This window comes from Scyliorhinus torazame, chromosome 25 (assembly GCF_047496885.1).
Source record: "Scyliorhinus torazame isolate Kashiwa2021f chromosome 25, sScyTor2.1, whole genome shotgun sequence".
NCBI lineage: Eukaryota > Metazoa > Chordata > Chondrichthyes > Carcharhiniformes > Scyliorhinidae > Scyliorhinus > Scyliorhinus torazame.
The window spans coordinates 16,073,441-16,144,288 of NC_092731.1; the positions used below are offsets into that span (position 1 = coordinate 16,073,441).

The window sequence follows — 70,848 nt, forward strand, 5'->3', positions numbered from 1 at the left end:
AGGTAGGAGGGGCTTTAGGACAGGAGGTGCCACGCTGGCGGGTAGTGCTGGTGAACAGAACAGGGGTGGGGGAGATGGCCCCGCGGTAAATTGCTCGGCGGAGGGGTGAAGGGAGTGGAGGGGAAGTGGAGGGGAAGGGGAGGGGCGGGAAGGGGGGGCGGGACGTGCCAGTGTTGGAGACTGTGCGTGGTCGTGGGCGCAGAAGGAGACCAGCTTAGATGGGCCCGGTTCAGGGTGATATTAAAGGAGGTAGAATCGGAGGGGGATGATGACGGACGGTCGAGGCGAGTGGAGGCGTTGGCCTCCAGTAAGATTTATAACGTGGAATGTACGGGCCGGTGAAGAGATCTCGGGTCTTCGTGCAGCTGAGGAGCTTGAAGGCGAGGGTGGTCTTTCATGCAGGAGACGCATCTCCGGGTGAAGGGTCAGGTCAGGTTGAGGAAGAGGTGTGTCATAATATACACCAGTATATCATGGTGCAGACACACACTGATGGACACACAGTGGGACCAATCATCACACACAACACCGCAGCCAATCACCAGTTAGAGCACACGCACTATAAAGACAGGGGGCATCAGAGTTCCCGCTCATTCGAGCTGCAGCGAGCTAGGAGGACAGAGCTCACAGCCTGCAGCACAGACATTCACCATGTGCTGAGTGCATCGACTGGTTAGGACAAGGCAAAGGTCTTGCTGGGATGGGATGGGGAGTGTGAAGTGAGGGCGATGGTAGGGTAAATTCGACCTCCTCGTGCTTGATTCAATTCAAGGTGGCGCACAGGGTGTATATGACTCGGGTGAGGGTGAGTGGGAGTGGTCTGTCGTTGGAGGCGGGGAGGGGGTCAAAAGTGGGGGAGGGGAATTGTACAAACTGCGAAGTGGGTGGTGGGGGGGGGGGGGGGGGGGGGCGTGGAGACGGTATTGATTTGTGCTTTTGTGTTTCAGAATATATTTCGGAATAAAATAATTTTTAAAAATAACATCCGTATTCCAAGAGCGATTTAAAAAAAGCCATTGAGCATGAACTAATGGTAATTACTGCAAGTGGTAAACAATTAAGGAGTCACTTATACTAAACCGAGCTCTCCAACAAGCCCAGGCAACACCCTGTGGCTGCTATCGCTCTATTTTGCTTTGTATCATCGTCGGGAGGCCATTCCTACATTTTGTTACGGTGGGTTTGATGGGTGGGGACTTGTCCACGATGCCCCAAAGCCCTTCACAGCCAATGAAGTACTCATTGCCGTTGTGATGTGGGAAACGCGGCAGTCAGTCTGCGCACAGCAAGATCCCACAACCAGCAACCTGATCATGACCCAGACGATCGTGAGAGACACACGGTGTGAGACTTTCTCAACGGGATTGGACGAGCTCCAGCGAGCTGCAGAAGCTGGGTGGGGTCCTCAGCGACGAGCCTCACCTGTCCCTCTAGCCGTCTTGCTCAGTTGCCTGAGGGTTCAGAGAGGAAGTTCCCCTGAGAATGTCTTCGTAAACTGGCTGAACGTTTAGTCAGCCTTTCCCAGTAAACTGTGGAATGGGGGGGATTCCACAATCCTGATATCACCCTTGTAAATCTTGCTTTGCACCCGCTCCGAGTGCCCCCGTGTCCTTTCTATAACGTGGCAACTGGCACAGAACACGTGTCTCTCTTTGGGGTTCCTTGGGAGAATGAAAGAGAGTGGCCCCATGAATGTATTTTTGTTTTTTGGGAGCTATGGGTTACCGTGACGAACGAGGGGACACCATGCATCTTGCTCCTGGCTGATGGACGATACGTAAACAAGCCCAGCTCCTGTAGAAAGGTCAGTCCTCTGCCGTGAACATGTTGACTTGGGAAGCAACGAGCTTCAAGCCAAGGAAACCTTAACAACAGGACAGAATTGTTTAGATTTCATGTCAAGCTTTTCCATTGGAGCTAAAACTGTCGAAAGGAAGAGACAATTGCCAACATACAAAAATAGCTCGGCGAGCGTTCTCGGTATGGGCGCGCGGTTTTGCGATGTGACTCGCTTTACACAGAATGCCCCTCCTCCGAGGTTCCTCGACGTAAGCGCGTTGTCGCTCTCGCTAAGGAAACCGCAAATTTAAAGCCAAGTTTAGTCTAAGGGGTGGCGATCCGATCGAAAGATAAATCGCCAGCTACAGGTCAAAGTGAGGTCAAAGGAATTTTGCCTTCACTCTTTCATACACTCTTAAACTAACCCACACTTATCATTAAAAACAGATTCTAATCTTTGGCAGTGAAGATGTAAACAGCTTGGACGCAAAGTTATTTATTTCTTCCAGGGGATGTGGGACTCGCGGGGTCCAGCCGTGCTCAGCATTTGTTGATCATCCCTAATCACCCTCGCGCTGAGTGTCTCGCTCGGCCGTTTCAGAGTCAACCCCATCGCTATGGGGTCTGGAGTCACGTGTAGGCCAGACCGGGTAAGGACGGCAGATTTCCTTCCCTCAAGGGGACATTGGTGAACCAGATGGGTTTTTACGACAATCGACGATCGTTGTCACGGTCGCCGTTACTGAGACCAGCTTTCGATTCAACTTACAAAATCCTTACAGGGCTCGACAGGGTAGATGCAGGAAGGATGTTCCCCCTGGCTGGGCAGGTCTAGAAACAGGGGACGCAGTCTCAGGGGTAATCATTTGTGGGTACCCACATGGGTCCCAATTATGCCCGTCTATTTTACTCCCCCCCGCCCCCCCCCCCCCCCCCCCCACACCAACTGTGGTTGACAAGGGCCTAACCCATCTCCCGCACCTTTGCCCTCGCGTCTTCCCTTGTCCTCACTTTCCACCTCGCCAGCCTCAAGCTCACATTTCTGCCCTCGGCCTGCTGCAATGTTCCAGCGAAGCCCAACGCAAGCTGGAGGAATGGCACATCATCGTCCGATGAGAAACTTGAAGCCCTCTGGACTCAACATTGAGTTCAACAGACCATGGACTCTGTGCTCCATTTTGAACCTTATTCCCTCCAAATGCCAGTCCTTGTCTTGTTCTAAGACAGCACGGAACCCTCTTTGTGAGTTACATGTTCTGCTATTTTACTTTCATCCAGTACTGACCTTTATTCTGCTATTAACACCTACTCTGGACTAAAGCTTTATTATTTCACACTATCAATATCACTCCCCTTTATCTTGTGTTCCATGACGTCTTTGTCATTTCATCTCTCCCGCTCTCCATCCTAACCCTGACCTTTTTTTGTTCCATCTGCCATCCCCCTCCCCCTTTTCATCAATGCCTTTCACAACTTTAGCGGGTCTCAAAATACTTACCGCGGCTGAGGTACATTTGAAACGCAGCAGATGTCGTAACTCACCGAGCAGGGCAACAAAACCGGGGTTCTTCTCCTTGGGAGCTGAGAAGGCTGAGAGGGGACATGATCGGGGTGTACAAAATTATGAGGGACATAGATAGGGCAGTTAGTAAGCAGAGGGGCCAGAAATCAGGGGGCATAGATTTTGAGGGGAGTAGAGGGGAAACTTTTTCACCCAGAGGGGGGTGGGAGTCTGGAACTCGCTGCCTGAAAGGGCGGTGGAGGCGGGAAACCTTCACAACGTTTAAGAAGCATTTTCGATGAGCACTCGAAACGCCCCAGTGCACAAGGCTGCTGACCAAGTGTTGTAGAATGGGATTAGAATAGATTGGTTCTCGATGGCCGGCACTGACACGATGGGCCGAAGGGGCTCATTTTAAGCTGTAAAACCATAACTGCGCACAGCAAGCTCCCACAACAGCAATGTGATCTTGATTGATGGATAAATATTGGCCAGGACACCAGGGAGTGACTTACCCTGCTCTCCTTCAAAATAGTGTTGGCCCTGGAATCTTCTGTGTCCGCCTGAGAGAAAAGGCAGGGCCCCAGTTTGATGTCTCGGCTGGAATGTGGCATCACCCCAGGGCCGCACTCCCTCAATACTGCCCCCCCCCTCTGCTGGTGGAGCCTAGACATTGCGCTCCCTCAGCGCTGAAACGGGAGCGTCAGCCTGGATTCCGTGCTCAGGTCTCTGGACATAACCGTTTGAGTAAATCTGCTAACTCGTTCCCTTGGATTGTGCGTGGAGGGGGCAGCATGGGGGCAGTTGGGGGGGGGGGGGAGACCCTGTGACACCACATGAGGTAAAAATGAACGAAAAACCACACATGACTCGAAGGACCTCTTCGTCTCCGTCTGCGCCCTCATGACCCTATGACGGACACCTATCAGGAAACGGACCCACACAGCACCGGAAACCTCGCCATTCCAGGAATTTCTCAAACTGCGAGGATAATTGCTGACCGATGAACTCAGCCAGCCAGATTTTTGTATGAGTAGCCGACAGAGCAGCTGCCATGTCGCTTTGCAGGAAGTGACACATATACGCCAGGACGTGATGTCACCGGTCGGTCTGGGGAATCCATACCCAATGTGTTGCTGTAGAATCCAAAGCAAATGGGAGCTATCGAGAAACAAAGTTAATTAGTTGGGAAATGACGGGTATTTGGAATACGATAATGGAATCTGTTAATTCTCTTCCACAGATTAGTAACAGGAAGGGCAAACTAGCCTTTGTTTATTGAGTGAAGTTACTCACTTGGATCCACGTGTAGACACATTCTCTAAAACACACACACACTTACGCTAAATCACAGTGGAAATATTAAAAGACTCAATGAGCCCCAATGAGATAACCTTTATTTCACTGAACATGTTTTTCTCATATCCCTCAATCCCATCTACCCACATCCCTCAATCCCACCTTTTCCTGTCTCCCTCAGTCCCACCTCCTCCCCATATCCCTCAATCCCATCTACCCACATCCCTCAATCCCACCTCCTCCCCATATCCCTAAATCCCTCCTCCCCATATTCCTCAATCCCACCTCCTCCCCATATCCCTCAATCCCACCTCCTCCCCATACCCCTCAATCCCACCTCCTCCCCATATCCCTCAATCCCACCTCCTCCCCACATCCCTCAATCCCATCTACCCACATCCCTCAATCCCACCTCCTCCCCATATCCCTCAATCCCACCTCCTCCCCGTATCCCTCAATCCCACCTCCTCCCCATATCCCTCAGTCCCGCCTCCGCCCCATATCCCTCAATCCCACCTCCTCCCCATACCCCTCAATCCCACCTCTTCCCCATATCCCTCAGTCCCACCTCCTCCCCATAACCCTCAATCCAACCTTCTCCCCATATCCCTCAATCCCTTCTCCTCGTATCCCTCAATCCAATCTTCTCCTCATATCCCTCAATCCTTTCTCCCCATATCCCTCAATCCCTTCTCCTCATATCCCTCAATCCCACCTCCTCCCCATATCCCCGAACCCCTTTCCCCACATCCCTTAACCCCGCCTTAATCTCACTTTATTCCCATATCCCTCAATCCCTTCTCCCCATATCCCTCAATCCCTTATCCCCATATCCCTCAATCCTTATCCCCATATCCCTCAATCCCTTCTCCCCGTATCCCCCAATCCCACCTTTTCCCATATCCTTCAATCCAACCTTCTCTCCGTATCCCTCAAACCCATCCCCTCCCCATATCCCTCGTGCCTACCTTCTCCCCATTATCAATCCCACCACCTCCCCATTTCCCTCAATTCCTCCCCCCTCAATGCCACTGTAATAATCTCATCAAGATCAGTCTTCCGACACCAGATCCTTTTATTTCCGTAACGGAAAAGGCCGCAGTCGCGGTTCACACCGCACAATGCCAAACCCCGGGGACCGCTGGGGCAGCGGCCCGGATTGGAGCAACGAGTTTTAAACTCCCGCTGCTCATTTGCCATTGGAGGGGTTCATACTTGGGGCGGGGAGGGAAGAGTGTGAGGATGTGGAATCCCTCTCACCTTCACAGCTGGCTTTCAATCCCATTCGACTTTCTCAGAGATCCGCTTGGTGCGCAGCCAGGGCCTCCACCTGATTGGTTGGCGTGAGGTGGAATCCAGTGGCCAGGAGAGCAACGTCCCTGTGTGAAAACCTGCCCCGTGTGAGAGCCTGCCCCGTGTGAGAACCTGCCCTCCCATAACCCTTGGACACCCTTGTCCATCGAAAACCCAACTCAACCTCGAACATATTCTTTTTTTAAAAAAATATATTTATTAAAGTTTTTTAACAAAACAAAACAATTTTTTCCCCTTACAAACAATAAACCCCCCACCCCCCATAACAAAATAACACAAAATCGCCCTGAGCAAGATATATACATGGTAAGATGGTATATTTACATAGCTTTATACACTGGCTCTCGCCCATTCGTGCCAGTTTCCCCCACCCTCCATGTAATCCCCCGCTCATCCGTTCCCTCAAGCAATCTCTCGTTCCCCCCCCCCCCCCCCCCAAGGTTGCTGCTGCTGCTGACCGATCTTCCTCTAACGCTCCGCGAGATGGTCTAGGAACGGTTGCCACCGCCTGTAGGACCCCTGCGCAGACCCTCTCAAGGCGAACTTAATCCTCTCCAGCTTTATGAACCCAGCCATGTCGTTTGTCCAGGCCTCCAGGCTGGGGGGCTTCGCCTCCTTCCACATGAGCAAGTTCCTTCGCCGGGCTACCAGGGACGCAAAGGCCAGAATGCCGGCCTCTTTCGCCTCCTGCACTCCCGGCTCGTCCACTACTCCGAATATTGCTAGTCCCCAGCTTGGCTTGACCCGGACTTTCACCACCGGAGATATTGCTCCCGCCACTCCTCTCCAGAACCCCTCCAGTGCCGGGCATGACCAATACATGTGGACATGGTTCGCCGGGCTCCCTGAGCACCTTCCACATCTGTCCTCTACCCCAAAGAACCTACTCAACCTCACCCCGGTCAAGTGCGCTCTGTGGACCACCTTAAATTGTATCAGGCTGAGCCTGGCACATGAGGAGGAGGAATTAACCCTACTCAGGGCGTCAGCCCACAAACCTTCCTCGATCTCCTCCCCCAGCTCCTCCTCCCATTTACCCTTCAACTCTTCTGCTAGGGCTTCCCCTCTTCTTTCATCTCTTGGTGTATTTCCGACACCTTGCCCTCCCCGACCCATACACCCGAGGTCACCCTGTCTTGACCTCGAACATATTCAATGACCCAAAGCCCCCACTGATCTCTGGGGCAGAGAATTCCAAAGACCATTGGACCTCAGAGAGAAGACATTCCACATCACCTTACCCTTATTTGAAACTATGCCCCAGCCATTGTTCAGCCAACACGTCCGGCCTTCCTAAGCCATCGGAAAGCAAAAAGAGTCATTATCCAATTGGATGACGTTTTATTGTCAATCAAACGGCCTCCCCCCCCCCATTTTCAATGTTTGAAGAAAATAACAGCAGAAATCCCGATTTGCTTCATATCCCGATGATTTTTCTCCTGGGCCACACACATCGGTGTCCGAGAGATTGAGCTTCGATTCCTGGAGATTCCAGGCTGATCCCGGAGGGTCGACGATCCGACTAAATTCAATTTCTGGAGACTCCGGCCTTGGAGGACAGGCCAGCCGACAGGCGAGAGAGTTGGGGTTGAGGCTATGGTGTCTGCCTCAACAGCCAGCCTCGATAATCCACTCTGCCAAGCCCCCCCCCCCCATAATGTTTCAGTCGGATTGCCCCTCGTGCATCTTAACTCCATTGAGTACAGGCCCCAAACACCTCGACCTTTCCTCAAAGAACGACGCTCTTCATCCCAGGAATCTTCGCAGTGAACCTTCTCTGGGTTCCTGCAGCACATCTTGTAGACGGTACACGGCTGCCACTGTGCATTGGTGGTGGAGGGAGTGAATGTTGAAGATGGTGGGTGGGGTGCCAATCAAGCGCCAGGGACCCCGGTTCGATTCCGGCCTCAGGTGTCTGTGCGGAGTCTGTACATTCTCCGCCCGTCTGCGTGGGTTTCCTCCGGGTGCTCTGGTTCCCCCCCACAGTCCAAAGATGCGCAATTTAGGTGGGGTTAAAGGATTACGGGACAGGGCAGGTGCTCTTTCGGAGGGTCGGTGCTGACTCGATGGGCCGAACGGCGTCCTTCTGCAGTGTCGGGCTTCTATGATTCTATGAATGTCAAGGAGAATGGTTTGATTCTCCCTTATAGGAGATGGTCATTGCCTGGCACCTGTGTGGCGTGACTGGAACTTGCCACTTGTCAGCCCGAGCCTGGGTATTGTCCAGATCTTGCTGCATTTGGGCGCGGACGGCTTCAGTGTCTGAGGAGTCGGGAATGGTGCTGAGCATTGTGCAGTCATCCGCAAACATCCCACATCTGACCTTAAGTTGGAAGGAAGGCCATTGGTGAAGCAGCTGAAGATAGTTATGGTGGCACAGTGGTTAGCACTGATGCCTCACTGCGCCGGGGACCCGGGTTCAAATCCGGCCTTGGGTGACTGTCTGTGTGGGTTTCCTCCGGGTGCTCCGGTTTCCTCCCAGTCCAAAGTTGTGCAGGTTAGGTGGATTAGCCGTGCTAAATAGCCCCTTAATGTCCAAACGGTTAGGTGGGGGTCACAGGTTTGTGTGGGAGTGGGCCTAGGGAGGGTGCTCTTTCAGAAGGCCAGTGCAGACTCGATGGGCCGAATGGCCTCCTTCTGTACTGTGGTGATTCTATTCTACGGTTGGACCTAGGACACTACCCTGAGGAACTCCTTCGACCCTTACCCCCCCCCCCCCCCCCCTTCTGCCCCATCTCCCCACAATAAATGCCAGCATTTCTTTTCGGACACCTAACATGTTAACATGAGGGTCTCCCGGCCTCTCCTTTTCTTCTGCTCTGGTGTGGCCTAGTTGGGGGGGGGCTGGGTTGGGATTCGGAGGGCGTGCCCCCCCTCCCCCCCCCCACAAACTTGGGCCTTTGCATTAAGTTGCCCCAACTCGCCCATTTAAAGAGGTTAGAGAAGGACCCCATTGCGGCCGTCCTGCTGCCTGCTCAAAATAGCCGATTAACATAGGAACACGGCGGGATAAAGGCTGGGGAGGGGGGGGTGAGGGATGTTATGGTGGGGGGAGCGGATGGTCTCTCTATTTCACTGCTTCCCTCCCCTCCCCCCCTCCACTCCCTCCTCCCTTCCCCACACCTCCACGAGCATAGATATGATGGGACGAATGCCCTCTGTTGTATTATATTACCACTCCTGGTAGCATGTTATGTTACTTGAAGTAATATGTGTTATTCATTAGATAATGACGAGAAGTTCTTAACTTTGATGATGATGAATACTCAAAAGTCGTCCAGGGATAACAAATAATTTATTGAGTAACTAATCAATTAATTTGTGAGTTCAATTCTTTAATACTTTTACTGGCTATTAAATTAAACAAGACAGAACTCGATTAAACTATGAATATTATACCTGCACTCTGAGCTAACTCTACACCTCTGGTCTCTAGTCACAATACACCCTAAGAGAGCGGGAAAACAGATTGAGCCTGTTTTTATACCCCCTGTTAGTGTTGCCCTCTAGTGATCATTTAACTGTACTGACTATACATTAACCCCTTATGTAGATACAGATACAGAGATCACTACAGCCTCCTCCTGTGCCGTAGCTTGACTGTGGTTCCTTGGTCCTGTCAGGCCAGGACGTATTTCTGAACCTGGTGTCACATGACCTCTCCCCCCCCCCCCCCCCCCCACCCCCTCGCCCCCAACAGCCCTGACCATGCCCTCCTGCCATTAGCCCCCCGATATCCATCCTTGGTGGGGCGGGGGGGGGGGTGGGGGGTGACCCACTTTCCATAACCAATGGGAAATCAATCAAGCACACTCCTCACTATGTGATTGTCACTATATTGACTGTCAAACAGCCTGGGCGGGATTCCTGATACCGATTTCGCAATCGACGGTCGGCCGGAGAATTCCCTTTGACGCCGAAATCGGCGCCTGTTTGACGCAGGTTTCGCATGCTCCCCCCCCCCTCCGAAATGGCGCCACCGCACCGTGCGCCGCTCGCCGTTGGGACAGTATCAGCGCGTCGCCTGGAAGGCCCTCCCCCGATGCTCGACCCCCGATGGGCCGAGTTCCTGATCACGCGGTTGACCTGTGGTCCCAGCCGAGCGGGAACCTGGCGTGGCGGCAGCGGGCTATGTCCAGCGCCGCCACATTCGGGCAGGAGGCGTGCTGCTGGCCCAGGGTGGGAGGCGTCCCCGAGGACTGGGGGGGGGGGGGGGGGTGGTCTGGGTGAGGGGTGGCCATGGGGGCACTATCTGGGTCCACGCATGGCCGCCGCCCTGTTTTACGGCGCGGCCGCTGCAGGATCATCGGCGATCGCATGCACGGCCGCGGACACGGCCATTCTCCGGCCGTTTGTTTTGTGTTGGGCGGGTGTTTTACGCGGCGCGGCTGCTCGCCCCTCACCGGTCCCAGCATCGACGAGGGGCCGCCGCCGATCATTTGCCCCGTAAAACGCCACAGACCCTCCGCACTTAACCTCAGAAACGGAAAATCCAGCCCCCTTCCTTTCAATTTTATTTTGACGAAACTATTAGATCAAAAGTGTTTGAAGAGAATTGAATAAAAACACGCAATTCTTTTCATGTTACGATTATCGTTCTCCTGGGTTTTGCTCGGAATACTGAGCTGTTGAAACCAATTCCTGGTGACCCCAGACCTGGAGGTTTGGCCTGTCTAAAAATGGAGCAGTGAGTTGGGATTTAGCCCACAGTGTCTGCCGCAATGTCCTTCCTCGGGAATGTATGTCACAGTTATTTTGTGTGAAAATGTTCCGCCAACTTCCCTTCCTAAACCTCATCCGTTTTCAACTGGTGTCCACTGGGATTTGGGGCCATCATCGCAGGAAATAATTTGCCGGAGATTTTGTCAATCCCTTCAATAATCCTGAAAACAGCGCAGAAGTCACATCCCTCAACACCAAGCCCAACTTCCTTAGCTTTCCCTCCGAACATAAACCCCGGGAATGGTCCACTGTGTAACTCTCCACCAGTCTCCGCAACAAACCCCCCCACCCGATATCCGTCGCTCCGCCATTGGCGGCCATGCCTTCCGCTGCCCGGGGGCCCTAAGCTCCAGAATTCGCTCCCCAAATCTCGCTGACCCTCTTCCCTCCTGTAAAAAAAAAACGATTTCATTAAGATCGTCCCCTCTGACCAAATGTCTACCGCCTTCCATCGCTGGGCGCCCAAGGTTTTATTGATGATGCTCCTGTGAAGCACTCTGGGATTATCATAGAATTTACAGTGCAGAAGGAGGCCATTCAGCCCATCGAGTCTGCACCAGCTCCTGGAAAGAGCACCCTACCCAAGGTCAACACCTCCACCCCATCAGCATAACCCAGTAACCCCACCCAACACTAAGGGAAATTTTGGACACTAAGGGCAATTTATCATGGCCAATCCACCTAACCTGCACATCTTTGGACTGTGGGAGGAAACCGGAGCACCCGGAGGAAACCCACGCAGACACGGGGAGGATGTGCAGACTCCGCACAGACAGTGACCCAGACTGGGAATCGAACCTGGGACCCTGGAGCTGTGAAGCAATTGTGCTATCCACAATGCTACCGTGCTGCCCAGCTACTGTTTTGCTGGGTTGAGGCGCTACACAAATGCAAGTTGTTATTTGCTCCTCATCTCTCTCCCCCTTCGCCTGGAAGGAGGCCACTTCAGCAATGCCTTTGTTCCCCCTCGTAAAAGGATCGAGAACGAGAGGGGCACAGATTTGAAGTGATTTGCGAAAGAAGCAAACGTGGGCCGATGCTTTACAGCCGCGCTGTGCCCAAAAAGCAGCTCGCCACGGCGCAGTGTGGCCGATTGTGGTCAGGAGACCCCCGAGACCAGGATCTACCTGGCTCGCAAGGCACTCACGGGATCTGGTGGCGCTGCCAGGGTGCCAGGTTGGCAGTGCAAGGACGCCCCAGTGGCACCAGTAGTGCCAGGGAGCCACCCTGCCCTAAGGACTTGCACCTGGAGGCCTCCAGTCCCCTAGGGGACCCCCACGAGTGCCATTCCGTCTGGTCCCCGTTTGTGGAGACCAGCGCTGCATGGTGCTCGCCCGAGGTCTCTAAGGCGAAGGGGAAAGATCCCGACACCTCAGGCACCTCTAACGGCCTCGCTCTACCAGGCAGATCCACGTCGCGAGATCGCGTTAGATCTTGCGAGCCTGGTAGATTGCGGGAGTGGGGTCTCCCGGCTTCTATCGGCCACGCTGAGTCGCGGCGAGCTGCTTTTCGGGTGCCCCGTGACCGTTGGATCGCGCCCATCCTGTCAGCCCCCACTCCGTCGAACCCCCCCCCCTCTGAATCTGACAGGTTTCAATACGATCCACCACTCGCTCTGCTAAATCCCTCGTCCCTGTGCGAAAGAAGGAAGACGGGACATGGAAAAGATAAAATAGCTTTATTTCGCTTCAATTATACATATGCTTTTCGCAATCTGAATTTACACAATCTCCGTGATTTGATCAGTCATATTCCAAAGGGACTTCCCCCGTGGGGGGGGGGGGGAATATCCTTTACACGTACAGAGAGGCGCTGATGTCGCGGACCATCCCACGGGGGGGGCTCCAGTCGAAGGGGGCTGTCATTCCTGGATTCCCGTTATAAAATAATTACTAGGGTATCCCGCAGAGGTCGGAGCGTTGGATCCTGTGCAGGTTCCCACAGAGGCTGAAAATTAAACTCCTCACATTAGCGGACCTCGGGGAGGGGAGGGGGGGGGGGCGGGGTTGGAGATTTGGAATGTTATGTTCAATTATCCCGACTGGGGTAGAGGCGAAACCGTTGGAAGGTGAGGTTTCGACTGTCTGCGTTCAACTTGTGACGTTACGCTCTGCGCGGCTCAAGGGAATCCTTGAAGGCTCATTGGGATTTCCCCTCTGCTCTGCTGGGTTTTATTTAGGCTCGTATAGTCATTACGGCGTATTCAGCCCATCACATCAAATCCATTATGGCTCTTTTTAGAGAATGGGGGGGGGGGGGGGGGGGGTATGTTGGAATTTGCCTTCTTCCAATATTTGATTGCCAAGTCCATGCCAATTCTGGTATCTGCTGTCCCAGGGGAGGTACAGCGCTCCCTCAGGAGCCCTACGCCAACCCAACACATTGCCTCAAGCCTCAAACTCAGTCAACCGCCCCCGAACTGCGCCGGGGCGCCATACTTGCCCATTACCCACTGAGGCCGAGGTCGCCAACTAGCCCGACATCGGGGGCACCCCGATCACCTGGGATGAATTTTCAGATGGGGGGGGGGCCAGAGGTGAAGGGATAGTGTGTGCCTCTCCGGGACGGGAAGTGCCAGATCCTCAACGTCCAGACCCCACCCTCTAACGGGACGGGTTGAAGGGTCAGTTCCCCGAGGTGTTCTGAGAAATCGAGATGCACCTTACGATCCGCCGATCTCAAGCCCCCCCCCCAACTCGGCGGTGCGCAGGGTTTAATTATTTCCCAAAGCACGGATGGATGGGATGGACTACCACTAGGATCCCGCCTCCACCGGTCAGCTGGTGTGGGCGTTGCGACGGCGGAACATGGAGAAGCATCCCGCTGGGCAGCCGGAGAAGTGGCGCATGTCGAGGCTGATGCAACGCATTTCGGGCATGGTAGCAATCTCGGCGAAAAGCGCTCGGTCGCGGGATGGGGCGGGTCCACTATCGTTGCTGTCGAAGTCTTGTAGCGTTTCCAAGATGTTCTGCCGGTTGACTTGGTTAATGTCCCCCCTTACGTTCAACATGGCTGAGATGTGGTCCTTACTGTGGGGAGAATGGAGAATGAAAGGGAGAATTTTATTGCCAAGCTCATTTTTCCAGGTTTTCACAGTCAATGGCGGAGCAGTGGTGCCCATCGCCGATAAAGATTTTGCGATATCTGAGTTGAGAATTCCTCTTTCCCCAATAGCAGTATAAATCTGGGATCAAGTCATGGGATCCTCAGATGTGCAGCATCAGTGATGCCAATAAGCAAGGTAAGCAGCCAATCACATTCAAGCATTCCAACAGACAGCAAACCAGGAAGTCAAAGGAACTGAAAAACCTTTAGTTTCTTAATTTACTTTTTCAGACAGCGGAGTTGACGAGTATGATAAAGACAGAAAAACTCAGCAGGTCAGTCAGCATCTGTGGAGAGGGTCAGAGTTAACGTTTCACACCGAAATGATCCCTCTGCAAAAGGACCAACGAATATCACTGGGTTGAGCTTAAAGTAAAGATAGACAAACATTTTTAAAAAAGAAATTATGAATTTTAAAACGGTGGCGCGGTGGTTAGCACTGCTGCCTCACAGCGGCAGGGACCCGGGTTCGATTCCGGCCTCGGGTGACTGTCCGTGCGGAGTCTGCACGTTCTCCCCCATGTGCGCGTGGGTTTCCTCCGGGTGCTCCGGTTTCCTCCCACAGCCACAAAGATGTGCAGGTTAGGTGAGGTTACGGGGATGGGGAGGGGGAGTGGGTCTGGGTAGGGTGCCCTTCAGGGGGCCAGGGCAGCATGGGCTGAATGGCCTCCTTTTGCACTGTAAGGATTCTATGATTTTGACCCAGACAGTGAAGGAACGGACGATATATTTCCAAGTCGGGGTGGTGAGTGTCTGGGAGAGGAACCTCCAGGTGGTGGGGTGAAAATTAGTTTTAGAAAACATCAGTTCCCCCAAAGTGTCAATGACAACTTCAGTTTCACCTCCTTTGTTTTTGACAGGAAATTTAAGGATTTATTTTCCGATCGGATCTCCTCCATTTAGACTAAACACAGCCATTAATTAGTAGTTTCCTTAGTTACGGGATTATACTTAATGTTAAGGAATCTCACATGACTGGATATTCTGTATCACCCAGAGGCAACCGAGATTCTCACAGGCCCTCATTATCAGGCCTGGGGTGTTTTTTTTGCGTGATTGCAATTTCCTTTGCTCATGGGAGCTTGCTGTGCACAAATTGTCTGCCGCCAGTTCAGCGCAGCACAAGAGCGGGCGGTAAAGGGTCCTGGAAGGTTGTGGAAGGCGCTACGTAAATGTGTGTGCCTGCACAGGCACCAGTTCCTCTCGCCCGAAGACCAGTTCTGTCCTTGCTGCACATTCCCAGATGGCAAACGGCATCAGGCCACTCGACTATGAAGGGCCTCGCAACTGACTCCAACCCTGTCCTCTGCAACCTCTCCCCCCACCGGGTTAGTGAGGGGATGACACTGAATGGTTTGATTTTATTTTTTCTCAGGAGGTGGGCGTCACTGGGCCGGGCCAGCATTTGTTGCCCGTCCCTAATTGCCCCTCGAACTGAATGTCTCGCTCGGCCATTTCAGACGCGCAGTTAAGAGTCACATTTGCTGTGGGTCTGGAGTCACGTGTAGGCCAGACCGGGTAAGGACGGCAGATTTCCTTCCCGATTAACGACAATCGCTGATCGTTGTCACGGTCGCCGTTACTGAAACCAGCTTTCAATCCCAGATTTTATCCATTGAATTTGAATTCCACCAACTGCCGGGGTGGGATTCGAACCCGTGTCCCTGCCGTCATTATCCTGGGCCTTGGGATTACCCAACCAGTGATATTCCCGCCAGGCCACCATTTCCCCTGAGATTTGTAACTCCCCATCGCCATCATGGCAAGCTCATGTGTGTACGGGTGGACATGTCATGCGAACAGGACTGGGTTGTGATGCACTCAAGGGTCGAATATCCTGTTTTAAAGCGCCGCATGCACAGGAGGTTTTAACGAGCAAGCGGCAATCCCTTCGGGGTGGGGAGGGGAGGGGAAGGAAAGGGGAAATTGAGTTCCTAATTTGTTCTACAATAAATCCTGTGAAGACCTTCTTCCCGGGCAGAGAGCCACGGATGATATTATTGTCAGGAAATGAGACAGAAAATTACTCGACTTGTTTTTCCCTCACGCGGATTGACATTCGTGTCTTGTCGGTACCCAGGACGGCCGCTGGGGCAGGAGGTGCTGCAGATTCCACTTCCCGTTCTCCGGCCCTCGCCAGAGTCTTGCTTCCTCCCCTTTGTTACAAGTAGGGATTCCAAAACGAAACAGGAAAATCAAGCCCCTGCCACAAATCATCAGCGGTTGAGACCTGCAGCATCAGGATGCCAAACGGCCCAGAAAAAGAGAGGCGGAAAAATAACAAAATAAAAAGGGCAATTGATAACGGCAGGCCAGAACCCCACCCTTGGTGACGCATCCTACCGAACCCCCCCCCCCCTGCCAAAAGGAATGGAAGGGAATATTTTTACATTTGTATTGTCTTCCTCTCTGGGTCCCATTCTCGGGAGTTTACATAAGTTCAGGAAGATTGCGTAGGCGCGGAGCAGTCAATCCAATTGTTTTGCCCATTCAAAGGCTGGAGGAAGCATTTAGATGGTCTTAGAGTGGGACATCGGCGCTGCCTCACGGCGCCAGGGACCCGGGTTCGATTCCCGGCTTGCGTCACTGTCTGTGCGGAGTCTGCACATCCTCCCCGTGTGTGCGTGGGTTTCCTCCGGGTGCTCCGGTTTCCTCCCGCAAGTCCAAAGATTGGCCGTGATAAAATTGTCCTTTAGTGTCCAAAAAAGGTGGGGTTAGGGGGATAGGGTGTGGGTGGGGGGTGTGCTTCTTCAGGGGGTCGGTGCAGAATCGATGGGCTGAATGGCCTTTTTCTCCACTGTAGGGATTCAATGATGCATTGACCCCGCCCGCTTGACCTTGTCTAGGGTTGCCAACATTCCTGGAGGTCTCATTACATGACCCCCCCCCCCAACAAAGCTCCAGCCATTATTCGGCCAACACATCCGTCCTTGTGACGTCCGGCCTTCCTGCGCCAATCAGAAAGCAAAGAGACCCATTCCCCAATTGGATGATATTTGACTGCCACCAAACCACCTTTTCAATATTTTTATATTTGGTACGGAGGAATGTTCAACGAAAATGACAAAAAAAACAATCTCTTTTTAATGTCCCGATGATTTTTCTCCAGGGTCGCACCCAGCTGTGTCCTGGAGAATGATCGACAGAATTCCTACAGTTCAGAAGGAGGCCATTTGGTCCATTGCCATCTGGGCGACGCTCTGAAAGAGCACCCCACCCAAGTCCACCCCCCCCCCCATTCTATCTCCGTCAACCCACCTAACCTTTAGGACATTCATTTATCACGGCCAATCCACCTAACCTGCACATCTTTGGACTGTGGGAGGAAACCGGAGCGCCCGGAGGAAACCCACGCACACACGCGGAGGATGTGCAGACTCCGCACAGACAGTGACCCAGCCGGGAATCGAACCCGGGTCCCTGGCGCTGACGGTCAGCCGAGGCCGGAATTGAACCCGGGGCCCTGGCGCTGTGAGGCAGCAGTGCTAACCACTGTGCCACCGTGCCTTAAAAAAAAGGCCACCTTGCGGTGATGACCGACACGATCAGAGAGCTGGGCTTCCGTCGACGTCGTGGGAAGAAGCCCCGCCCTGTAGGGCTCAGGAGTGGGAGCATCCGGGACTATAAGCTCCAGGCAGGAGCGCAGGGAACCCGGACGAACCTGGATCGTTAGGGCGAGGAGGGATCAGGCACCCTAGCGGGGAGGGAGTTGGGGGAGGAAGGAGGGGAGAGGAGATGCCTCCATTTTGAAGGCCCTCTCTCCTACCTTCCTTCCCTAGCAACCCACTGCTTCTTTCAAGCCTGAGGTTTTCTGATTGGCTCCCCACCTTCGAGGGGCGGTCTAGCTGTTCTTCATTGGATGGCCAACCTATCTCCAGGTGACCAATTAAGAGGGGGGGGGGGGGGGGTTCCCCCACCCTCATGAAAATCATCGGTGACTGACCCCCCCCCCAACTTCCCCCAACCACAGGAGCAGATTTGGGAGCCGGGAATGTTCTGGACCTCTGACATTGAGGAGAAGACCCGTTGGACTTCGGGGGTAGGGTGGGGGGGGCTTTGCTGCTTTCCCTTTCAAATATTTGCCTCGCGAAAGCTCCAGTAGCCTAACGCCGGGTGACGTCAACCTCCAAATGTTTCCCGCGCAAACCATAGCCGGCGGGGAGTGCAGGGCAGCCGGGGAAGGGCCTCAACTCACCGGACATCAGGGTAACTGTCCACCAGGGCCCCCACTTCCATCTGAACCGAGGTGGCGTCGTTCAGTCTGACGATCTCCGCCAGGTGGTGGATGGCAGGGTCCAGCCAGGTCGCGGTGGAATTCTGGGGGAAGGAACGGCAGAAAGGACAAATTAGCCGGAATGCAGCCTCGAGGCTAGAGTTCTCCATCGTGGGGCAGGCGGGTTTTCCAGCCTCGAGCGGTGCTTCCCAGGGCCCAGTAGTGTTTCCCAGTTCGATGTCCTTGCTTAAGGGAGAATAAAGCTGCTCAAGAAACAGTTCAGAATTGACTGATTCCTGGCAGGAAGGGGTTGATCGTATTAGGATAGGGCCGGTTCTCACTGGAATGAAAGGAATCAGAGGCCGGTACAGACTCGATGGGCCGAAGGGCCATTTCTGTGCTCGATGACTCTGCCAGGGCCGGGGGGGGGGGGGGGGGGGGGGGGGGGGGGGGGGGGGGGGGATAGTGGGGTTGGCCCAGAGGTGGGCTGTGGGGTTGGGTCCGCAACACCATTACCGCAGCTGGCAAGGCAGCCACGCAGCTGCTCATACCGCTGACAGCCGGCTGTAAACCTGGTGCCCTGGGTCGTATAGGTGACCCCACACCCCGTGGCACCCCTCTGGCCCCAGCCGGCCCATCAGCTGTATGGGCCCTCTCCAACACAACCTGCCCTATCTTCTCGGCCTCGGTCAGTGTGTGTGTGTGGCGGGGGGGGGGGGGGGGGGGGGGGGGCTGGCTCGAGGGGCCGAGTGGCACACTCCTGCTACCCAATTTCTGTGGCTCCCTGTTTTGAGACCTCCGAGCGCGGGGAGTTGCTGGGGGGGGGGGGGGGCGACCAAACAGAACTGGCCACCTGGTGGGGCCTTTCGACAGACGGTCGACTCACCAGATTTTCAAACAGCTCTTTCAATTTGGCACCCTCGTCCGTCAGCCGCCCTGCCACCTGTCCTCGCATTGCCGTCGAGTTGCAGATTATCCGTACCTGGAGCACGGCCCCCAAGTACTCGATGACCACGTGCTTGTGCACGGCATTGACCAATTCCTGGGTTTGAAAAATACAAACGTTTGTTTCTGACTTTGCTTTGATGCACTGAGGGTTCAAATCGGCGCAGGGGTTCGCTACGGTTACAGAATTAAAACGAGACGTCTCTCAGTTGGGCGGGCGCTAAGCTGAAGGTCTGAAGGTTCAGCCCAGGATTTTGACATGAAGCCACCCGCTGGCGTTTGATGTACCGTCAATTACCACGAGACGAGAATGGTGAAACAATCGAGGCTTTATTGCACAAGATGCTGTGCCTCCTGCAGCTGGAACCAGAATGGGAGCAGCCCAGGAGAGCACACACTTTTGTACCCCGCCTGCTGGGAGGAGCCAGCAGGCTGGGATTTACTGTGGTACCTGTAATATAATGGCAGTACCGTAATACATGCAATGTGTTACTAGTGGTGTTTACCACAGCTTTCCTCGCCGTCTGCGAATTTGCCTTGTGTTTATCCTGGGAGAGGGAGCGCGCGATGTCCACAGGCGCCCTCCTGGCCTCCCGTTCCCGTTGGGCGCCGCAAGAGCTGGGGGTCCTTAATGACCCCAATAATCACGTTTTGGTTTGACGGTTTAAGTCTCATTGGCGATTCGCTTTTTGGTTCAGGCATTTTCCCTTTAAAGGCACTGTCCCTTTAATTTGTCCCACGGTTTATTTAATTTGCATTAATTGGTTATTTGTGTTCATCAAAATATTTGTGGTATGGGGAGGGGAAGGCTGTCAGGACTGTGCACAGTGACCGTATACATTGCAGTCGTATAAAGAACAAAGAACAAAGAAAAATTACAGCACAGGAACAGGCCCTTCGGCCCTCCAAGCCCGCGCCGATCCAGATCCTCTATCTAAAACTGTCGCCTATTTTCTAAGGATCTGTATCCCTCTGCTCCCTGCCCATTCATGTATCTGTCTAGATTCATCTTAAATGACGCTATCGTGCCCACCTCTACCACCTCCGCCGGCAATGCGTTCCAGGCACCCACCACCCTCTGGGTAAAGAACTTTCCACGCATATCTCCCTTAAACTTTTCCCCTCTCACCTTGAACTCGTGACCCCTAGTAATTGAGTCCCCCACTCTGGGAAAAAGCTTCTTGCTATCCACCCTGTATACCTCTCATGATTTTTGTAGACCTCAATGAGGTCCCCCCTCAACCTCCGTCTTTCTAATGAAAATAATCCTAATCTACTCAACCTCTCTTCATAGCTAGCACCCTCCATACCAGGCAATATTCTGGTGAACCTCCTCTGCACCCTCTCCAAAACATCCACATCCTTTTGGTAATGTGTACCAGAACTGTACGCAGTATTCCAAATGTGGCCGAACCAAAGTCTTATACAACTGTAACATGGCCTGCCGACTCTTGTACTCAATACCCCTTCCGATGAAGGAAAGCATGCCGTAAGCCTTCTTGACCACTCTATCGACCTGCGCAGCCACCTTCAGAGTACAATGGACCTGAACACCCAGATCTCTCTGTGCACCAATTTTCCCCAGGGCTTTTTCATTAGACACACAGTAGGATAGTAAACCTGTGAGACGGCACATATTGAGACAGGCGCCTTTCTAAATGCAACTTGTTGACAAACCACCAGGAACACTGACTGACTATCTCCTCCCTCATCGAACCATTGCAAGGTCAAGAGGATAATAGTAATAATCTTTATTACTGTCACATTAACACTGCAATGAAGTTACTTTGAAAATCCCCCAGTCGCCACACTCCGGCGCTTGTTCGGATGCAAAGAACAAAGAACTATACAGCGCAGGAACAGGCCCTTCGGCCCTCCAAGCCTGTACTGGTCATGATACCACCCTTGGCCAAAACCCTCAGCACTTCCTTGCACCGTATCCCTCTATACCCGTCCTATCCATGTGTTTGTCGAGATGCCTTTTGATCGCCGTTAATGTATCTGCTTCCACAACCTCCCCTGGCAACGCGTTCCAGGCACTCACCACCCTCTGCGTAAAAAACCTGCCTCGCACATCTCCTCTAAACTTTGCCCCAGGGACCTTAAACCTATGCCCCCTGGTGACTGACCCCTCCACCCTGGGAAAGAGTGCCTGCCCATCCACTGTATCCATGGCCCTCATAATCTTGTAGACCTCTATCAGGTCGCCCCTCAACCTCCGTCTTTCTAATGAAAACAGTCCGAGTCTATTCAGCCTCTCCACATAGCTAACACCCTCCATACCAGGCAACATCCTGGTAAACCCCCTCTGCACCCTCTCCAAAGCCCACACATCCTGCTGGTAGTGTGGCGACCAGAATTGTGCGCAATATTCCAAGTGCGGCCTTACCAAGGTTCTATACAACTGTTGCGTGACTGCCAGTTCTTCTACACGATGCCCCGTCCAATGAAGGCAAGCATTCCACACTGAGGAAGAATTCAGAATGTCCAATTCGCCTAACAAGCGCGTCTTTCCAGACATGTGGGAGGAAACCGGAGCGCCCGGAGGAAACCCACGCAGACACGGGGAGGATGTGCAGACTCCGCACAGACAGTGACCCCAAGCCGGGAATCGAACCCGGGTCCCTGGCGCTGTGAAGCAACAGTGCTAACCACTGTGCTACCGTGCTGCCCAAACATGTTGAGGTCCCGCCGAGGCGAGGTTGAGGAAGCAGATTAATGTCGCCGTACCTGGTACGGTTGGTTTTGAATTTTTCGGAGCTGGTTGAAGTGCTGCTTGAGGCTGGTGGTGATACATTCGAAACTCTCTGAGCTTTGCAACCATTTCTTCTTCAGCAGCTTGGCAAAGTTTGGCTGTAAGATGAAGAACGAAGACAATGGATTTTTATAAAAACAATAAAAACCGGTCAGACACCCGGTTTAATATGCATCTCCTCCGCCCATCATTCCCGAGAGGAATCGCTTCCTGGTACCTCACGCCACTCTTGGCGTGTGACCTTCGGCTTTTGACCCTGGGCCCAGCCTAATGCCCACACGCATGGTTCCCTTTTCCAGACAATGAACAGGACCAAGAGCCCAGATTGACGTTCTCCTGCTCAACATTGATGATGCCCAATGCAGTGTCCAAACTGGCTACCCAGATGTTACCCAGATGTTTAGCCAGCTATGGAGTAACATAGCTATGGAGTAACTATGGCATGAGACAGTGTTTGTTACCAAGCCACAATAAAGCGCAGAATCTTGACGTCAACATATTTGTTAATGTCAAAGACAGAGGTATGGTTCAGAGAAACAGGTGATTGGCAGTGAGACTGAACAATCAATATAAATAGGGGATAACTGGGACACTGGGCTGAGTGGGGAATGGCTGTGAGACTGAACAATCAATATAATTAGGGGATAACTGGGACACTGGGCTGAGTGGGGAATGGCTGTGAGACTGAACAATCAATATAATTAGGGGATAACTGGGACACTGGGCTGAGTGGGGAATGGCTGTGAGACTGAACAATCAATATAATTAGGGGATAACTGGGACACTGGGCTGAGTGGGGGGAGAGCTGTGAGACTGAACAATCAATATAAATAGGGGATAACTGGGACACTGGGCTGAGTGGGGGGAGAGCTGTGAGACTGAACAATCAATATAAATAGGGGATAACTGGGACACTGGGCTGAGTGGGGGAGAGCTGTGAGACTGAACAATCAATATAAATAGGGGATAACTGGGACACGGGGCTGAGTGGGGGGAGAGCTGTGAGACTGAACAATCAATATAAATAGGGGATAACTGGGACACGGGGCTGAGTGGGGGGAGCTGTGAGGCTGAACAATCAATATAAATAGGGGATAACTGGGACACTGGGCTGAGTGGGGGAGAGCTGTGAGACTGAACAATCAATATAAATAGGGGATAACTGGGACACGGGGCTGAGTGGGGGGAGCTGTGAGGCTGAACAATCAATATAAATAGGGGATAACTGGGACACTGGGCTGAGTGGGGGAGAGCTGTGAGACTGAACAATCAATATAAATAGGGGATAACTGGGACACTGGGCTGAGTGGGGGAGAGCTGTGAGACTGAACAATCAATATAAATAGGGGATAACTGGGACACTGGGCTGAGCTGTGAGATCAAACAAGTCAGCAAACTCTCTCAATGAAGAAACGCTCTGAGGGTGGGATTTTATGGCCATTCCCAACGGGATTGACCCCGGCGGTGGAGAGTGTGACCGGTGGCAAACCGTATGGGCAATGGCGGGTCAGGAAGATCGCACTGCTGATCGATACAGGCTACCAGCACCACAAAACATGCTGCGCGAGGGGAGGCAGGAAATGCCGCCCCCTGGCTTGGTTTCGGTTTTGCCAATCAACTTGGATTGTAATTACGATGCTGTGGTGGCTCCGACAATGACGCCCATAGGCATCGCAACCTTGCCGGTGCGAGGCGCCCGCCTGTAATCTGACAACGAGGAGGGAGCACAAGGATCTCTCACCTTCAGTTCGTCAAACAGGTTTTCTGTGAGGAGTTTGTTTCCCCCCCTCGAAACTTTGTCCAGAGAAACCGTCGCTCTCCCCTTCCGTTCTTCACCCTCACCTGGGACCTTCTGCGCCAGGCGCTCGATGTAATCTCTTTAAAAAAAAAAAAACCGTGGCAGAGTCAGGGGATTGGCTGAGGGACGGGGATAGAGAGATCTCATCAGCTGCTCCCTCAGTTCCTTTCCAACCTGTAGTAACCCCCCCACCACGGGACCCAACGGGACCCCACCCCATTGATTAACCGCTGGGCTCGTAGAGCACGGGCTTGTTAACTCGGACAGGTAAAGGCCGGCCAGGGTGGGGACCGGCATCGCTCCCGACTGTTTGTACCGCCCACCACATTGAGGCCTTGCGTGTCTTTAACTAAAATAAACCTTTACGTTTGGACTTTCTTGGGATTCCATGATTATAATACAACCTGAAGCTTACTCCTGGTTATCTGGTGGAGAGTAACCACCGTGTGCCTATTGTAGAGTAACAATACTGCAGATACGAATCATAATGCCGCAGAGAGAGGGGGCATTTGGCCCATCACGCCCATACTAGTCCTCTGTAGATAAATCCACTCAGTCCCATTCCCCCGCTCTATTCCCCCATATCCCTGTAAGTTTATTTCCCTCGAACGCCCATCCAATTTCCTCAAAAAACCATTCAGCATCCCCGCCGCCATCACTCTTGTGGGCAGTGAGTTCCAGATCATGACCACCTCTGCCGAAGCCAGTGGTTCAAGGAAGATTCTTCCTCACACCCCCCCCCCCTTCTATCTCTTGCCCAAAACCTTAAACCTCTCTCCCTCAGTTCTTGTACCATCAATGAATGTTAACATAGAACATAGAAAATACAGCACAGAACAGGCCCTTCGGCCCACGATGTTGTGCCGAACTTTTGTCCTAGATTAAGAACAAATTAATCTACACCCCATCATTCTACAGTAATCCATGTACCTATCCAATAGCCGCTTGAAGGTCCCTAATGTTTCCAACTCAACTACTTCCACAGGCAGTGCATTCCATGCCCCCACAGCAGTTCGTTATCCAACTGGCCAAATTTCCCACTATCCCATGCCTCCTTACTTTCTGCATAAACTTACCATGGGGAACTTTATCAAATGCCTTACTAAAATCCATGTACACTACATCCACTGCTTTACCTTCATCCACGTGCGTGGTCATCTCCTCAAAGAATTCAATAAGACTTGTGAGGCAAGACCTACCCCTCACAAATCCGTGCTGACTATCCCTAATCAAGCAGTGTCTTTCCAGATGCTCAGAAATCCTATCCCTCAGTACCCTTTCCATTACTTTGCCTACCACCGAAGTAAGACTAACTGGTCTGTAATTCCCAGGGTTATCCCTATTCCCTTTTTTGAACAGGGGCACGACATTCGCCACTCTCCAATCCCCTGGTACCACCCCTGTTGACAGTGAGGACGAAAAGATTATTGCCAACGGCTCTGCAATTTCATCTCTTGCTTCCCATAGAATCCTTGGATATATCCCGTCAGGCCCGGGGGACTTGTCTATCCTCAAGTTTTTCAAAATGACCAACACTTCTTCCTTCCTAACAAGTATTTCCTCGAGCTTACCAATCTATTTCACACTGTCCTCTCCAACAATATGGCCCCTCATTCGTAAATACTGAAGAAAAGTACTCGTTCAAGACCTCTCCTATCTCTTCAACGGCCTTTGTTTACCTGTCGCAACCCTGTACACCTCTTATCAACCCCCCCCCCCTCAACCTCTGTCTCTCCCAGGAGAAAACCCTCCCAGCTTCTCCAACCCTAGCCTCGCAGATAAAATCCCCCCCCCCCTCCCCCACCACCACCCAATCCCTGGAAACGTCCTGGTGAATCTCCCTCTCCAGCCCCTCGAACACCCCCCTCCCACGTCCTTTCTGACGTGTGGCGACGAGAACATGAATCAATATTCTTCCAGGCCTGACGATGCCTATGGCGTTTGGCTTGGATTGCCTGTCCTGCTGTCGGGGAACCCACCACTGGCGGAGGGGTGGGTGGGGGAGGGGTGGTCACCTTCAGTGGGACAGGAAGATCCCACCGGCAGAACGCATGGAATATCCCAGCTAAGATCTTAAGAGGTGCAATGCTGTTACTCAAATGGTAATAATATCAAAAGACACGATAATATGGGCAGCACGGTAGCATAGTGGTTAGCACAATTGCTTCACAGCTCCAGGGTCCCAGGTTCAATTCACGGCTTGGGTCACTGCCTGTGCGGAGTCTGCACGTTCTCCCCGTATGTGCGTGGGTTTCCTCCGGGTGCTCCGGTTTCCTCCCACAGTCCAAAGATGTGCGGGTTAGGTGGATTGGCTGTGATAAATTGCCCTTTGTGTCCAAAATTGCCCTTAGTGTTGGGTGGCGTTACTGGGTTATGGGGATAGGGTGAAGGTGTGGGCTTGGGTGGGGTGCTCTTTCCAAGAGCCGGTGCAAACTCGATGGGCCGAATGGCCTCCTTCTGCACTGTAAATTCTATGACAAAAATTCTATGACAAGACAGAAACACTTTTCAACAACATTTTAAACACTCACTTGCATATGGAACTTGAGCACTGCTGAAAGGAGAGACATCCTGCCGAAGTTTTTCATTTTGCACTCAGCAGTCCAAACACAAAAATGCCAAATTTCGTAACGATCTCAACCATTCGTCATACCGGAGCAAAGGATGCTGACTGGTTGGCAAGTCGGCTCTAATTGGCTGAGGCATTTTTTTCCCCTGATGAGTGCAAAATGACAAGTTTCGGCAAAATTGTCTTTTCCCCAAATAGCTCCTACTCCGTGAACGGAATGGGGAGAATGTTAAAAGTAACTTTGTTCGGAAGAAGCTACTTTAATTGTCATCCAAACGAGTCGCGCCCAAGTCCTTATTGAACCGGAGGTTGTGGACCTCCTGGTCGAGAGATGTGCAGTTACCTGAAGGCATGGCAAACGTTCACCAGTGCAATTGTTTGAGGAATAACCCAATCCCCGCGGCCTCTATTTTCGTACCATTGTTCGTAAAATCCCTGCACGCACATCTGAAAGCTGCAAAAAGAAACAAGAGAGATCGGGATCAGGCTTGGCTTCAGAACCCTGGATCGGTAAGTCAGTCAGCCTCCCCGAACAGGCACCGGAATGTGGCGACTAGGGGCTTTTCACAGTATCTTCACTTGAAGCCGACTTTTGACAATAAGCGATAAAAGAAAAAAAAGAAAGATTGCTGGGAGAAGTCAACAACAGGGCATGAGGGAGGAATGTGATTTGACAGATTAGTGACTCAAGTCACACCTTAAATAATCTGGGCGCAATCAATAGATTGGGCAACACAGTGGTTAGCACTGCTGCCTCACAGCACGAGGGTCCCAGGTTCGATCCCCGGCTTGGGTGACTGTCTGTGCGGAGTCTGCGCGTTCTCCCCCGTGTCTGCGTGGGTTTCCTCCGGGCGCTCCGGTTTCCTCCCACAAGTCCCGAAAGACGTGCTTGTTAGGAGAATCGGACATTCTGAATTCTCCCTCTGTGTACCCGAACAGGTGCCGGAATGTGGCGACTAGGGGCTTTTCACAGTAACTTCATTGCAGTGTTAACGTAAGCCCACTTGTGACAGTAAATATAAAAATTTATCCACGCCATTTGTTGCCCATTCTTAATTGCCCTTATTCAGAGGCCATTTATGAGTCAACCACAGGGTCTGGAGTCACGTGTAGGCCAGACTGGGTAAGGACGGCAGATTTCCTCCCCAAAAGGGGCATTAGTGACCCAGATGATATTTTACGACAATTGTTTTGTGGTCAACATCAGGGGCGAAATTCTCCGGTATCGGCGCAATGTCCGCCGACTGGCGCCCAAAATGGCGCAAATCAGTTGGGCATCGCGCCGCCCCAAAGGTGCGGAACGCTCCGCATCTTTGGGGGCTGAGCCCCAACCTTAAGGGGCTAGGCCCGCGCCGAACGAATTTCCGCCCCGCCAGCTGGCGGAAAAGGCCTTTGGTGCCCCGCCAGCTGGCGCGGAAATGACATCTCCGGGCGGTGCATGCGCGGGAGTGTTATCGGCCGCTGACGGCATTCCCACGCATGCGCAGTGGAGGGAGTCTCTTCCGCCTCCGCCATGGTGGAGACCGTGGCGAAGGCGGAAGGAAAAGAGTGCCCCCACGGCACAGGCCCGCCCGCGGATCAGTGGGCCCCGATCGCAGGCCAGGCCACCGTGGGGGCACCCCCTGGGGCCAGATCGCCCCACGCCCCCCCCCAGGACCCCGGAGCCCGCCCGCGCCGCCTTGTCCCGCCGGTAAGGTAGGTGGTTTAATCTACGCCGGCGGGACAGGCATTTTAGCGGTGGGACTTCGGCCCATCCGGGCCGGAGAATCGCGGGGGAGGGGCCCACCAACTGGCGCGGCGCGATTCCCGCCCCCGCCGAATCTCCGGTGCCGGAGAATTCGGCAACTGGCGGGGGCGGGATTCACGCTAGCCCCCGGCGATTCTCCGACCCGGCCCGGGGGGGGGGGGGGGGGGGGTGGTGTCGGAGAATCTCGCCCCAGCCTTCTAATCTGCTGCGGTGGGATTTAAACTCGGATTCCCAGAGCAACACTGGGTCTCGAGAATGCTAGCCCAGTGGCAACACCAGGACAACACCGCCTCTCTTTGAATTATTAATACCCTGCTGCAGGAGCCCTCTGTGAAACGTTGGGCCTCTCCCTAGGGTCCCCTGTATATCATGGCATTTCCAAGCGAACCCCGATAAATGTTGATCAAAGCCAGAAGGTGGGGAGTTCAGGTCCCACTGTGGCGAACAATGTTATGGTTGTGGAAAATTTTGCTCCTTCGTACATAGAGGAGTGGCATATTCTTCTGCGGCGAAATACAGAAATACTGTCCCCCCCAGTGATTCCAGAAGGGCCATATTCCCCACCCTCCCCCCGAGATGTAGGAAAGTGCGTTGGGCAGACACACTGGTGTCATGATATTCAGATAAACATCATGGTGCAAACACACATACACACTGATGGACAGATCAACGGACCAATCAACACACACAACACCACAGCCAATCACAGGCAAGAGCATACACACTATAAAACGGGGAACACAACACTTCCTGCTCATTCCAGCAGGAGACAGCTCAGGGCACAGAGCTCACAGCAAGCCACTCAGACATTCACCATATGCTGAGTGCCTCTCCAAGATAGTGTTAGGGCTGGGTCCACAGGTTAGAGGGTAATGAACGAACCACAGTAACCAGTTTACAGATGTTGTTATTGTTAGTAATAAAACTGAGTTGTACCTTCCGCAACCGTGTTGGTTCGTCTGTGTAGCAGAGCACCCAACACGACAACTGTGTCAAAGGCACTATGTGGATTCCTACAAGCAAGGCGGACGTGGAGACGGCCAATGGTATCAAAAAGGGAACTGGAGTGGCAAATGGCGGGGGTGGGAGCTTGCAGGGCCGCGGGGATAGAGCAGCTGGGGCTGACCGGTGAGCCAGCATGGACCGGGTGGGCCGAATAGCCTCCTTCTGTGTCGTGGTGACCCCCAAGGCTGGAGTATTCGAAGAGAATCACACAGGTCACTGGGTTAAGGGTTGGTGAGCCATCAAACAAACAATGCTCAGTGTTAACGAGGCAGAACGGGTACTGTGCGTAAGAACAATGAGTGACATAACCTGGGGACCCGGGGAGGCGCTTTTTGTGTAGCGTGAAGTGAAGGGATTGAATCTTAAAGGAACCAGAGCTTATACTTTCCACCAATAAATGGCAGTGATTTTGATCCGTTGTCTGTTACTTCCAAGATACATTGGGCGCCTTTGAGTTGTTAACCTGTTACGTTGGCACCAAGCTATTACAAGCTCACCCAATGCCAGTTGAGAGTCTTCAGTCCAGATCTTGACCGTCGGCAGCTGGCTATTGGAACCATAGAATTCCTACAGGGCAAAAGGAGGCCATTTGGCCCATCGGATCTGCACCGACTCTCTGAAAGAGCCGCCTACCTCGGCGAACTCCCCATCGTATCCCCGTAACTCCATCTAGTCTACATACCGTTGGTCACTAAGAGGCAATTTATCGCGGCCAATCCACCCAACCTGCACAACTTCGGACTGCGGGAGGAAACCGGAGCGCCCGGAGGAAACCCACGCGCACACGGGGAGAACGTGCAGACTCCGCACAGGCAGTCACCCACGGCCGGGATCGAACCCGGTTTCCCCAGCGCCATGAGGCAGCAGTGCTAGCCACTGTAGCCTCCGCCATGCCCAACCTCCCAGTTGTGAAAAGATTGGCTGTGGGGGAAATGGCTGCCAAATGATCTGCGAGGATCCCAATCTCTCTGCCCCCCCTGGCTCACTCATACCTCATCCCTTTGACAAGTCTGCACGGCAAGATGCTAGTTCAATTGCCTCCCCTCCCCCGGCTCTTACCAGCTCTCGAATCTGCGCTTGGCAAGTCACCAAGCACGTTTGGTGCCAAATAGATGTGAGATAATTAATTGCCCGGCTCCCCGCAGAATGCATTCTCTGCTCATGCAAGTCTTTGAGAACATTCCTCTGAGATCGAACATGAGATAAAAAAGCCGAGTGCCCTTTGGGGGCCTGAAGATGCAATGAAACAAAAAAAATAAGAGGACGAATTGCATTTACATAGCGCCTTTCCACTGTCTCAAAGGGCTTTTCGGCCAATGGAGTACTCTCGCTGTGGCTTTTGGCAGGTGCACAAAGACACGGTGACGATGTGGGATAGACCCGGAGGCCATTCACTGACTCCCCCCTCCCCCCCCCCCCCCCCCTCCGGTCACCGCCATCACTCCCTCCACCACCCTCGCGCCCCCCCCTTCCGAACCAGCGCACGCTGGAACCCGTACCTCTGCAGGAAGTCAGCCAGGCTGCAGAGGCAGCAGAGAGCAACTTGGGACCCCAGTTCCTCTGTGGCGGCGGCCGATCGTTCAACATGTTCAGTTAGGAGCTGAGGGGAAGAAAAATAGCAGACACGTTGAATGGAGCATTTAAATGGATATTCCTCCATCGGAACCTCCTCTAGAGGGGGAATCTCAACCGTCAGGAATCCCGCTGGGAGGGCCGAAGGGCCTGTTCCTGTGCTGTAATTTTCTTTGTTCTCTTTCAGAGACCGAATCTCACTATCAGGGGAGACCCCAATAAAAGTGGGACTCTCGTCCTCAGGGACCCCTTTTTGGTCCCATCCCTTTTCAAGTCAATTTTTTTCTGATAATGTTTTTAAAAATCAATCTCTTTCTACTCAACAATATCCAAAGTCCTCTGTCCCAGAGAATTCTAAAGGTTCACAACCCCCCAGAATGAAGAAATGTCCTCCAAATGGCCAACCCTGTATCCTGAATCTGTGACCCCCACCCCCCCCCATGGTGTTAATGTTACTGGGGTATTATTACTGAGGCCCCCAAATTAATGCTTTAGAGACGTGAGTTTAAACCCTGCCATATGACAGTACAGGAAATTTAATTTTGATTAATAGACAATAAAAATGTTGACCTTGTTACCAATGGTCACAAGACCTGCCAAGGTCCTTCATAGAATTATAGGATCCCGACAGTGCAGAAGGAGGCCATTCGGCCCATCGAGTCTGCACCGAGCCTCCGAAAGAGCATTCTAACCACGGCCCGCTCCCCCCGCCCTCTCCCCGTAATCCCGCATATTGTTCACGGCTAATCCACTTAACCTGCACATCTTTGGACACTAAGCGGCAATTTAGCGTGGCCAATTTGCCTAACCTGCACATCTTTGGAGTGTGGGAGGAAACTGGAACACCACGCAGACAAGGGGAGAGCGTGCAAACTCCGCACAGGCAGTCACCAGAGGCCGGAATCGAACCCAGGTCCCTGGCGGCGTGAGGCAGCAGTGCTAATCACCGTGCCGCCCAGGAGATTAAGTCTGCCGTCTTTACCAGGTGTGGCCCTCCTGTGACTCCAAACACACAGCAATGTGGTTGACTCTTAATTGCCCTTTTAAGTGGCCAAGCAACGCACTCAGTTGTATCAAACCACTGCCAAAATAAAGATCTTGGGCGTACCCACACCATACGATTTCCAGCAGCTCGCCACCATTTTCTCTGGGGAGGGATATGGGCAATAAATGATGGCCTTGTCGGTGGATTCACACGTCATGAGCAAGTCATTGGAACGTCGGACTTAGGGACAGTAAATTCTATGATTGACAGGAGGAGGCCATTCAGCCTGCGAGCTCTCTCTGTCAACCAATAAGATCACGGCTGATATGGCTGTGGTCCCAACTCCAGTCTCCAGTCCCCCGGGTTCTAATTCGAATTTTAATCCCTGCAGCCTGGGGCAACACCCTGTCTACATCCCCCCCCCCACCCCCCCACACACACTCCACAAATGACATTACCTGAATCACCCTGTTTGCCAGCTCGGAATGAAACGTTCCGCTTCCCTGTTTCCATTTTCCTTGTTCTGTGGAGAGTTCCTGGTCCATGTTTTTTGTAATCTGTGACTTTAAAACATAAAGGAAATAAAGCATAAAGGTTAACTTTGCACTCAGCAAGGCGAAGGATGGTAGTAATGGGGAACGGTATTATTCCCAATGATGGGGAACGGTATTCCTAATGATGGGGAACGGTATTATTCCCAATGATGGGGAACGGTATTATTCCCAATGATGGGGAACGGTATTCCTAATGATGGGGAACGGTATTATTCCCAATGATGGGGAACGGTATTATTCCCAATGATGGGGAACGGTATTCCTAATGATGGGGAACGGTATTATTCCCAATGATGGGGAACGGTATTATTCCCAATGATGGGGAACGGTATTATTCCCAATGATGGGGAACGGTATTCCTAATGATGGGGAACGGTATTATTCCCAATGATGGGGAACGGTATTATTCCTAATGATGGGGAACGGTATTATTCCTAATGATGGGGAATGGTATTCCCAATGATGGGAACGGTATTCCTAATGATGGGGAACGGTATTCCCAATGATAGGGAATGGTATTATTCCCAATGATCGGGAACGGTATTCCCAATGATGGGGAACGGTATTATTCCTAATGATGGGGAATGGTATTATTCCCAATGATGGGGAATCGTATTCCCAATGATGGGGAACGGTATTAATCCCAATGATGGGGAACGGTATTATTCCCAATGATGGGGAACGGTATTATTCCCAATGATGGGCAACGGTATTATTCCTAATGATGGGGAATGGTATTATTCCCAATGATGGGGAGAGGTATTATTCCCAATGATCGGTAACGGTATTCCCAATGATGGGGAATGGTATTATTCCCAATGATGGGGAACGGTATTAATCCCAATGATGGGGAACGTTATTATTCCCAATGATGGGGAATGGTATTATTTCCAATGATGGGGGATCGTATTCCCAATGATGGGAACGGTATTATTCCCAATGATGGGGAACTGTATTATTCCCAATGATGGGGAACGGTGTTCCCAATGATGGGGAATGGTATTATTCCCAATGATGAGGAACGGTATTATTCCCAATGATGGGGAGAGGTATTATTCCCAATGATGGGGAACGGTATTCCCAATGATGGGGAACGGTGTTCCCAATGATGGGGAATGGTATTATTCCCAATGATGAGGAACGGTATTATTCCCAATGATGGGAACGGTATTCCTAATGATGGGGAATGGCATTCCCAATGATGGGGAACGGTATTCCCAATGATGGGGAATGGTATTATTCCCAATGATGGAGAACAGTATTCCCAATAATGGGGAAAGGTACTGTCCCCAATTCAGGCCCCTACAGCATCTCCGAGTTCTCACAGGTCAGGTAAGTGGAATAACATTCCTTCAGCCTCAACAACGAGCCGAAACCCTCCATTCTGAAAGGTGCCTGTTACTGGGCCAGTGTGTCATTTTCCAATTCTTACAAAAGTCTTAGTTTGGTCTCTCTAAGCACCAAACTACCGAGGTCTTGGGACACAGTGGGTGGGGGGGGGGGGGTCCCTTCCTCTTGAGATTGGACCTTCAGATTCGATCCCACCCCAGGACGTGACGGTCAAGGAAGGTGCGCGCGTAACGCGGTCAATCGCGTTGAATATCGACCTGCAAAATCCTTCCAAACGTGCCAAAGACTGACGCTAAGAGCGGGAGAGGCTCCTGATAAGAACATAAGAACATAAGAACTAGGAGCAGGAGTAGGCCATCTGGCCCCTCGAGCCTGCTCCACCATTCAATGAGATCATGGCTGATCTTTTGTGGACTCAGCTCCACTTTCCGGCCCGAACACCATAACCCTTAACCCCTTTATTCTTCAAAAAACTATGATCAGCCAAGCTTGATGGAAAGGACATTAGAGCCACTCCCAGGACTCCAGATTAAGCCATGCATGTAAAAAGTCCATGTTGCCATGTACCCATCCACTCAGGCATCCTGAATTAACTATAACACGCCAGTGCCAGGTTACGTTAGAGTTGCACTATGCTCACCTTCTCATTAGGAACTAGGCCAAGACTAAGGTCAAACTCCCTGCTCCAGCACCTCCTGAGGTTCATCCACCAACACTGGTTCACTCACGCTATTGACCCGAGTGCAGGGGTGGGACACATTAGCGGCCCAGAATATAATAACAACTCCATTTCTGTAGCACCCTTGTAAAATGTACCCCAGGCTTCACTGGAACTTTAGCAAACGAGAGTTGACACCGGGCCACTTAAGGAAATATTAGGACAGGTGATTGAACGTTTGGTCAAAGAGGAATGTTTAAAAAAAATTTTTTTTTCTTATTCTCCTTTTTCGCATTTTCTCCCCAATTTACACCCACCAACAATAAACACTAATCAGCAACGAATATGTCATTCCCCATATCAATAACAACGATCCCATCCTCCCACCAAACCCAAAACATTCACCCGCATGTTCACATAAACAAATGACAAAAAGGAATCAGGAATCACCCATAGCCCCCATTAACACCCATCGCCCCCCTCCCCCCAACCCTCCCACCCACCCACCCCAACCAATGTTCGATGTTATCCAGTTCTTGAAAGTGCATGATGAATAATGCCCATGAATTGTAGAACCCCTCCATCCTTCCCCTCAGTTCAAACTTAACCTTCTCAAGAGTCAAGAATTCCAACAGGTCCCCCCGCCACCCAGGGCACAGGGTGGAGAGGTTGCTCTCCAACCCATCAGGATCCGCCGTCGGGCGATCAACGAGGCGAAGGCTACAACATCTGCCTCCGCACCTGTTTCCAACCCTGGCTGGTCCGACACCCCGACTATGGCCTCCCGGGGGACCGGGTCCAGTTTCACGTGCACCACTTTAGAAATTACCCTAAACACCTCCTTCCAGTAGTCCCGTAGCTTGGGACAGGACCAAAACATATGAACGTGGTTAGCGACCCCCCCCCCCCCCCCCCCCCCACCCCCACCCACCCACCCCCGCTCCTTCGAAGAATCGGCTCATCCACGCCCTCGTGAGGTGCGCTCTGTATACCACCTTCAGCTGTATCAGCCCCAACCTCGCGCACAAGGTGGAGGCATTCACTCTCCGGAGCACCTCACACCAGACCCCCTCCTCTATACCCTCTCCCAGCTCTTCCTCCCACTTTGCCTTGATCCCTTCCAGTGGTGCCTTCTCCTCTTCCAAAATAGCTCCGTACACCGCTGACACTGCCCCCTGCTCCAGTCCCCCTGTCGCCAGCACCTCCTCCAGCAGTGTGGAGGCCGGCTCCTCCGGGAAGTTCTGTATCTCCTTTCTGGCAAAATCTCGAACCTGCATGTACCTAAACACTTCCCCCTGCTCCAGCTCCTTCAATCCTGCAAACCGACCCCTAAGAACCAAATCTTTTAGTGTCTTAATCAAAGAGGAAGGTTTTAAGGAGCATCTTAGACAGTGAAAGAGAAACAGAGAGAGAGAGAGAGAGAGAGGGAGGTTTAGGGAGGACATTCCATCGCTCGCCCAGGGTTAAAGGTTGAAATCGGGGCTACTAGAAACCCAAGTTGGAGGAGCGCAGAGATTTTGGTGGTATAGATTGGGAAGTGGTTAGGATCGGTTAGAACCAGCTAAGTTCCAATTTCTGGAAGGTTTGGATTTTGTTTTCTCGAAATGCCGGATTAAGCAAACTCCCTGATCTTACCTTCACCATGGAAACACAGTCAGCCTCCAGAGTCTTAACTGTTTCCATTGGTAGCAACGGCCCCAGTTGCTGTTTGCGAATATGTGTAGTGAGTTCCTCGTGTCCCATCACTTCCCTTTGAAAGGAAAACAATCGGGACAGTTGTAAGAGTCAGCGGTGGCATTGTGGATCGCAGTCTCACCTCTGAGGCCGAAGGTTGTGGGTTCAAGTCCGCAGTCCAGAGGATTGAGGCACAATCAACATCACTAACCCAGTTAACCTGGTGATAACCCCAATTGTGGGAGCCTGTTGGGTGCGAGATTAATCACAACTTCGGAAGCATTTAATTAGCTGTAAAGTGCTTTGGGCCACCCCAAGGTGTCGCGAGGCACTATATAAATGCAAACATTCATTATCCCGTCGACTGCAGCCAATCCAATGGGCTATGGTTCCATCGAAACCAGTTGACCAACTATCATCGATTGTCGTAAAACCCCACCTGGTTCACTAATGTCCTTCAGGGAAGGAAATCTGCCGTCCTTACCCGGTCTGGCCTACACGTGATTTCAGATCCACAGCGATGTGGTCGACTCTTATCTGCCCCCTCTCTGGAATGGCCGAGCGAGACACTCAGTTCGAGGGCAAATAGGGACGGGCAACAAATGCCAGGCCCGGCCCAGCGACGCCCACATCCAATGAAAAAATGAAGAGGGGAAAAAGCAGCCTTGTATTACCCCAGTTATGGGCGAAAGGTCTCCGAGCATTGACAATCTGATTGGCTATGTTGAGGAGGGAGGGGAGACATTCGCCAATCGTCCAATCATGGCTCTCCATTGTAGCATTTTATACAGACACGCCTTCCATTTGGGATTAATGGAGCATGGTCAAGGGGAATACCTTGGCTGATTTAGCACCCCCTTGTTAGCCCAGGGACAAGGAAGCCAACTGTAGCGTCCATGAAGGAAAAATGGCGGCTTGTGGTGTTTGATGGGCGCCCCTGCACCACACCCGCCCTGAGGGCACCGTTCGAGGGACAGATTGAGGGTGTGCGTACGTGAAGTGACCCATTGCAAAATTATCCCTGTGCAGTTGGGTGCCTTGGAGATCTACCCACCTTCTAAGCTTGGTAGTGAGATTTCAGACAACTGATCAGGAAGAATAGGTGTGTCATAGATCATAGAATTTACAGTGCAGAAGGAGGCCATTTGGCCCATCGAATCTGCACCGGCTCTTGGAAAGAGCACCCTACCCAAGGTCAACACCTCCACTCATAGAACATAGAACATAGAACATTACAGCGCAGTACAGGCCCTTCGGCCCTCGATGTTGCGCCGACCTGTGAAACCACTCTAAAGCCCATCTACACTATTCCCTTATCGTCCATATCTCTATCCAATGACCATTTGAATGTCCTTAGTGTTGGCGAGTCCACTACTGTTGCAGGCAGGGCATTCCACACCCTTACTACTCTCTGAGTAAAGAACCTACCTCTGACATCTGTCTTATATCTATCTCCCTCAATTTAAAGCTATGTCCCCTCGTGCTAGACATCACCATCCGAGGAAAAAGGCTCTCACTGTCCACCCTATCCAATCCTCTGATCATCTTGTATGCCTCAATTAAGTCACCTCTTAACCTTCTTCTCTCGAACGAAAACAGCCTCAAGTCCCTCAGCCTTTCCTCATAAGATCTTCCCTCCATACCAGGCAACATTCTGGTAAATCTCCTCTGCACCCTTTCCAATGCTTCCACATCCTTCCTATAATGCGGCGACCAGAATTGCACGCAATACTCCAAATGCGGCCGCACCAGAGTTTTGTTACAGCTGCAACATGACCTCATGGCTCCGAAACTCAATCCCTCTACCAATAAAAGCTAACACACCGTACGCCTTCTTAACAACCCTCTCAACCTGGGTGGCAACTTTCAGGGATCTATGTACATGGACACCGAGATTTCTCTGCTCATCCACACTGCCAAGAATCCTACCATTAGCCCAGTACTCTGTCTTCCTGTTATTCCTTCCAAAATGAATTACCTCACACTTTTCTGCATTAAACTCCATTTGCCACCTCTCAGCCCAGCGCTGCAGCTTATCTATGTCCCTCTATAACTTGTAACATCCTTCCGCACTGTCCACAACTCCACCGACTTTAGTGTCATCTGCAAATGTACTCACCCATCCTTCTACACCCTCCTCCAGGTCATTTATAAAAATGACAAACAGCAGTGGCCCCAAAATAGATCCTTGTGGTACACCCACTAGTAACTGGACTCCAGTCTGAACATTTCCCATCAACCACCACCCTTTGTCTTCTTCCAGCTAGCCAACCTCTGATCCAAACTGCTAAATCTCCCTGAATCCCATGCTTCCGTATTCTCTGCAGTAGCCTACCATGGGGAACCTTATCAAAATCCATATACACCACATCAACTGCTTTACCCTCATCCACCTGTTTGGTCACCTCCTCAAAGAACTCAATAAGGTTTGTGAGGCACGACCTACCCTTCACAAATCAGTGTTGACTATCTCTAATCAAATGATTCCTTTCCAGATGATTATACATCCTATCTCTTATAAACCTTTCCAAGATTTTGCCCACAACAGAAGTAAGGCTCACTGGTCTATAGTTACCGGGGTTGTCTCTACTCCCCTTCTTGAACAAGGGGACAACATTTGCTATCCTCCAGTCTTCTGGCACTATTCCTGTAGACAAAGATGACTTAAAGATCAAAGCCAAAGGCTCAGCAATCTCCTCCCTAGCTTCCCAGAGAATCCTAGGATAAATCCCATCCGGCCCAGGGGACTTATCTATTTTCACACTTTCCAGAATTGCTAACACCTCCTCTTTATGAACCTCAAGCCCTTCTAGTCTAGTAGCCTGAATCTCAGTATTCTCCTCAACAACATTGTCTTTTTCCTGTGTGAATACTGACGAAAAATATTCATTTAGCACCTCTCCTATCTCCTCGGACTCCAAGCACAACTTCTCACTCCTGTGCTTGACTGACCCTACACTTACCCTAGTCATTCTTTTATTCCTGACATATCTATAGAAAGCTTTCGGGTTATCCTTGATCCTACCTGCCAAAGACTTCTCATGTCCCTTCCTGGCTCGTCTTAGCTCTCTCTTTAGGTCCTTCCGAGCTAACTTGTAACTCTCGAGCGCCCTAACTGAACCTTCATGTCTCATCTTTACATAAGCCTCCTTCTTCCTCTTGACAAGTGTTTCGACTGCTTTAGTAAACCATGGTTCCCTCACTCGACCACTTCCTCCCTGCCTGGCAGGTACATACTTATCAAGGACACGCAGTAGCTGTTCCTTGAACAAGCTCCACATTTCCATTGTGCCCATCCCCTGCAGTTTTCCTCTCCATCCGATGTATCCTAAGTCTTGCCTCATCGCATCATAATTGCCTTTCCCCCAGATATAACTCTTGCCCTGCGATATATACCTATCCCTTTCCATCACTAAAGTAAACGTAATCGAATTGTGGTCACTATCACCAAAGTGCTCACCTACCTCCAAATCTAACACCTGTCCTGGTTCATTACCCAGTACCAAATCCAATACGGCCTCGCCTCTCGTTGGCCTATTTACATACTGTGTCAGGAAACCCTCCTGCACACATTGGACAAAAACGGACCCATCTAATGTACTCGAACTATAGCGTTTCCAGTCAATATTTGGAAAGTTAAAATCCCCATAACAACTACCCTGTTGCTTTCGCTCCTATCCAGAATCATCTTTGCTCTATCCCCATAACCCAGTAACCCCACCCAACACTAAGGGCAATTTTGGACACTAAGGGCAATTTATCACGGCCGATCCACCTAACCTGCACATCTTTGGACTGTGGGAGGAAATCGGAGCACCCGGAGGAAACCCACGCACACACGGGGAGGATGTGCAGACTCCGCACAGACAGAGACCCAAGCCAGGAATCGAACCTGGGACCCTGGAGCTGTGAAGCAATTGTGCTATCCACAATGCTGCCGTGCTGCCCCATTCAGTAAGATCAGGGCTGATCTCAACTCCCTGCACCATCCCCTTGGCCCCTTGATTCCCTCGGTGAGCCCAAAGGCTGACGGGCAGCGTTTCCTATTCATAGCAACTGGCTGGACCATTGCTCTCTGCGGCTACCAATCCCATGATGCACCCTGCTTGTTGCTGTGGTATCTCAGGACGGCCTCTCAGCCGGCACTCGCGCTAACGTGGGAGCGTTCTCACCTGAAGTAATCGTTGTGGCACCATTGGAGAAAGTGGTAGAGTTCCTGAATTTCCAATTCTTCCCGGCCCAGCTCAGAGAGACAGGAAGCCAGCCCTTCGTGGTAGCTTTTCACATAGACATTGAACACCTCATAATCCTTCGGGTAGGCCGGAATGAGGTTCTTTCGGACTGAGATCAAGTCACTCACAGTCTGCTCTTTCAGCTTTCTCAAGCACTGGTGGATTGACCCGCCCCCCCGTTCGCCTGACAATCTCTCGGCCACCGACCCCTTCACCGCTTCCCTCCATTTCCTCCTCAGCTCCCTGGGCCTTCCGCCTCCCCGGGAAGCGCCTCCCCGACCGGCCCATGCCTTGTCCGCCTTCTCCTCCTCCTCGATGGTCTGCACCATTTGCTCCAGGTGCACGGCCGGGAGTGCTTGGCGCAGAGATTCCACCACGATTTTCCTCAGCTCGCTCTCCAACGCCGCGTAGAGAAGCGCCACATCCTTTTCCTTCCGCCCGCTGTCCTTGCTCGTGTTGGCGCCTTCCGGACTCTGCTGCTTCACCCTGTCGCACTCTTCCTCCAGCTCAATGATGTGGCCGTCGGCCGCCACCAGGTCCCGCTCCTGAATCAGGTTGTTGATCTCAAGAACTGAAAAAGAAAGATTAACCGCTCAAAATTAACCAATGGTAATGCAACTTAAACCCTGCACCGTAATCCCAATTCAACCAAATTCAGATTTGATTCCAAGCAGTCAGAATTAATCGGAACAATTGTTGACAAAACTTTACATCATGCAGGATTGCATCACAAGAGTGCCGAATCTAATTTTGGCATTGCCAATTGACCAATCAGAGTCCACCTGCTTGGTTTGAATTTAAATAAAGCTAGGCAGTTAACTGTCCCCTAGTGCATTTTCCAAGGCAAAGCCTTGACCAATCCATTTACCAACCAATCAGCTCTCTCTTCTTGCGATTTGGTGTTCTTGCGAATCTGTCCTGATGAATGCTAGCTGGAAAACTTTGACAGCCTGTCCCTTTTTTTCTTCAGCTCTGCTCGAGCTTTGATTTGCCAAACAACCATTTTAAGAAATGCAAGTTCTGATATTTTCGGAAGCCAATGGGGTTTGGTGCTGTTCCTGACCTTTATTTGCTGCAGGTTACCGAAGAACAGGAGCAGGCCATTCAGCCCCATCAAGCCTGTTCCACCCTTCAATTTGACCGTGGCTCTTTTGCATCTTGATGCCATCTACCCGCCCCGGTTGCTAATCCTTTAATATCCTCACCCAACAATGATCCATCAGCCCAGTGTTGACATTTTCAATTGGCTCTCAGCCTCAACAGATGTTTTGTGGGGGGAGAGTTTTAGATTTCCGTCCCCATTTATGTGAAGGTTTACTCCCTGGCTCCACCCCTAAACACCCTGGCTCTAACTCTCCAACTATGCCTCCTTGTTCTGGTCATTATTTACATTCCTATCCCCTAATTTCAGATATCATCCTCCCCACAATTATGCATCATAATCCCACCAGAGTTGTGAGTATGATCCAGACCACGGGTCTCCATGAGGGTGGGAGGTGATCATACCTGACAGGGGCTCCTTGACTTTAGGAACTGCGTCCCTCTGTTGCTCTGGCAATGGTTCTGCCTTAACCTTGTTCCGTTTGAGGAAAGACATCTTTGTTTTCGACTCCAAGTCCACGGGGCCCTTCTTCTCCGGCCCGTTGCTGATCTTCACTGGCGAGGCAAGCTCCTCCGACTCCCTGCGTCTTTGCTTCTTCTCCTGGCTCTTCCAGATCACGTCTGGGTCGGACAGGGGCGACGGGAGTCTAAAGAATGACTTCTTCTCTTCGCTTTTCTCCTCGTTGGGCGACCTTGCCTTCACCTTGCTCTTCCCCCAAGCCTTCCTCAGCGACGACTTCAAGCCTCCGGGTTTCTCGCCCCCGTTTTTCTTTGGCGCGGTGGCCACGCCTGTCTGGGGGCTTCTGTTGAGACTCTCCGTCGCCGCTGTCTCTTCGTCCTCCCCTTCGAAGAAAGGGTTCTTCTCTTGGCTTGCGTCCTTGGCAAGGGGACTCATCACGTCGCTCAGGTCTTCCTCGAAAGGGTTGGGTCCGTCAGCCATCCTGCTGCCCAATATTATTTCCTTGTGCAGTTTCACAGGCCCCCCATAGAGTTTGGTGGGGCTCAACCTGGTTAAGGTGCTCTTCAGGATTGGCATTGGATTGCCAAAGGGTCACTCCGCTGCACAACAGAAAGAAAGGAACATTCATTTAATGACTTTTGCATTTCACAATGACCTCTCCATCCATGGCTTTATTATGAGGAACCTCCAAGATTGCAATGCTTCCCCTCACTGGCCCATCATATTACACATCTCAAACTACGCTGCCCGCACCCCACTGTTAATATCTTGTTAATTACATTCCACATTTTTTAATGGCTTTGTGAGGGTTAGAAGAAGCAGGTGATATGTATTAATTATCTGCACACAGCTATAAACAGGGGATGCACCAGCGGACATTAGGCCCACCATGCCCAATGGGAACCACAGGGGCTAGAATTCAGCAACACCCCAGGGAATAACACTTTGGTTTCTTGTGTTAAGTTTCCTTTCGACATTTTAGTTTAGTTAGAATGCTATCCCCACCATTTTAAAATCCACAACCTCCTGTTCGAATCCCTCTGTGACTGTATCCCTCACTCTCCGACAACTCTATTCTCCTCCAATTCTGACCTCTTGTGCATCTCCTGTGGTGATATACATCACTGTAAGTACACAAAGGGTTAATGTGCATACACTACACCTAGCTAGACACTAGAGGGAGCACCAGAGACATGACACACAGACAGTCAACCAATAGGTCAGTAAGATAGGACACGACCAATGGGCAGTCACGATACACACAGAGGTGACACTACCACAGGAGGGCATTACACCAACCCATATAAAAGGACACATCACACATGCTCAGTCTCTTTCCAGTGGAGACTCTCAGTGTGTACACAGGGTTGATTTGAAACACATCACACCCACCACGTGGATTGTAGCAGACTGGTTAGTCAGTCTGAGTAGCTATAGAAGGATTAACAGTAGCATTGAATCCAAGTAGGAGAATTATTAATAGTTTAATAAACGTGTTAAAGCTATCTCCAAGTCTGAACCTTCCTTTGTCAGAGCGCACATCAAAGAAGCAGCTTCTGCTACATCAAGAGCAGAACAAAACATCTCCCATTTTAATCCCTCGGATGTGCCTTTAGTGGCCCGGGGCCCTCAGCTCTTGAGATCCCTCCCCAAACCTCTCTGCCTCTCTCGCATCAGACGCTCCTTAAAAATCTACCTCTTTGCGCAGGATTTACTCCAATAGCCCCCTTAGAGTTCCTACAATGCAGGAGGCCATTCAGTCTATCGGGTCTGCACTGACCCTTTCAAAGAGCACCCCAGCTAGGGCCACTCCCCCCCATCCTATCCCCGTAATCCCACCTAACCTGCACATATTTGGAGGTGGGAGGAAACCGGAGCACCCGGAGGAAACCCACGCCGACACGGATGAGAACGTGCAAACTCCACGCGGACAGTGACCCAAGCCGGGAATCGAACCCGGCGCTGTGAGGCAGCAGTGCTAACCATCGTGCCGCCCGGTAAACACTTCAGCGAGACCTCCCGGGATGTTTTACAACACTGAAGGTGCTTCATAAAAGCAATCTATTATTGTTGAATCGATGATGGGACTCTCAAGTGGAGGGAGGGGAGAGTCAGGGTCTCTGGGAGAGAGGGAGGTCTCCGCGACCAGTCGAAATACGCCGAGGTAGCTGAAACAGGGTATGAAGCCGGCAAGCAGACGATACCAAAACACCTGTTTGCTTTGAGTTCGCGAGCTAATGGACTGGACTGACTCCAGTTTGTGGACTGGAAGAGAATATATCCTATTGCTCACACCAATAAAGGATGCACGGCGTGGCTGCCACACTGCTGTGCGAGAGATTTCACACAATCTGGGATCCAGAATTGGGACCAAATGTACCAATTCCAAGAAACTGCTGTGAGCTTGAATTATCTTGGCGTTGGCCCAAGACTATGAACAATAGACTGTCAGACTGTTCAGAGGATTTACAGTGCAGAAGGCGGCCATTCGGACCATCAAATCTGCACCGGCCCTTGGAAAGAGCACTCTATTCAAGCCCACGCCTCCACCCTATCCCCGTAACCCAGCAACCCCACCTGGCCTTTTTGGACGCCAAGGGACAATTTATCACAGCCAATCCACCTAACCTGCACATCTTTGGACTGCGGGAGGAAACCGGAGCGCCCGGAGGAAACCCACGCAGACACGGGGAGACTGTTGCCACACCTCCGCCACTGAAAGTCCCGTTGAACCTACAGGGTGAAATCTTTCACTGAGCAATGAGCCGGGCACAACTAGAGTTGATCCGGATAAACTCTACGGACAGGATAAGCAATTTGGGTGGTGGGTTTGGCAACACTGGACGCGGGTTTTGTAAGTTGGGAGATGTTGGGAGGAAGGGAATCCTGGGAGAGGCGGCTCCGAGAAGCAGCCATTGAGCATGAAGAACAAATATGACGTGATTGCGCGACTGGGCAGTACTTTCTCAACATTCCTGAGTGTGCTAACAACAAATATAAGACGATCCGTTGAGCTGATAGCGTAGCTTATTTATACTTGCTCTAGGCGCCGTACATTCATGCACGGGGTCTCTCAAAACAAAAGGAATATGTTCCCTTTTTGAATCACCTGGGAGCTTGGGAAGCCTATAGTTATCCGTTGCTCTCGCTGTGGCAACGTCTCGGCCAATCAGAACCCCTTTCTCCTCAAGTATAAATTGCGATCGTTTCGAAATTTGGCATTCTTGCGTTTGTCCAGGGGAGTGAAAAACAGGAAGCTTCACCAATCTGCCTCTTTTCACCACCAGCAATTATATATAATTTGTAGCACAGGCCATTCGGCCCATCTGCTCCGGGATGGTGTTTATACCCTACATGAGCCTCCTCCCAGTCCCTCTTCATATCACTCTCTAAGGACATCGTTCCCCCCCGCTCTTTGAGTCAAGAGGTTTCTTCCGGACATCTTGTGGATTTTACTAGCGATTGGCTTTGATCTCCGTTAATCGTTCATTAACCGGTTGCTTCGCTGTATCGGACTGGTGGCTATTAACTGGGGTCTCACCTGTGTCCCTACGCCGTAGCAACAGACTGTAGCCGTGGTCGTTAGGAAAGGAAGATTTGCATTTTCATAGCACCTTTCGTGGCTCAAAGATGCCTCAAGGGCTTTCCAGCCAATGAGGTACTTTTGGAGACGTTGAATGTGGGAAAAGCGGCAACCAAATTGTGCACAGCAAGATCCCACTGGATAATGTGATGCTGATTGAGGATAAATGTTTTGGGGTGGCATGGTGGCACGGTGGTTAGCACTGCTGCCCTCACAGTGCCAGGGACCCGGGTTTGATTCCGACCTCGGGTGACTGCGCGGAGTTTGCACTTTCTCCCCCCGTGTGTGCGTGGGTTTCCTCCGGGTGCTCCGGTTTCCTCCCACAGTCCAAAGGTGTGCAGGTTAGGTGGATTGGCCGTGATTAATTGCCCCTCAGTGTCCAAAAAGGGTTAGGTGGGGTCAGTGGGATAGGGTTGGGGGGCTGTGCCCAGGTATTGTATTCTTTCGAAGTGTTGGTGCAGACTCGATGGGCCGAATGGCCTCCTTCTGCACTGTAGAGATTTTATGATTCTATGTTGGCCAGGACCACTTGGGGAGAGTTCTTCCCCCCCCCCCCCCCCCCATCCGCCGCCGGCAGACAGGGCCTCGATTTAAGCCTCACGCAAGGTACAGTACCTCCCCCAGCACTGCACTAGGAGCTCCGCAGCCTTGATTTTCTATTGTGCTCGGAGTCCTGCTGTGGGACCTGAACCCAGGGACCAGCCAGAGGAAAGAGTACCCCTGACTCATCTGACTTGGGTGGGAAGTGAAGGGGTAGCTCCGTAAATATAAACTTGTACGAGTCGGACGTTTCAGCACCAGTTGCATCCTCTACTCCTCTGTCTATGTGTATTGCAGCATTCGTGATAGCTGCCCGATGTGTTTTGTAATTCTAACCACCTCTATCAGATCAACCCTTGTCCCTGCTTCCTTCTAGTGAAAACGATCCCCACTCTATTCAGTCTTTCTTGGTAAGTATAACTTTTCGGTTCTGGTGTAAGAGACGAAAATCTTCCTTGTTCCGGGTTCGATCCCGCCCTGGGTCGCTGTCCGTGTGGAGTTTGCACATTCTCCCCGTGTCTGCGTGGGTCTCACACCCGCACCCCAAAGATGTGCAGGGTAGGTGGATTGGCCGCGCTAAATTGCCCCTTAATTTGAATTGTACATAGTGCTCCAGGTGTGGTCTAAGGAAGGTATATGGAGACCAGGGCCGGGATTCTGTGATATCGCGGCCAAGTGTTAACGGTGGTCAAAACCGGCGCGAGCGACGCTGGCGTCAACGGGCCTCCAGGCCCAGTAATTCTCCTGTTCTTGGGGGCTGGAACGGCGCTGGAGTGCATGCACGACAGCCGTCCCCGCGCCGGCCCCCGCGCAGCTTGGCGGAGCCCGAAAGGGGCCCGGCGCGGAGGAACATAGCGGATGAGCGCGCCCGCTGATCGGTAGCCCCCGATCGTGGGCCTGGCCACCGTGGAGGCCCCCCCCCCCCCCCCGGAGTCGGATCCCCCTGCCCCCCCCCCCCCCCCCACCAGGACGGCCCGCGCAGCCAGAACGCTGAGGTCCCGCCGGGTGAGACCAGATGTAAACCATGCCGGCGGGACTCAGCGGGCACTCAGCCTGTTGAGCGCGGAGAATCACCGCGGGGGGGGGGGGCGCTTTCAGCAGTCGTCCCCCCTCCCCCGCCGATTCTCCGACCCGGCCCAGAACTGTACACAGTGCTCCAAGTGTAGGTACACGCACAGTGCTGTTAGGGAGAGTGTTCTAGGATTCTTGACCCAGCGACAGTGAAGGAACGGCCGATATATTTCCAAGTCAGGGTGGAGAGTGGCTCGGAGGGGAACCTGCAGGGGGCGGTGTCCCCCATGTACCTGCTGCCGTTTGACCTTCTAGATGGTAGAGGTCGTGGGTTTGGGAGGTCAAAGAATTTGACACAGCAGCTAGTGGGAAGCTATCTGGGTCGGGTCAAGGTGATAGCACCTTAAACTTAGAGCCATTCTGTGTTGTGTCAGGAAATGCTCCCTCACCCAATGGCCAGTTGGAAATCCGCAACTTTCTCTCCTGAAAAAATAGCTTGGGATCAGTTGAAACCATCAAAACTGGGATTGACTGCATTGTCGGGGGGGGGGGGAAAGAAATTCACAAAAACCAAGTCGGGCCGGAGTTGGGGATCAGATACAGATCAAGCATGATTTAGTTGAATGGCAGAACGGGTTTGAGGGGCTGAATGGCCTCCCCCCTCCCAGGTCCTAAGATGTTCGGTAGGGGATCTGATGGACGTGGGGTTTTGTGGAAGTATTTACTCCCCTCGAGAAGCCCCTTCCCACGGATTGGGAAAAGTGTCCGCTCAAGGCTCGGCGAAGGTCGGGAAAGGTTCCGCCAAAGTCTCGTCACTCTGCCAGGTCTGTCAAGATTCACCTTGTTTTGTTTGTTTTGTTTTCTCTGCCCGTGACCGTCCCTTCATCATTCCGATGCCAAAATAAATAAAAGGAGACAGACCCGTATCTCCCCTGGGAGATCAGCAAAGTGATAAGTCCCCCCCAACCTCAGGTTTTGTGGTTCCTGGCCCAGTTAACAAACCCCCAGCATGGTCTCCCTCCCTCCCTCCCTCCCTCCCGCCTCCAGGCCTACAACCCGCCGGGACCCCACAGCCCCCTGCGTTAACAGCGCTATATAAATGCACGGTGTTGTCAGCTGCTCAGATCCAGACCAGCTGGTTTGGTAAATGCTCCAAGGTGATATCACTCATCATTAACTTAAATGCAAACACTGATGGCAATTTGTTTAAATTCCATGTCCCACGTGATTTCCCGGCACCCTGTCTCAGCTTCACCCCTGATTGGCGGCACGTTGACATGTTTTTTGGTTCCTGGCTTTAAACGTCAAGGCTCAATGTCACCTTCTTACAGGGGCACGGCCAGATTGAAGGGCATAGAGGGGGCAGTCTTCTTAGACGGGACAGTCTTCTTAAAGGGACACTGTCTTCTTAAGGGGGGGGGGCAGTCTTCTTAAAGGGACACTGTTTTCTTAAAGGAGTACAGTCTTCTTAAAGGGGACAGTCTTCTTAAAGGGACACTGTCTTCTTAAAGGGGGCAGTCTTCTTAAAGGGACAGTTTTCTTAAAGGAGTACAGTCTTCTTAAAGGGGGCAGTCTTCTTAAAGTGACACTGTCTTCTTACAGGGGCACGGCCATATTGAAGGGCATAGAGGGGCAGTCTTCTTAGATGGGACAGTCTTCTTAAAGGGACACTGTCTTCTTAAGGGGGGCAGTCTTCTTAAAGGGACACTGTTTTCTTAAAGGAGTACAGTCTTCTTAAAGGGGACAGTCTTCTTAAAGGGACACTGTCTTCTTAAAGGGGAGGCAGGGTGGCACAGTGGTTAGCACTGCTGCCTCACAGCGCCAGGGACCCGGGTTCAATTCCGGCCCCGGGTGACTGTCTGTGTGGGAGTTTGCACGTTCTCCCCGTGTCTGCGTGGGTTTCCTCCGGGTGCTCCGGTTTCCTCCCACAGTCCAAAGATGTGCAGGTTAGGTGGATTGGCCGTGCTAAATTGCCCTTAGTGTCCAAAAGGTTAGGTGGGGTTACTGGATTACGGGGATAGAGTGGAGGCGTGGGCTTAAGTAAAATACTCGTTCCAAGGGCCGGTGTAGACTCGATGGGCCAAATGGCCTCCTTCTGCACCTTAAATTCTAATCGCTGAGGCTCCCCGGGGCCACTGCACCCTGCCCCCAACACACTCCGAACAGGGACGTTGACCTGAGCCGCAGTTGCAAGATAGCGAGAGGGCTGCCTCACCTCAGACACAGTAATGGTGCAGGAGGGGGCAGGGAGAGCGAGAGAGAGAAAGAGAGAAAGGGAGAGAGAGAGAGATTCAGCGAGTGAGAAATGAATCGATGCACCATAAGAACGGAAGAGGTAACGAGACGGAGGGTGGGGCGGAGTGAGACAGAGTGAGCGCAAGGAAAAACAGGGGAAAAGGTAGACCGAGCAGTCAGAGAAAGGGTAGAGAGAGAGATAGAAGGAGAAAGGGGAATAGAAAAAGAGATTGCAAGCCCTATTTCCATCCCCCCGCCTTTAAGCTCAGAACCTGTTGCTGATGTTTGCAGAAGGTATTGAATTTCTACAATCACCAGGTTGGACAAAAAGATGACGACGGCTTACCTGGCGGAGAAGCGGAACACCAACTGCGGAGTAGCTGCTGTTCCCTGAGCTTTAACCCTGAGAGATACTTTCACTTTCAGGGGGAAATTGTCTGGAAACTTTTTGTCAGCTTTCGACACCCCCTCTTCATGCTCCTCACACACTCACACACTCACACACCCACAGAGACTCACACACACACACTCACAGAGACTCACACATACACACTCACACACAGACTTACACACACCCACAGAGACTCACACACACACACTCACACACTCACACACCCACAGAGACTCACACACACACACTCACAGAGACTCACACATACACACTCACACACAGACTTACACACACCCACAGAGACTCACACACACACACTCACAGAGACTCACACACACACACTCACAGAGACTCACACACACACACTCACACACAGACTTATACACACCCACAGAGACTCACACACACACACTCACAGAGACTCACACACCCACACTCACAGAGACACACAGACTCACACACAGACTTATACACACACTCAAACACAGACTCACACACACCCACAGAGACTCACACACACTCACAGAGACTCACACACACACACTCACACACAGACTTACACACACCCACAGAGACTCACACACACACACCCACAGAGACTCACACACACACTCACACACAGACTTACACACACCCACAGAGACTCACACACACACACTCACAGAGACTCACACACACACACTCACACACAGACTTACACACACCCACAGAGACTCACACACACACACTCACACACAGACTTACACACACCCACAGAGACTCACACACACACTCACAGAGACTCACACACACACACTCACACACAGACTTACACACACCCACAGAGACTCACACTCACACACCCACAGAGACTCACACACACACACTCACACACAGACTTACACACACCCACAGAGACTCACACACACACACTCACAGAGACTCACACACACACACTCACACACAGACTTACACACACTCACAGAGACTCACACACACACACTCACAGAGACTCACACACACACACTCACACACAGACTTACACACACCCACAGAGACTCACACACACACACTCACAGAGACTCACACACACACACTCACACACAGACTTACACACACCCACAGAGACTCACACACACACACTCACAGAGACTCACACACACACACTCACACACAGACTTACACACACCCACAGAGACTCACACACACACACTCACACACAGACTTACACACACCCACAGAGACTCACACACACACACTCACAGAGACTCACACACACATACTCACACACAGACTTACACACACCCACAGAGACTCACACACCCACACTCACAGAGACACACAGACTCACACACAGACTTATACACACACTCAAACACAGACTCACACACACCCACAGAGACTCACACACACTCACAGAGACTCACACACACACACTTACAGAGACTCACACACACACCCACAGAGACTCACACACACACACTCACAGAGACTCACACACACACACCCACAGAGACTCACACACACACACTCACAGAGACTCACACACACATACTCACACACAGACTTACACACACCCACAGAGACTCACACACCCACACTCACAGAGACTCACACACACACACTCACACACAGACTTACACACACCCACAGAGACTCACACACCCACACTCACAGAGACACACAGACTCACACACAGACTTATACACACACTCAAACACAGACTCACACACACCCACAGAGACTCACACACACTCACAGAGACACACAGACTCACACACACACATTTACTCAGAAACACACAGACTTACACACACACACAAACTCACATACTTACACTCACACGCACACATTCACCCACACACACAACTCACACACAATCCAGACACACACACATATTCACACACACATTTGCACACTCACACACACACTCACATACACACTGATTCACACATACACATAGACACACACATAGACTCACACATTCACAAACACACTTGCACACTCAAGCACATGCACTCTCACACACAAACACTCACACACTTGTACACTCATGCGCATACTCACACACATCCTCATGCACATACACACACTCAGACACACACACATTCATGCACACACATGCTCATGCATGCACTCACACACACACCTCGCACACACACACACACACACATACCCTCATACACACACTTGCACATCTCATACACACACACTCATGCACACACATATATACACACATACCTCATACACATGCACACTCAAACAGACACACAGGCACCTCACACACACTCATACACACACTCACACATAGACACACCTCACACCACACACACACTAACTCACACATACAGATACATATACCTCACACACACATGCATACACACACTCTTACATATGCACGCGTGTCACACACTCACACACACCTCACACCTCCACAATCTCACACACACACAGACGTCACACGTACACACTCACCCCTCACACACGAGCACACACACACCGCTTATGGCTGCGCCGAAAAATTCACCCACGGCGACGTGATGTCAGAACGGCGCGAAGCGAGAATTGTCTCGGGCGGTGACGGGACGCCCTGGAGAGGTCGGAGGTCAGTGCAACGCTCGGGGTGGGTGGCGGAGTGGGGGGGGATGGGGGGTGGAATGGATAGGAGAGGGTCGCGCCAGACTGGTGCCAGTTTGGTGTGGCGGAGGGGAGGGTGGTGGTGGTGGTGGTGGTGGTGGTGGTGGTGGGGGGGGGGGCTGGGGCATGGGTTCGGGTCCTGCTTGAGCACGAGTGTCGCACTGAAGGAGCGCCGCGCTGCCGGAGGCGCCGTCATTCCAGGTGACGCCTGGAGCGAACCCCAGCGCCACAATTCCGAATAGCTCCCGGGCTGGCGTTATCCCTGGGCCAACCCCGCAAATAACGTCACAGCGAGGCAGGTTATCTGCACGCTCTCACGTGCTTGTTCTTTCTGGGATCTTGCTGTGCCCCCCCCCCCCCCCCCGATTGGCTGGCGCGCTCTTCCAAATTACGAAAGGGGCTCCGCTTCCACAGAGACTCCACCGGCTGTGAAGTGCCTCAAAGTGGGTGGTGGAAGTCGCTATGTAAATGCAAGACGTCCTTGCTGGTTTGAACAAAGCGCTTACTGTGACTGTTCCGATTGGACATCGCTGGACTCGGAGATTCGGAGCTAACCTCAGAGGACACCGTTCCTAAGTCAGGGAATGTGTGGGCAGGATGATAGCAGGTGGAGGTAGTCGGAGGTGGATTGTCCATGACAGGTGCTGGAGCAGTCCGTGTCCAAACGCAGCAAGACCTGGACAATACCCAGGCTCGGGCTGTCAGTGGCAAGTTACATTCGCGCCACACAAGTGCCAGACAATGACCATCTCCTACAAGAGAGGATCTAATCATCGCCCCACTATCTACAAGGCACAAGTCAGGAGTGTGATGGACTCTCCACTTGCCTGGGTGAGCGCAGCTCCCAACAACACTCGAGAAGCTCAACACCATCCAGGACAAAGCAGCCCCGCTTGATTGGCACCCCATCCACCCCCTTCAACATTCACTCCCTGCACCACCGGCGCACAGTGGCAGCCGTGTGTACCGTCTACAAGATGCACTGCAGCAACTCGCCAAGGCTCCTTAGGCAGCACCTTCCAAACCCGTGATCTCTACCATCTAGAAGGACAAGGGCAGCAGATACCTGGGAACCCCACCACCTGGAGGTTCCCCTCCAAGTCGCTCACCATCCTGACTTGGAAATATATCGGCCGTTCCTTCACTGTCGCTGGGTCAGAATCCCTCCCTAACAGCACAGTGGGTGTACCTACACCACAGGGACTGCGGTGGGTTCAAGAAGGCGGCTCACCCCACCACCTTCTCAAGGGGCAATTCGGGATGGGCAACAAGCGCTGGGCCTTGGCACCGACCCCAACATCCCGTGAACAAAGTAAAAGGTGGAACATGTGGGGTGACAAAAGCAAACTTTGTGAATGATTTTGAAATGGTCGCGGCTGAAGGTTATCTGACAGCCTTAGTAAGAAAGGACGAGGTTGCATTTATATAGCACCGTTCACATCCTGCAAAGCGCCCTGCAGCCAATGGGGTGAATGGGACAGCCAATGGGGAGAATGGGACAGCCAATGGGGAGAATGGGACAGCCAATGGGGAGAATGGGACAACCAATGGGGAGAATGGGACAGCCAATGGGGAGAATGGGACAGCCAATGGGGAGAATGGGACAGCCAATGGGGAGAATGGGACAGCCAATGGGGAGAATGGGACAACCAATGGGGAGAATGGGACAGCCAATGGGGAGAATGGGACAGCCAATGGGGAGAATGGGACAGCCAATGGGGAGAATGGGACAGCCAATGGGGAGAATGGGACAGCCAATGGGGAGAATGGGACAACCAATGGGGAGAATGGGACAGCCAATGGGGAGAATGGGACAGCCAATGGGGAGAATGGGACAGCCAATGGGGAGAATGGGACAGCCAATGGGGAGAATGGGACAGCCAATCTGTGCACGTCAAGCTCCCAAAACCTCAAGGTGCAAATAAGAGCAGAACAACCGATTTTATCAATGTTGGTTTGAGAATAAATATCGGTTCGTGCAACAGGCTGACCTCTCCCTGCCTTTGTTCGGAAGGTCACAGAGAGATCTTTTACATCCAGAACCTCGGCCGCATGCAAAAGACGCCCCCTGCCCCCCCCCCCCCCCCCCCCCCCCCCCCCGCCCCTGTTTCCCATCCCCTCACTGGTCTGGGAGGGTCCAGCCGGAGTTTGGGCTGGACCCACGGCCTGAACGTTTGCTCAGCGCTCGTCGAACTGACACTAATCAGGGCTCAGTGGAACCCACGGGACATGGAGCTCAGCGACCTGGAATAGCCACTCGGAAACCCCCCCCCCCCCCAGGCAGGTGGGGGTTATGGTCCAACCCAAAACGCGGGATAAACTCGGCAGGTCTGGCGGTATCTGTGGGGAGGGAAACAGGGTTAACGTTTCGGGCCCACTGACCCCTCTGCAGTTCTGAAGAAGGGCTATTTGCACTCGAAACGTTAACTCTGCTTCGCCCTGCACAGATACCGCCAGACCCGCCGGGCTTATCCACCGCTTTCGGGTTTTCCTTCAGATTCCCAGCATCCGCAATCTCTCCGTAAAACCCCAACAGTGCCGAAGGAGGCCATTCGGCCCATCGCATCTGCACCAACCCTCGGTAAAGAGCACCCTACTTAAGCCCATTCCCCTGCCCTAACCCCATAATGTGGAGATGCCGGCGTTGGACTGGGGTGAGCACAGTAAGAAGTCTGACAACACCAGGTTAAAGTCCAACAGGTTTGTTTCAAACACTAGCTTTCGGAGCGCTGCTCCTTCCTCAGGTGAATGAAGAGGTGGGTTTCAGACAAAATCAATAACAAACCTGTTGGACTTTAACCTGGTGTTGGAAGACTTCTTACTGTGCTAACCCCATAACCCCATCCAATTTGCACATCGTTGGACACTAAGGGGCAATTTATCACGGCCAATCCACCTAACTTGCACATCTTTGGACTGTGGGAGGAAACCGGAGCACCCGGGGGAAACCCACGGGGAGAACTCCGCACAGACAGTGACCCAAGTCGGGAATCGAGCCCGGGTCCCTGGCGCCGTGAGGCAGCAGGGCTAACCGCTGCGCCGCTCTTAGTTACGATCCAACAGCCCTCCCTCGAGCGCTGAGCTCTGCTGCTGTCACGGGAGACCCAGGGGATGTGACTGGAGGCAGGGCAACGCAGCTCCCATCAGTCAGAGGCAGGAGATGAGGGAGGGAAGGTCGGGGGACCTTTTGTAAGGATGCGTCCCACCTTACAGAATGAGGGGGAACTAAGAGCAGGATGTTTCCTTGAATTAAAATATCAGAGTGGGGACAGGGGGGGGGAGATGCAAGTCCAAACAATCAGGTGCAATTAGGACTAGCTTCAGAGCAATTAGCCCTGACACAGAAAGCAAGTTGAAAAAGCAAAAGGCAAGAGTCCTTTCAAGGGAAAGTCTGGGATGTTTCAGCGACTAATAGATGCTCCGATCAGTTTCGAGGCAGCTGAATGACATTTCCTGGTTCTCTACGTATCTTAAAGGAAGCACTGTGCCATCTCGACGGAGCAGAAAGGAAAAATAAAACGACAGCTCCCCCCCCATTCAAACTAATTCCGTGAGCTCTCACGAGCCGGCTGGGGGATGGGAAGGTTTCTATTTAAATTCCGAGAGAGAGCGTTTTCCCGGGAGAAACGTGGCACGCAAGAAGACAACTTTTCTTTACCTGGTTCGGAGACCGCAGTCAGAGGAAATAAAAGTCAGCTTGGTTGGATGTTTGCCTGCGAGTGACTTGCGGAGGCCGGCAGTCAGTGCCCTGGAGTGTAGAACAAGCAGGAGGGCAGTCTGGACTTTGCAGAGGTTCCCACACGTGGAACCACCCCAGTGATCTGTCTTGTAGACAGTTTGTATATCTTTGGACCATTTCCAGCTGCCCAAATAAACACTCACACACACACACACACAGAATTGTGCTTTTGTCAGACTGCCGCTTCAGCCCATGACAGCGTCATGCTGTTAAAGGGAGCTATTCTGCTTGACGATAAAATTCCTCTCGACCATTCTGTGAACCCCCTGCTTGTCGCGATTTCCTCCGGGATTCCTCTCCTTTCTGCCTTTCTTTGCCTCTCAATTTCTTCCTTCTCCGCCTCTCTCTCTCGATTCTTCTTCCAATTTCTCTCTCAGAACCACACGGAGGCCCTTCGGCCCATCCAGTCTGCGCCGACACGTGAAAAACACCTGACCTGCCCAGCTAGAGCCATAGATGTTTACAGCATGGAAACAGGCCCTTCGGCCCAGCTTGTCCATGCTGCCCCGTTTCTATCACTAAGCTCGTCCCACTTGTGGGGCATAGATGTGGGGCATAGATAAGGTAGATAGTCAACATCTTTTCCCAAAGGTAGGGGAGTCTAAAACTAGAGGGCATAGGTTTAAGGTGAGAGGGGAGAGATTCAGAAGGGCCCAGAGGGGCAATTTCTTCACTCAGAGGGTAGTGAGTGTCTGGAATGGGCTGCCAGAGGTAGTAGTAGAGGCGGGTACAATTGTGTCTTTTAAAAAGCATTTAGATAGTTACATGAGTAAGATGGGTATAGAGGGTTATGGGCCAAGTGCGGGCAACTGGGACTAGCTTAATGGTAAAAACTGGGCGGCATGGACTGGTTGGGCCGAAGGGCCTGTTTCCAGGCTTCTATGATTCTACTTGCCCGCGTTTGGCCCATATCCCTCTGTACCCACCCTGCTTTTTAAAAGACAAAACTGTCCCCGCCTCTACCCCTGCCTCTGGCAGCCCATTCCAGATGCTCACCACCCTCTGTGTGAAGAAATTTCCCTTCTGGTCTCTTTTGTATCTCCCCCCTCTCACCTTTAACCTATGCCCTCTAGTTTTAGACTCCCCTACCTTTGGGAAAAGATGTTGACTATCTACCTCATCTATGCTCCTCATTATTTAATAGACCTCTATAAGATCACCCCTAAGCCTCCTTCGATCCAGGGAAATACGTCCCAGCCTCTCCTTATAACTCAGACCATCAAGTCCTGGTAGCATCCTCGTAAATCTCTTCTGCACTCTTTCTAGTTTAACATCCTTCCTGTAATAGGGTGACCAGAACTGAACACATTATTCCATGTGTGGTCTTACTAACAACTTCAACAAGACGTCCCAACTCCTGTATTCGATGTTCTGACCAATAAAACCTAGCATGCTCAATGCCTTCTTCACCACCCTGTCCACCTGCGACTCCACCTTCAAGGAGCTATGAACCTGTACCCCGAGATCGCTTTGTTCTGTAACTCTCCCCAACTCCCTACCATTAACTGAGTAGGTCCTGCCCTGATTTGATCGACCTAATCCCATTGGCCAGCACTGGGCCCACAGCCTCGAGCGTTAAAACGTGCCAAGTGCTCATCCAGGTACCTTTCAAAGGATGTGAGGCAACCCACCTCTCCCACCCTCCCAGGCAGCGCGTTCCAGATCCTCACCACCCTCTGGGTAAATGAAGCTTTTCCTCAAATCCCCCCCTAAACCTCCTTCCCCTCGCCTTGAACTTGTGCCCCTCATGACTGGCCCTTCAACTATGGGGAACAGCTGCTCCCTGTCCGCCCTGTCCATGACCCTCACAATCTTGTCCACCTCAATCAGGTCGCCCCTCGGTCCTCTCTGCTCCAGCGAAAACAACCCAAGCCTATCCAACTCTCTCTTCATAGCCTAAATGTTCCATCCCAGGCAACATCCTGGTGAATCTCCTCTGCATCCCCTCCAGCGCAGTCACATCCTTCCTATAATGTGGCGGCCAGAATTGCGCACAGCACTCCCGCTGTGGCCTCGCCAATGTTCGATACAACTCCAACATCACCCTCTGTCTCCTGCAGCGAAACCAATTTTGAATCCACCTTATCAAGTTACCCGGTATCCTCTGTGCATTTGCCTTTTTTATAAGTCTCCCACGTGGGGCCTTGTCAATGCTCAATTCTTCCAGTTTCTCTCTCGATTCTTCCTTTCATTTCTCGTCTCAATTCCACTCTCCCCAGATCCCCTCTTCACCTTCATTTCCGCCTTGATTCTTCTGTTCTTTAAATTAGCTCTTCATCTATCCCCATTCCTCTTGTAGTCTTCTTCATTTCAAACTTAAAACTCAAACTTTAATGTGGGCTTCGCCCAGTATTTATTTCCCATCCCTAATTGCCCCTTGAGAAGGGGGTGGGTGAGCTGCCTACTTGAACCACTGCAGTCCCTGTGGTGTAGGTACATCCACTGTGCTGTTAGGGAGGGAGTTCCAGGATTTTGACCCAGCGACAGTGAAGGGACGGCCGATATATTCCCAAGTCAGGATGGTGAGTGGTTTGGAGGGGGGCCTCCAGGTGGTGGGGTTCCATGTGTCAGCTGCCCCTTATCCCGCTAGGCCAGGCATTGTCAAACTCAGGGGCGCGACCCCCAGGGGGGGTCGCGGGCGGGTGTCGGGAAGGTCGCGGAGCCGTGTGTCGCAGCGCTCCCGATCGCGCAAATCCGCGCGCGACAGCCGGCTTTTAATAATGCCGGCTGCAAGCGGCCTTCAAAATGGCCAGGAACAGATAAAGAAAATTTGTCCGCACTGCGCATGCGTGCGCGATCATCGGTGCGCATGCGCAGTGCGGCCGCATTTGTTTTTTATATGGTCGCAGCCTTTTCTTTCACGTTTGGGGGGCCAAAGGGACCCAAAACCATTTCCTCCATTTTTGTCAGCAACAAAGAAGGTAAGGTCGCGCAGGTCGGCCGGCACGGGTCACGAAGGTCGGCTGGTGTGGGTCACGAAGGTCGGCTGGTGTGGGTCGTGAAGGTCGGCTGGTGTGGGTCGCGCAGGTCGGCCGGCACGGGTCACGAAGGTCGGCTGCTGTGGGTCCCGAAGGTCGGCTGGTGTGGGTCGTGAAGGTCGGCTGGTGTGGGTCGGGAAGGTCGGCTGGCGTGGGTCACGAACGTCGGTCGGAGTGGGTTGCGAAGGTCGGCTGGTGTGGGTCGCGAAGGTCGGCTGGTGTGGGTCGCACAGGTCGGCTGGTGTGGGTCGCGAAGGTCGGCTGGTGTGGGTCGCACAGGTCGGGGGGCGTGGGTCGCGAAGGTCGGCTGGCGTGGGTCGCGAAGGTCGGCTGGCGTGGGTCGGGAAGGTCGGCTGGTGTGGGTCACGAACGTCGGTCGGAGTGGGTTGCGAAGGTCGGCTGGTGTGGGTCGCGAAGGTCGGCTGGTGTGGGTCGCACAGGTCGGCTGGTGTGGGTCGCGAAGGTCGGCTGGTGTGGGTCGCACAGGTCGGGGGGCGTGGGTCGCGAAGGTCGGCTGGCGTGGGTCGCGAAGGTCGGCTGGCGTGGGTCGCGAAGGTCGGCTGGTGTGGGTCGCACAGGTCGGCTGGCGTGGGTCGCACAGGTCGGGGGGCGTGGGTCGCGAAGGTCGGCTGGTGTGGGTCGCGAAGGTCGGCTGGTGTGGGTCGCGAAGGTCGGCTGGTGTGGGTCGCGAAGGTCGGCTGGTGTGGGTCGCGAAGGTCGGCTGGTGTGGGTCACGAAGGTCGGCTGGTGTGGGTCGCGAAGGTCGGCTGGTGTGGGTCACGAAGGTCGGCTGGTGTGGGTCCCGAAAGTCGGCTGGCGTGGGTCGCGAAGGTCGGCTGGTGTGGGTCGCACAGGTCGGCTGGTGTGGGTCGCGAAGGTCGGCTGGTGTGGGTCGCACAGGTCGGCTGGCGTGGGTCGCGAAGGTCGGCTGGCGTGGGTCGCGAAGGTCGGCTTGCGTGGGTCGCGAAGGTCGGCCGGTGTGGGTCGCGAAGGTTGGCTGGTGTGGGTTGCGAAAGTCGGCTGGCGTGGGTCGCGAAGGTCGGCCGGTGTGGGTCGCACAGGTCGGCCGGCGTGGGTCGCGAAGGTTGGCTGGTGTGGGTTGCGAAAGTCGGCTGGCGTGGGTCGCGAAGGTCGGCCGGCACGGGTCGCACAGGTCGGCTGGTGTGGGTCGCGAAGGTCGGCTGGTGTGGGTCGCGAAGGTCGGCCGGTGTGGGTCGCACAGGTCGGCTGGTGTGGGTCGCGAAGGTCGGCTGGCGTGGGTCGTGAATGTCGGCTGGCGTGGGTCGCGAAGGTCGGCTGGTGTGGGTCGCACAGGTCGGCTGGTGTGGGTCGCGAAGGTCGGCTGGTGTGGGTCGCACAGGCCGGCTGGTGTGGGTCGCGAAGGTCGGCTGGTGTGGGTCGCGAAGGTCGGCTGGCGTGGGTCGCGAAGGTCGGCTGGTGTGCGTCGCACAGGTCGGCTGGTGTGGGTCGCACAGGTCGGCTGGTGTGCGTCGCACAGGTCGGCTGGTGTGGGTCGCACAGGTCGGCTGGTGTGGGTCGCACAGGTCGGCTGGTGTGGGTCGCGAAGGTCGGCTGGTGTGGGTTGCGAAAGTCGGCTGGCGTGGGTCGCGAAGGTCGGCTGGCGTGGGTCGCGAAGGTTGGCTGGTGTGGGTCGCGAAGGTTGGCTGGTGTGGGTTGCGAAAGTCGGCTGGCGTGGGTCGCGAAGGTCGGCCGGCGTGGGTCGCGAAGGTTGGCTGGTGTGGGTTGCGAAAGTCGGCTGGCGTGGGTCGCGAAGGTCGGCCGGCGTGGGTCGCGAAGGTTGGCTGGTGTGGGTTGCGAAAGTCGGCTGGCGTGGGTCGCGAAGGTCGGCTGGTGTGGGTCGCGAAGGTCGGCCGGCGTGGGTCGCGAAGGTCGGCTGGTGTGGGTCGCGAAGGTCGGCCGGCGTGGGTCGCGAAGGTCGGCCGGCGTGGGTCGCGAAGGTCGGCTGGTGTGGGTCGCGAAGGTCGGCCGGCGTGGGTCGCGAAGGTCGGCCGGCGTGGGTCGCGAAGGTCGGCCGGCGTGGGTCGCGAAGGTCGGCCGGCGTGGGTCGCGAAGGTCGGCTGGTGTGGGTCGCGAAGGTCGGCCGGCGTGGGTCGCGAAGGTCGGCTGGTGTGGGTCGCGAAGGTCGGCCGGTGTGGGTTGCGAAAGTCGGCTGGTGTGGGTCGCACAGGTCGGCTGGTGTGGGTCGCACAGGTCGGCTGGTGTGGGTCGCACAGGTCGGCTGGCGTGGGTCGCGAAGGTCGGCTGGTGTCGGTCGCGAAGGTCGGCCGGTGTGGGTCGCACAGGTCGGCTGGCGTGGGTTGCGAAAGTCGGCTGGCGTGGGTCGCGAAGGTCGGGGGGCGTGGGTCGCGAAGGTCGGCTGGTGTGGGTCGCACAGGTCGGCTGGCGTGGGTCGCGAAAGTCGGCTGGCGTGGGTCGCGAAGGTCGGCCGGTGTGGGTCGCACAGGTCGGCTGGCGTGGGTCGCACAGGTCGGCTGGTGTGGGTCGCACAGGTCGGCTGGTGTGGGTCGCACAGGTCGGCTGGTGTGGGTCGCACAGGTCGGCTGGCGTGGGTCGCGAAGGTCGGCTGGTGTGGGTCGTGAATGTCGGCTGGCGTGGGTCGCGAAGGTCGGCTGGCGTGGGTCGCGAAGGTCGGCTGGTGTGGGTCGCGAAGGTCGGCCGGCGTGGGTCGCGAAGGTTGGCTGGTGTGGGTCGCGAAGGTCGGCCGGCGTGGGTTGCGAAAGTCGGCTGGCGTGGGTCGCGAAGGTCGGCCGGTGTGGGTCGCGAAGGTCGGCTGGTGTGGGTCGCGAAGGTCGGCTGGTGTGGGTCGCGAAGGTCGGCTGGTGTGGGTCGCGAAGGTCGGCCGGTGTGGGTCGTGAATGTCGGCTGGTGTGGGTCGCGAAGGTCGGCCGGTGTGGGTCGCGAAGGTCGGCTGGTGTGGGTCGCGAAGGTCGGCTGGTGTGGGTCGCGAAGGTCGGCCGGTGTGGGTCGTGAATGTCGGCTGGCGTGGGTCGCGAAGGTCGGCCGGTGTGGGTCGCGAAGGTCGGCTGGTGTGGGTCGCGAAGGTCGGCCGGTGTGGGTCGTGAATGTCGGCTGGCGTGGGTCGTGAATGTCGGCTGGCGTGGGTCGTGAATGTCGGCTGGTGTGGGTCGCACAGGTCGGCTGGTGTGGGTCGCACAGGTCGGCTGGTGTGGGTCGCACAGGTCGGCTGGCGTGGGTTGCGAAAGTCGGCTGGCGTGGGTCGCGAAGGTCGGCCGGTGTGGGTCGCGAAGGTCGGCTGGTGTGGGTCGCGAAGGTCGGCTGGTGTGGGTCGCGAAGGTCGGCTGGTGTGGGTCGCGAAGGTCGGCCGGTGTGGGTCGTGAATGTCGGCTGGTGTGGGTCGCGAAGGTCGGCCGGTGTGGGTCGCGAAGGTCGGCTGGTGTGGGTCGCGAAGGTCGGCTGGTGTGGGTCGCGAAGGTCGGCCGGTGTGGGTCGTGAATGTCGGCTGGCGTGGGTCGCGAAGGTCGGCCGGTGTGGGTCGCGAAGGTCGGCTGGTGTGGGTCGCGAAGGTCGGCCGGTGTGGGTCGTGAATGTCGGCTGGCGTGGGTCGTGAATGTCGGCTGGCGTGGGTCGTGAATGTCGGCTGGTGTGGGTCGCACAGGTCGGCTGGTGTGGGTCGCACAGGTCAGCTGGTGTGGGTCGCACAGGTCGGCTGGTGTGGGTCGCGAAGGTCGGCTGGTGTGGGTCGCACAGGCCGGCTGGTGTGGGTCGCGAAGGTCGGCTGGCGTGGGTCGCGAAGGTTGGCTGGTGTGGGTCGCGAAGGTTGGCTGGTGTGGGTTGCGAAAGTCGGCTGGCGTGGGTCGCGAAGGTCGGCCGGCGTGGGTCGCGAAGGTTGGCTGGTGTGGGTTGCGAAAGTCGGCTGGCGTGGGTCGCGAAGGTCGGCCGGCGTGGGTCGCGAAGGTTGGCTGGTGTGGGTTGCGAAAGTCGGCTGGCGTGGGTCGCGAAGGTTGGCTGGCGTGGGTCGCGAAGGTCGGCCGGCGTGGGTCGCGAAGGTCGGCTGGTGTGGGTCGCGAAGGTCGGCCGGCGTGGGTCGCGAAGGTCGGCTGGTGTGGGTCGCGAAGGTCGGCCGGCGTGGGTCGCGAAGGTCGGCCGGCGTGGGTCGCGAAGGTCGGCCGGCGTGGGTCGCGAAGGTCGGCTGGTGTGGGTCGCGAAGGTCGGCCGGCGTGGGTCGCGAAGGTCGGCTGGTGTGGGTCGCGAAGGTCGGCCGGTGTGGGTTGCGAAAGTCGGCTGGCGTGGGTCGCACAGGTCGGCTGGTGTGGGTCGCACAGGTCGGCTGGTGTGGGTCGCACAGGTCGGCTGGCGTGGGTCGCGAAGGTCGGCTGGTGTCGGTCGCGAAGGTCGGCCGGTGTGGGTCGCACAGGTCGGCTGGCGTGGGTTGCGAAAGTCGGCTGGCGTGGGTCGCGAAGGTCGGCTGGCGTGGGTCGCACAGGTCGGCTGGCGTGGGTCGCGAAAGTCGGCTGGCGTGGGTCGCGAAGGTCGGCCGGTGTGGGTCGCACAGGTCGGCTGGCGTGGGTTGCGAAGGTCGGCTGGCGTGGGTCGCGAAGGTCGGCTGGTGTGGGTCGCACAGGTCGGCTGGCGTGGGTCGTGAATGTCGGCTGGCGTGGGTCGCACAGGTCGGCTGGTGTGGGTCGCGAAGGTCGGCCGGTGTGGGTCGCACAGGTCGGCCGGTGTGGGTCGTGAATGTCGGCTGGCGTGGGTCGCGAAGGTCGGCTGGCGTGGGTCGCGAAGGTCGGCCGGTGTGGGTCGCACAGGTCGGCCGGTGTGGGTCGTGAATGTCGGCTGGCGTGGGTCGCGAAGGTCGGCTGGCGTGGGTCGCGAAGGTCGGCCGGTGTGGGTCGCACAGGTCGGCCGGTGTGGGTCGTGAATGTCGGCTGGCGTGGGTCGCGAAGGTCGGCTGGCGTGGGTCGCGAAGGTCGGCTGGTGTGGGTCGCGAAGGTCGGCCGGCGTGGGTCGCGAAGGTTGGCTGGTGTGGGTCGCGAAGGTCGGCCGGCGTGGGTCGCGAAGGTCGGCTGGTGTGGGTCGCGAAGGTCGGCCGGTGTGGGTCGCACAGGTCGGCTGGCGTGGGTTGCGAAAGTCGGCTGGCGTGGGTCGCGAAGGTCGGCCGGTGTGGGTCGCGAAGGTCGGCTGGTGTGGGTCGCGAAGGTCGGCTGGTGTGGGTCGCGAAGGTCGGCTGGTGTGGGTCGCGAAGGTCGGCCGGTGTGGGTCGTGAATGTCGGCTGGTGTGGGTCGCGAAGGTCGGCCGGTGTGGGTCGCGAAGGTCGGCTGGTGTGGGTCGCGAAGGTCGGCTGGTGTGGGTCGCGAAGGTCGGCCGGTGTGGGTTGCGAAAGTCGGCTGGTGTGGGTCGCGAAGGTCGGCTGGTGTGGGTCGCGAAGGTCGGCTGGTGTCGGTCGCGAAGGTCGGCCGGTGTGGGTCGCGAAGGTCGGCTGGTGTGGGTCGCGAAGGTCGGCTGGTGTCGGTCGCGAAGGTCGGCCGGTGTGGGTCGCACAGGTCGGCTGGTGTGGGTCGCGAAGGTCGGCTGGTGTGGGTCGCACAGGTCGGCTGGTGTGGGTCGCACAGGTCGGCTGGTGTGGGTCGCGAAGGTCGGCTGGTGTGGGTCGCACAGGCCGGCTGGTGTGGGTCGCGAAGGTCGGCTGGTGTGGGTCGCGAAGGTCGGCTGGTGTGGGTCGCGAAGGTCGGCCGGTGTGGGTTGCGAAAGTCGGCTGGTGTGGGTCGCGAAGGTCGGCTGGTGTGGGTCGCGAAGGTCGGCTGGTGTCGGTCGCGAAGGTCGGCCGGTGTGGGTCGCGAAGGTCGGCTGGTGTGGGTCGCGAAGGTCGGCTGGTGTCGGTCGCGAAGGTCGGCCGGTGTGGGTCGCACAGGTCGGCTGGTGTGGGTCGCGAAGGTCGGCTGGTGTGGGTCGCACAGGTCGGCTGGTGTGGGTCGCGAAGGTCGGCTGGCGTGGGTCGCACAGGTCGGCTGGCGTGGGTCGCGAAAGTCGGCTGGCGTGGGTCGCGAAGGTCGGCTGGTGTGGGTCGCACAGGTCGGCTGGCGTGGGTCGCGAAGGTCGGCTGGCGTGGGTTGCGAAGGTCGGCTGGCGTGGGTTGCGAAAGTCGGCTGGCGTGGGTCGCGAAGGTCGGCCGGTGTGGGTCGCACAGGTCGGCTGGCGTGGGTCGCGAAGGTCGGCTGGTGTGGGTCGCGAAGGTCGGCCGGCGTGGGTCGCGAAGGTTGGCTGGTGTGGGTCGCGAAGGTCGGCCGGCGTGGGTCGCGAAGGTCGGCTGGTGTGGGTCGCGAAGGTCGGCCGGTGTGGGTCGCACAGGTCGGCTGGCGTGGGTTGCGAAAGTCGGCTGGCGTGGGTCGCGAAGGTCGGCCGGTGTGGGTCGCGAAGGTCGGCTGGTGTGGGTCGCGAAGGTCGGCTGGTGTGGGTCGCGAAGGTCGGCTGGTGTGGGTCGCGAAGGTCGGCCGGTGTGGGTCGTGAATGTCGGCTGGTGTGGGTCGCGAAGGTCGGCCGGTGTGGGTCGCGAAGGTCGGCTGGTGTGGGTCGCGAAGGTCTGCTGGTGTGGGTCGCGAAGGTCGGCCGGTGTGGGTCGTGAATGTCGGCTGGCGTGGGTCGCGAAGGTCGGCCGGTGTGGGTCGCGAAGGTCGGCTGGTGTGGGTCGCGAAGGTCGGCCGGTGTGGGTCGTGAATGTCGGCTGGCGTGGGTCGGGAAGGTCGGCTGGTGTGGGTCGTGAATGTCGGCTGGCGTGGGTCGTGAATGTCGGCTGGCGTGGGTCGGGAAGGTCGGCCGGTGTGGGTCGCGAAGGTCGGCTGGCGTGGGTCGTGAATGTCGGCTGGCGTGGGTCGGGAAGGTCGGCTGGTGTGGGTCGTGAATGTCGGCTGGCGTGGGTCGTGAATGTCGGCTGGTGTGGGTCGCACAGGTCGGCTGGTGTGGGTCGCACAGGTCGGCTGGTGTGGGTCGCACAGGTCGGCTGGTGTGGGTCGCGAAGGTCGGCTGGTGTGGGTCGCACAGGCCGGCTGGTGTGGGTCGCGAAGGTCGGCTGGTGTGGGTCGCGAAGGTCGGCTGGTGTGGGTCGCACAGGTCGGCTGGTGTGGGTCGCGAAGGTCGGCTGGTGTGGGTCGCACAGGCCGGCTGGTGTGGGTCGCGAAGGTCGGCTGGTGTGGGTCGCGAAGGTCGGCTGGCGTGGGTCGCGAAGGTCGGCTGGTGTGCGTCGCACAGGTCGGCTGGTGTGGGTCGCGAAGGTCGGCTGGTGTGGGTCGCACAGGTCGGCTGGTGTGGGTCGCACAGGCCGGCTGGTGTGGGTCGCGAAGGTCGGCTGGTGTGGGTCGCGAAGGTCGACTGGTGTGGGTCGCACAGGTCGGGGGGCGTGGGTCGCGAAGGTCGGCTGGTGTGGGTCGCGAAGGTCGGCTGGTGTGGGTCGCACAGGTCGGGGGGCGTGGGTCGCGAAGGTCGGCTGGTGTGGGTCGCGAAGGTCGGCTGGTGTGGGTTGCGAAAGTCGGCTGGCGTGGGTCACAAAGGTCAGCTGGTGTGGGTCACGAAGGTCGGCTGGTGTGGGTCGCGAAGGTCAGCTGGCGTGGGTCGCGAAGGTCGGCTGGCGTGGGTCACAAAGGTCAGCTGGTGTGGGTCACGAAGGTCGGCTGGTGTGGGTCGCGAAGGTCGGCCGGCGTGGGTCACGAACGTCGGTCGGAGTGGGATGCGAAGGTCGGCTGGCGTGGGTCGCGAAGGTCGGCTGGTGTGGGTCGCACAGGTCGGCTGGTGTGGGTCGCACAGGTCGGCTGGCGTGGGTCGCGAAGGTCGGCTGGTGTGGGTCGCACAGGTCGGCTGGTGTGGGTCGCACAGGTCGGCTGGTGTGGGTTGCGAAGGTCGGCCGGCACGGGTCGCACAGGTCGGCTGGTGTGGGTCGCGAAGGTCGGCTGGCGTGGGTCGCACAGGTCGGCTGGTGTGGGTCGCACAGGTCGGCTGGTGTGGGTCGCACAGGTCGGCTGGTGTGGGTCGCGAAGGTCGGCTGGCGTGGGTCGCACAGGTCGGCTGGTGTGGGTCGCGAAGGTCGGCTGGTGTGGGTCGCACAGGTCGGCTGGTGTGGGTCGCGAAGGTCGGCTGGCGTGGGTCGCACAGGTCGGCTGGTGTGGGTCGCGAAGGTCGGCTGGTGTGGGTCGCGAAGGTCGGCTGGTGTGGGTCGCGAAGGTCGGCTGGTGTGGGCCGCGAAGGTCGGCTGGTGTGGGTCGTGAAGGTCGGCCGGTGTGGGTCGCGAAGGTCGGCTGGTGTGGGTCGCGAAGGTCGGCTGGTGTGGGTCGCACAGGTCAGGGGGCGTGGGTCGCGAAGGTCGGCTGGCGTGGGTCGCGAAGGTCGGCTGGCGTGGGTCGCGAAGGTCGGCTGGTGTGGGTCGCACAGGTCGGCTGGTGTGGGTCGCGAAGGTCGGCTGGTGTGGGTCGCGAAGGTCGGCTGGTGTGGGTCGTGAAGGCCGGCTGGTGTGGGTCACGAAGGTCGGCTGGTGTGGGTCGCGAAGGTCGGCTGGTGTGGGTCGCGAAGGTCGGCTGGTGTGGGTCGCGAAGGTCGGCTGGTGTGGGTCACGAAGGTCGGCTGGTGTGGGTCGCGAAGGTCGGCTGGTGTGGGTCGTGAAGGCCGGCTGGTGTGGGTCGCGAAGGTCGGCTGGTGTGGGTCACGAAGGTCGGCTGGTGTGGGTCGCGAAGGTCGGCTGGTGTGGGTCACGAAGGTCGGCTGGTGTGGGTCGCACAGGTCGGCTGGTGTGGGTCGCACAGGTCGGCTGGTGTGGGTCGCACAGGTCGGCTGGTGTGGGTCGCGAAGGTCGGCTGGTGTGGGTCGCACAGGTCGGCTGGTGTGGGTCGCGAAGGTCGGCTGGTGTGGGTCACGAAGGTCGGCTGGTGTGGGTCGCACAGGTCGGCTGGTGTGGGTCGCACAGGTCGGCTGGTGTGGGTCGCACAGGTCGGCTGGTGTGGGTCGCGAAGGTCGGCTGGTGTGGGTCGCACAGGTCGGCTGGTGTGGGTCGCGAAGGTCGGCTGGTGTGGGTCGCACAGGTCGGCTGGCGTGGGTCGCGAAGGTCGGCTGGTGTGGGTTGCGAAAGTCGGCTGGCGTGGGTCGCGAAGGTCGGCCGGTGTGGGTCGCACAGGTCGGCTGGTGTGGGTCGCACAGGTCGGCTGGCGTGGGTCGTGAATGTCGGCTGGCGTGGGTCGCGAAGGTCGGCTGGTGTGGGTCGCACAGGTCGGCTGGTGTGGGTCGCACAGGCCGGCTGGTGTGGGTCGCACAGGCCGGCTGGTGTGGGTCGCGAAGGTCGGCTGGTGTGGGTCGCACAGGTCGGGCGGTGTGGGTCGCGAAGGTCGGCTGGTGTGCGTCGCACAGGTCGGCTGGTGTGGGTCGCGAAGGTCGGCTGGTGTGGGTCGCACAGGTCGGCTGGTGTGGGTCGCACAGGTCGGCTGGTGTGGGTCGCACAGGCCGGCTGGTGTGGGTCGCACAGGCCGGCTGGTGTGGGTCGCGAAGGTCGGCTGGTGTGGGTCGCGAAGGTCGACTGGTGTGGGTCGCACAGGTCGGGGGGCGTGGGTCGCGAAGGTCGGCTGGTGTGGGTCGCGAAGGTCGGCTGGTGTGGGTCGCACAGGTCGGGGGGCGTGGGTCGCGAAGGTCGGCCGGTGTGGGTCGCGAAGGTCGGCTGGCGTGGGTCGCGAAGGTCGGCTGGTGTGGGTCGCACAGGTCGGCTGGTGTGGGTCACGAACGTCGGTCGGAGTGGGTCGCACAGGTCGGCTGGCGTGGGTCGCGAAGGTCGGCTGGCGTGGGTCGCACAGGTCGGCCGGCGTGGGTCGTGAATGTCGGCTGGCGTGGGTCGCGAAGGTCGGCTGGTGTGGGTCGCACAGGTCGGCTGGTGTGGGTCGCACAGGTCGGCTGGTGTGGGTCGCACAGGCCGGCTGGTGTGGGTCGCGAAGGTCGGCTGGTGTGGGTCGCGAAGGTCGGCTGGCGTGGGTCGCGAAGGTCGGCTGGTGTGCGTCGCACAGGTCGGCTGGTGTGGGTCGCGAAGGTCGGCTGGTGTGGGTCGCACAGGTCGGCTGGTGTGGGTCGCACAGGTCGGCTGGTGTGGGTCGCACAGACCGGCTGGTGTGGGTCGCACAGGCCGGCTGGTGTGGGTCGCGAAGGTCGGCTGGTGTGGGTCGCGAAGGTCGACTGGTGTGGGTCGCACAGGTCGGGGGGCGTGGGTCGCGAAGGTCGGCTGGTGTGGGTCGCGAAGGTCGGCTGGTGTGGGTCGCACAGGTCGGGGGGCGTGGGTCGCGAAGGTCGGCTGGTGTGGGTTGCGAAAGTCGGCTGGCGTGGGTCGCGAAGGTCGGCTGGCGTGGGTCACAAAGGTCAGCTGGTGTGGGTCACGAAGGTCGGCTGGCGTGGGTCGCGAAGGTCGGCTGGTGTGCGTCGCACAGGTCGGCTGGTGTGGGTCGCGAAGGTCGGCTGGCGTGGGTCGCGAAGGTCGGCTGGTGTGCGTCGCACAGGTCGGCTGGTGTGGGTCGCGAAGGTCGGCTGGTGTGGGTCGCACAGGTCGGCTGGTGTGGGTCGCACAGGTCGGCTGGTGTGGGTCGCACAGGCCGGCTGGTGTGGGTCGCACAGGCCGGCTGGTGTGGGTCGCGAAGGTCGGCTGGTGTGGGTCGCGAAGGTCGACTGGTGTGGGTCGCACAGGTCGGGGGGCGTGGGTCGCGAAGGTCGGCTGGTGTGGGTCGCGAAGGTCGGCTGGTGTGGGTCGCACAGGTCGGGGGGCGTGGGTCGCGAAGGTCGGCTGGTGTGGGTTGCGAAAGTCGGCTGGCGTGGGTCACAAAGGTCAGCTGGTGTGGGTCACGAAGGTCGGCTGGCGTGGGATGCGAAGGTCAGCTGGCGTGGGTCGCACAGGTCGGCTGGTGTGGGTTGCGAAGGTCGGCTGGTGTGGGTCGCGAAGGTCGGCCGGCACGGGTCGCACAGGTCGGCTGGCGTGGGTCGCACAGGTCGGCTGGTGTGGGTCGCACAGGTCGGGCGGTGTGGGTCGCGAAGGTCGGCTGGTGTGGGTCGCACAGGTCGGCTGGCGTGGGTCGCGAAGGTCGGCTGGCGTGGGTCGCACAGGTCGGCTGGCGTGGGTCGCACAGGTCGGCTGGTGTGGGTCGCGAAGGTCGGCTGGTGTGGGTCGCGAAGGTCGGCTGGTGTGGGTCGCACAGGTCGGCTGGTGTGGGTCGCACAGGTCGGCTGGTGTGGGTTGCGAAGGTCGGCTGGTGTGGGTCGCGAAGGTCGGCTGGTGTCGGTCGCGAAGGTCGGCTGGTGTGGGTCGCGAAGGTCGGCTGGTGTGGGTCGCGAAGGTCGGCCGGCACGGGTCGCACAGGTCGGCTGGCGTGGGTCGCGAAGGTCGGCTGGTGTGGGTCGCACAGGTCGGCTGGTGTGGGTTGCGAAGGTCGGCCGGCACGGGTCGCACAGGTCGGCTGGTGTGGGTCGCGAAGGTCGGCTGGTGTGGGTCGCACAGGTCGGCTGGCGTGGGTCGCGAAGGTCGGCTGGCGTGGGTCGCGAAGGTCGGCTGGCGTGGGTCGCACAGGTCGGCTGGTGTGGGTCGCACAGGTCGGCTGGTGTCGGTCGCGAAGGTCGGCTGGTGTGGGTCGCGAAGGTCGGCTGGTGTGGGTCGCGAAGGTCGGCTGGTGTGGGCCGCGAAGGTCGGCTGGTGTGGGTCGTGAAGGTCGGCCGGTGTGGGTCGCGAAGGTCGGCTGGTGTGGGTCGCGAAGGTCGGCTGGTGTGGGTCGCACAGGTCAGGGGGCGTGGGTCGCGAAGGTCGGCTGGCGTGGGTCGCGAAGGTCGGCTGGCGTGGGTCGCGAAGGTCGGCTGGTGTGGGTCGCACAGGTCGGCTGGTGTGGGTCGCGAAGGTCGGCTGGTGTGGGTCGCGAAGGTCGGCTGGTGTGGGTCGCGAAGGCCGGCTGGTGTGGGTCACGAAGGTCGGCTGGTGTGGGTCGCGAAGGTCGGCTGGTGTGGGTCGCGAAGGTCGGCTGGTGTGGGTCGCGAAGGTCGGCTGGTGTGGGTCACGAAGGTCGGCTGGTGTGGGTCGCGAAGGTCGGCTGGTGTGGGTCGCACAGGTCGGCTGGTGTGGGTCGGGAAGGTCGGCTGGTGTGGGTCGCGAAGGTCGGCTGGTGTGGGTCGCGAAGGTCGGCTGGTGTGGGTCGCACAGGTCGGCTGGTGTGGGTCGCGAAGGTCGGCTGGTGTGGGTCGCGAAGGTCGGCTGGTGTGGGTCGCACAGGTCGGCTGGTGTGGGTCGCGAAGGTCGCCTGGTGTGGGTCGCACAGGTCGTCTGGCGTGGGTCGCGAAGGTCGGCTGGCGTGGGTCGCGAAGGTCGGCTTGCGTGGGTCACGAAGGTCAGCTGGTGTGGGTCACGAAGGTCGGCTGGTATGAGTCGCGAAGGTCAGCTGGTGTGGGTC

The 70,848-nt window shown here is 55.3% G+C and overlaps 1 protein-coding gene across 2 annotated transcripts; it reads right to left on the reverse strand.

Moving 5' to 3' along the window:
• Positions 1 to 12,278: 12,278 nt before the first annotated feature.
• On the reverse strand, positions 12,279 to 55,504 carry LOC140402357 (exocyst complex component 3-like protein 2). Of its 2 annotated transcripts, none has more exons than XM_072490080.1 (12): positions 55,373 to 55,504; positions 41,284 to 41,937; positions 39,718 to 40,348; positions 35,507 to 35,621; positions 31,768 to 31,872; positions 30,252 to 30,352; positions 26,344 to 26,454; positions 23,375 to 23,510; positions 21,609 to 21,731; positions 18,820 to 18,975; positions 17,916 to 18,037; positions 12,279 to 13,644 (listed from the first exon to the last, which is right to left on the reverse strand). In XM_072490080.1, exons 2-12 carry the CDS (start codon positions 41,912 to 41,914, stop codon positions 13,392 to 13,394), a joined length of 2,484 nt encoding a protein of 827 aa, XP_072346181.1. In that variant the 5' UTR covers positions 41,915 to 41,937; positions 55,373 to 55,504; the 3' UTR covers positions 12,279 to 13,391. The 2 variants fall into 2 exon arrangements, with proteins under 2 accessions (XP_072346181.1, XP_072346182.1); XM_072490081.1 differs by lacking the exon at positions 55,373 to 55,504 and adding an exon at positions 49,054 to 50,213.
• Between the last annotated feature and the right edge of the window lie 15,344 nt (positions 55,505 to 70,848).

Bases quoted from the DNA above. Each gene is read 5' to 3' on its own strand.
- LOC140402357 (XM_072490080.1), bottom strand. From the start codon at position 41,914: ATGCCAATCCTGAAGAGCACCTTAACCAGGTTGAGCCCCACCAAACTC. The intron at 40,349-41,283 runs GTATGATCACCT...TTTCTTTTTCAG, and splicing joins AGTCAAGGAGCCCCTGTCAG to TTCTTGAGATCAACAACCTG. The intron at 23,511-26,343 runs GTAACTGCACAT...TTTTTTTTAAAG, and splicing joins AACGTTTGCCATGCCTTCAG to AGATTACATCGAGCGCCTGG.